The 60,948-nt window shown below is 39.8% G+C and overlaps 2 protein-coding genes and 1 long non-coding RNA gene across 5 annotated transcripts; 1 reads left to right on the top strand and 2 right to left on the bottom strand.

Annotated features, from left to right (window-relative positions):
- Positions 1 to 2,714: 2,714 nt before the first annotated feature.
- Positions 2,715 to 16,710, top strand: SERINC1 (serine incorporator 1). Its single transcript, XM_042893310.1, has 10 exons — positions 2,715 to 2,842; positions 7,760 to 7,921; positions 8,880 to 9,073; positions 11,571 to 11,650; positions 11,819 to 11,956; positions 12,619 to 12,788; positions 12,905 to 12,995; positions 13,948 to 14,089; positions 14,206 to 14,436; positions 15,138 to 16,710. The coding sequence occupies exons 1-10, from the start codon at positions 2,804 to 2,806 to the stop codon at positions 15,274 to 15,276; spliced, it is 1,386 nt and encodes a 461-aa protein (XP_042749244.1). The 5' UTR covers positions 2,715 to 2,803; the 3' UTR covers positions 15,277 to 16,710.
- Positions 16,711 to 17,847: 1,137 nt separating this feature from the next.
- Positions 17,848 to 39,994, bottom strand: HSF2 (heat shock transcription factor 2). 2 transcript variants are annotated; one of them, XM_042887827.1, is made up of 13 exons: positions 39,773 to 39,965; positions 36,600 to 36,708; positions 36,251 to 36,378; positions 35,350 to 35,474; positions 32,012 to 32,087; positions 30,860 to 30,921; positions 30,663 to 30,747; positions 29,647 to 29,816; positions 28,208 to 28,477; positions 27,625 to 27,730; positions 22,469 to 22,522; positions 19,163 to 19,247; positions 17,848 to 18,791 (listed from the first exon to the last, which is right to left on the bottom strand). In XM_042887827.1, exons 1-13 carry the CDS (start codon positions 39,911 to 39,913, stop codon positions 18,502 to 18,504), a joined length of 1,701 nt encoding a protein of 566 aa, XP_042743761.1. In that variant the 5' UTR covers positions 39,914 to 39,965; the 3' UTR covers positions 17,848 to 18,501. The 2 variants fall into 2 exon arrangements, with proteins under 2 accessions (XP_042743761.1, XP_042743752.1); XM_042887818.1 differs by lacking the exon at positions 22,469 to 22,522 and having other exon boundaries at positions 39,773 to 39,994.
- A 17,586-nt stretch (positions 39,995 to 57,580) lies between these two features.
- On the bottom strand, positions 57,581 to 59,538 carry LOC122191667. Of its 2 annotated transcripts, none has more exons than XR_006182445.1 (3): positions 59,169 to 59,538; positions 58,868 to 59,083; positions 57,581 to 57,734 (listed from the first exon to the last, which is right to left on the bottom strand). It is a non-coding gene; the product is annotated as an uncharacterized LOC122191667 (long non-coding RNA). The 2 variants fall into 2 exon arrangements; XR_006182446.1 differs by having other exon boundaries at positions 58,886 to 59,083.
- Between the last annotated feature and the right edge of the window lie 1,410 nt (positions 59,539 to 60,948).

Genomic DNA, 60,948 nt, shown 5'->3' with positions numbered 1-60,948 from the left:
AAAAAAAAACCTATTATAAAAAAGGCTTATTTGTATCTACAAAAAGGTTTATAAAAAGGCTTTTCTGCTGCAGGATGAAGTGTTTGTGGACATATACACTCCCTACAATGTAGCTTTAGACTCCACATAGCTGGTGTTTACTGAAGGAGTTGATGGAGACCATGGGATAGATTGGTGGTTTCTGGTTTGGAAAATTCCAAACTCATTTTCCAAAATGCACCTGATAGAAAGCTGTAAAAAAAAAAAAAAAAAAAAAAAAAAGAGAGAGAGAGAAAAGGGGGGGAAAAAAGTGACAAACCATTTGAGTCCTGTCTAAACATTTTCAGAGAGCTACTTAAATAATGGGGTGCTATGGTTCTTGTATCTATACAAGCTCGAGAAGTTCATAGGGAAACAGATCACACTGGAAAGCGATTTCTGAGAATGATGGATTCTATCCCACTTCAAATCAAATGAAGTGCAAATACTACAATAAAGAAATGACTAAAACACAGAAATGCTGCAAGAGAGCTTTGGCATATGGAATGATAGCAAATACTTAAACTCCAGCACAAAAGGAAGTACTTATCATCATTGCTGAAGGTAAAAAGAATTCTAGGTATTTCCATAGCAGCCATAAGAACAGCCAAAATAGAGCTGTTCAAATTCCTGAAGAACAATTTTGATAAATTACTAGTTTCTACACAACCAAGATTTCACAGTATGATTAATAGCTGCCAGACAAGCTGCATTTCACTTGAAGATAAATTCCAGAAGACAAATCCCTATAGCAGATTGTTTTCACACCATTTCTTGGAAAAAGTCTGTGATGAAGGAGGACTTGGTTCACTATGCACATAATGCTTCAATGTTTTTTCACAGTAGATACTACAAATAAGATAACAGAAATAATGAAGTAATCCGAGAACAATTATGTGATTTAATATTTTGAAATAAAAGACATAAGGTTGGTCTGTGTAGAAACTGGGCTGTCAGGGGTTTTTACAATGAGAAAGAATATGGACTGCAGGAATATGTTAGGAAGGAAGGGAGGAAGGGAGGAAGGAAAATAATAATAATGATGCTTTATTAGACTTACATGGCAAGGTTTTGGTAGCAGGGGACTGCAGGAGTGGCTTCTATGAGTAGAGCCTGGTGGCTGCCCCATGTCAGATCAGAGCGACTCCAGCCAGCTTCAAAAGGGAAGCACCACTGGCCATAGCGGAACCATGAGCAATGCTGGTTGTGGCAGAGATTAATAAAAGGCTGAAGCATCCCTCCTATGAGGAAAGTTTGATAGAGCTGGAGAAAACTGAGAGATGATCTTATTAATGTGTACAAATATGGTAATGGAGGGTATCAACAGGATGGAGCCAGGCTGTTTTCTGTGGTGCCTGTCAACAGGACAAGAGGCAACGAGCAGGAGGTCTGGGGGAGCTGCTGCTGATATGGCCCTGTGCTAGAGCAGATGTTGAAGGATGGTCCTCATGGTACAGAGCCATGTCGGAGTTGTACTTGGAGAGCCACAGCCCATGAGAATTCATGCGGGATTAGTTCAGGAAGGACAGAATCCTGTGGGAAGGGACCCCCTGCTAGAGCAGGGCAGAGATGAAGTGTTAGGGACTGACAACAGCCCCTGTTCCCAATTCCCCTATGCTGCTTGGGTAGAGGAAGTAGAAGAGAGATGTCTGGATATTAAAACACATTGGACAAATTAGATGGTCATATTTTTGCGGACGAAGTAACTAATATTTCCTATACTGTTAAAATTTACATTTTCTATTTCCTGATAGTCCCACTATTTTATAAATCATTTTTGTTTCTGAAGTTCTTATTAGTACTAGTGAAATTATGTAATACAGTCACTAATAAATTTAGTATGATGAAAATCTTACGGAGTCATGCAACATAGCCTACCTGGAAATATAATTCAGGTATGTGAGACACTGACTATGTATGCCCAGCTCTAACTCATTTAAATAATTAATAAATATGCTTGAAAACAACAAACCAAGCACTAGCAACTGCTACGTAGGGGGCTTAACTTACCAACTCTGGACTACATCTCTGCTTTCAAGTATACCCAGGTTTAGGTATGTATAGGGAAGGAAGGAAGAAAGAAGCAAAAGTTGAATGCATTTGAGGAAGTAACATAAAATGTGATGGTCACATGGTAAAGCTAACTGTCCTTGCCTGTGGATAAAGTCAGAGGTTGGCCTGTGGGGACACGACTAGCACTCACCCATGGCATGCACCACAGTTTAGCACATAACAGTGACTTTCACTGATCTTTGTACAGAGATCTGAGGCTTGTTGTGAGAGTGGCTTAAATTAGGTTTGCAACCGTGGAATTGCACTGCAGAGCAGAAACGTTACAACGAGTTGCAGCCTACCCGCTATCGCCACCCTGCTCAGTGGATGCATTTGAGATGTCACCCTGCATCCCTGCAGCCATTTCATTCCCAACACCAAGCACTCGCTAACCCTGGGTGAGGTGGCAGCGCAGGGCACTGCGGAGCCACAGCTGGGCTTCGGCAGGGCACACCCGGCCCCACCGCACTCAGGCTATCTCACCAACCCCAACGTCCGCTCCGCACAACGGCACGGCTCAACCCGCAGCACGGCTGGACAGCCGACAGCAAGGGTGAAAAACAGCCGCACGTGTCGCGCTCAACTTCCGCCACCGCCCCGCCTGCTGCCGCCCGCCGGAAGTGACGCTGCACGGCCTCCCGAGCTGCCGGAAGTGCTGCGGCGAAGAGTAAACAGCGCAGCTGGAAGTGCGCGTCCATCTTGGCGGAGCCGGAGTGCGAGTCCGCCGCCAGCCATGGGCGGCGTCCTGGGCCTCTGCTCCATGGCGAGCTGGGTAAGGTGGGCCAAGCGTCGGGGTGGCTTTCTCTTCCTGTCCTCTTATCCGTCTTTCTCTCCTGTTGCAGGCCCGCAGCGGCCCCCGCCTCCCGGAGCCTTTGTCTCCCAGGCGGGGCAGTGCCTCTCCGCGTCACCAGTCTTGGGAGGTTGTGACCTCTCTGCTGCCCACCGACCTTCTGTGGGCGGCCGCCGCCACTCGCCCCCCCCTGTCCTGGGCAGCTTTTCGCCCCCGACCCTGGGCCCCTTCTCGGGCTTCTCCGGGCTCCCCCGCCAAGATGCACGGGGCGTAGGGGAGCTTGGTACCCAGGCAGGCCGCATGCTCTCTGCTGGTTTCACAGCCCGTGTTGTGCAGAAGGCGTTATGGGTCTGCTAACAATCCTCCTGCCCACACCCCTCACCCCCGCACTCCTTGCCCTCTAAAGCAGTCAAAATCTCATTCAGTGTTGATGAAGTTTGCTCTGCTTTGGGAGAAAACAGAACTTGAGCGTTTCTCTACTCTTGGTGATTGTATTTAGCTTGTCTTTCTTACGGCTTTGTCTTGGGCAGCTCCGCCCTTTATAGCATCTTTGTCTTGTCAAGGCATCTTTGTCTTGTTGTTCAGCAGGCTGTGATGATGTCACTGCCGCGCTGAGTGTTGCTCAGTGCTTCTTCTAACTGCTTGGAAACAATAGTTGAGGGTGGGCTTAAAACTGTTAGCAGTGTAGGGAAACACAAAAGTCTGTAAAGATCCTTCACGACCATTTTCTTCCAACTTGAGGTATTGCTGTCTTGTCTTTAAGTGATCCATCTTTCTAAATCCAGGCTTTGTGCAAATGTTCACACTCATGTGTTATGAATCTGTACATTTGGGACAAAAATGTCAGTGGGATTGCGAAAATCTGAATTTTTCATACCAAGGAGACTCTACTTTCTTCAGAAAAATGAAGTTGTGCACATTTAAACAGAAACTCATACAGCTAACTTAATGGTCAAACAAAGCCTCATGTAGATTCAAGTTCCTATGTTTGTGCTATAGTTTATCAAAGCATATGAAGTTTTTTTTTTTTTTTTCTTTTTTCTGCTGGAGTGATGTGTAGAGTGGTGATAACTTAATTCCTTAATCTCCTGTCCAAATTCAGTTAAATGATCACAGAGACAGTAAATTAATGGGTATGAAATAAGCTGCTGTGCTGATATACATGTAAATAAGCTGCTGGAACACTGATAATATTTTGCTGAAGAGATGTTGCTAGTGTTCATTTTGCTTTAAGTAACATTTTAAACACCACTTAATGAATTAAGCCAGGTAGGTTTTAATTATTAGCTGAATATAGTTACTTTAACGTTTTTAATTGGTGTCAAATACTAAGCGATGCCATAACTGGTTTAATGAAAATATTTGAGTTAATACGTGTTGCATTTTCAAGTGAATAAACAGCCTTTCCTGGTAATTGGTGTGTGTAGTGTGTGAAGAATCCTGTGTATTTGTTATTGGTTCTGAATGTTAATTTCTGCTGAGAGAAATGTTTTCAAGATCATCTAATGGTCTTTTAAGTGCAATGACTTGCATAGTAATGGAATCTTGACTAAGTTAGATCTACTGTGGGCAGATCCCATCCTTTAAAGTGCCTGAAACAAATCCTTTTTTTTTTTCTTTTTTTTTTCCTGGTGGCTTTATAGTATTGATTTTCGTTACACAGTTAAAAACACAGTTAATCAGTGCTTAATTCTGTGCAGCACTTTGTACAGCTGGAGTCTGTATGTGTCCCCAGTCACTAAGAATGCTAACGTATAAAGAGTTCGTGGCTTTGAAAGAGGAGAGGGATATGGAAGGGGGTTTCAGAAGAGACAGATGTCATGGAGTTTGCTGGTGCAGAATGTGCCAGCCAGGATGGCTGCTCCTCTTCTGGCTGGGGAGACAATGCTGCTCATGCTGCTTTGCAGGGCCAGGTGTTGTGCTGTGCAAGCTCTTCTGAGTAACTGACTTGGGCATCTTTTATTTCTTTGGGATTGTTTTGCATGGTTACTTGTTCTGACTGCGTGGTGTGGTACTGTGGTGCTGTGCTGCATAGTCAGTCTTCAAAAGCAAGGATGAACTGGGAGTAAGAGAAGCCTTAAATACCACTGTCATCTCACCAAAAGGCTTCTGATCCCACTGGCCTAGAACCGTCAGTCAGTCCTGATGCTTTTTCTCTGTTGTGTCTAGTTTGTATTGCAGCACTTTCTGAAGTTGCACCTGTGAGTAAGCTGCACTTCACTTGAGAATATACTTTTAAGCTTTGTTCTGTGCAGTCGTATCTTGCTGTTTGTGCTGTGGTATTTTTTAGGAGGAGAGCTCTGAATATAGGAGGAAAGAAATCAGCAGAAACTGTCTTTTCAGCTGGTAAACTGAATTCTGTGGGCAGATTGCTTCTTGTTCCCTGTTCTGTTTGGAATCTACTACTTGTTAGGAATGTTTTTAATAACAGCACATACAATTCCAATAAAGTAATACGTATAATCTCCTCAGAAGAAAGAGAGTCTTGGACTGTAATCTGGCTTTCTGTAGAAGTAGGTGATGTGCATTAATAGTATCAGGAGATTTCTCTTGTTCAGAGATGTGCTTGATCATTACTGCTTGTGAGAATGAGTTGTTCAGGGGCAAGGTGTTTAAAAAGCTGATGTTGTTACTCAGACAGTTAAAGTCAAGTGGGCAATATTGTCTCAGTTGAAGCACGTTTTTACTAAGTGAGGTGGATGTAGTGATATTTCTTTCAGCTCCTGTAAGTCCATAGGAACATTAAGTTACATGCACTCTTGTGTGTTCCCTTTCTAACACTTGGGAGGAAGCTGCTTCATATACTTAGCATTTAATAAACAATTTAACAGTGATAATTTAGAGAAGTTTATGCCTGACAGTCCTTGCACCAAGTTTTCTGCAGCAACTGAACCTAAGCTTGTGTCCAGCTCTGGCAAATTCAAGCTTTTAGTCAAGAATATATTTAAAAAATATTAATACAGACAGAACTAGTTAAAGAAAATACACAATTAGCTGAAGAAAGTAATGTTTTGTGTAGAGAATAGGAATATTTTTCACTAGAGAGGTTATTTGTGGTGAGGAAATACCATATACGCAGTAGTACTCTATAAAGTCCTGATGAGCCCTAAGCAAATACTTGACATTTGTTTCCTGGCGACTTAGCATAGATACTCCTAATGTAGTTGCTTGCAGTCAGCATCTTCATTTACATTGTGTTGCAGTGATACTGTGTTGAAGAGGAGGAAGTCAGAGTGATATGCAGTCTTTTACATACTGGATTAGTTATGAGAATGGCCTACTTTTGCTTTTTATAACAAGGCAAAATTAATGATGTTTGTCAATTTAGAAACAATTCTGTAGCATAGTAGAGTGAATATTTTTGGCTCTTCCATCGTTGAACAAGAGCATGTGGAAAATGAATATAAGGGAATTATTTAGAAGACCCAAGATGTGGGTCTGGTTAAAACTGCCAGGACAGAAAATCAGAATCTTTTTCCCAAGGGACTGCCAGGAATTGTCTGGCTGCCTGCTGGTGTGCTGGCACCTTCCAGGAGGGCAGACCACTGGTGTTTTGTTTGCCATATGACTAAGCATTAAGAACTCTGACATATGCTCATCATCCTGGCTGACTGATGTGTACTGGTCATGTGCCTGTGTCTGGGTGTCCCTTGAGTGATAATTAATGCCTTTTTTTTTAAATTATTTTTTATTTTTTTTAAGCACAAGCAGAGGTGTGTTTTGCCACAGTTCAGTGCTTTTGTAAGAGGTTCTGTGCTCTGCTGTAGTATAGTCAGAGCAGGTCTTGTGTAATGAAGGCAACTGTAGCAGGGGACACGCTAGAATCTTACATTGGTAAATTTTATTGAACTGAATAATATGTGGTCTCCAAAACTTAGCTGTAACTACTACTGGGGTTTCCCATGCTTTTATTATTATTATTATTATTATTATTATTATTTTTACATAAAATGATCTGTTTGTAAATGGGGGAATGAACTGCAAAATATTTTAATCTTCCCTTTTCTGACTTGCATTTACTTGTGGACCCTCACCCTTCTTTTGCTTCCCAAACTGCCTCTCAACAAGTGGCTGAGCATTGCTAAGGAGTACAGGGTAGTTTTTTTTGTTTGTTTTTGTGAATCTGTGCCCTTCTTCCCGTAGTGCTTTGCTTAAGAACAAAACTTGCTGAATGCAAGTAATTTGTCTTTGATTCTTTGATAGTATTTACAACTATTGCACATTTCTTCCTGTTTCTGTTGTTGATATTTGGTGGAGCTGATAATGCATATTGTGTCTTTGTACTATTTGTGCTGTTACTAACTTTTGTTACATTGCAACTAACAGAATTACATGATACCCAGATGGGAATAGCTGCTAGAAATGCAATAAATAACAGCCTAAGCTTTAGGCTATTTTACCTGTTTTGTTGGGTTTCTTTTGGAGGGGGGAGGGGGGGGAGCTGAAATGATGTTATGGCCTCAGTAAGGATTGCAGCCCAACTGTAAATGCTGAAGGCATACCTGGATGGCACTTATGTTTACATTTTTTTTCTATGGGCTGTATGTTTTTTCTCTCTGCAGCTGTGCAAGGGAGGATGTTTTTGCTAGGCTAAAACCATCCCCAAATCTTAATTAGATGAAAAAAAAGGTAACACATTTCAAGAGGACAATTAAGCATGAATCCAGGCTGAATAGATAAATGATTATTTTTGGCATAAAGTAATTTCACTGTACAATTGTGCGTTAGGAAGCACCACCAGGACTTGTTTGGAGGCTCTGTAACATGTTGCATCTACTTAGCCTGCATTAATATCGAGTGATTTTCCATCATAACTTCTGATAATCTGCACAGCCTGACTGAAAGCTAGGAGTGCAAAGCTCTTTAAAGAGTTTGTTTTACCTTTCTTATCTCCATCAGATACCATGTTTGTGTGGAAGTGCCCCCTGCCTGCTCTGCAGGTGCTGCCCCAGTGGAAACAACTCCACCATCACTAGGCTGATCTATGCCTTCTTCTTGCTTCTCGGCGTGAGCGTGGCCTGTGTGATGTTAATTCCAGGAATGGAAGAGCAGCTGAAGAAGGTCAGGTTACTTCTTTACTGACATGTTTGGTAGAACAAATGTCAGAAAGTAATTGTATATGATATCCTCAGAGCGTCGATTTTGCTTAGAAATGTATCATTGTTTTGCCACGTGTACTTAACACTCACTACTAATTTGATTACAGGTCAAGTAAACAAAGGACTTGTGAAAGAACCATTGAGTACATAAATAGCACTGTTTAGAAGGAAAGTTGCACTTTAATTGCTTGGATAAGAAAAGTCTTAAACAGGAAATTATAACTTATATTTGTAGTGATTTTTTTGTTTGTTTGTTTTTTGCATATTACCAAGGTATTTGTAGTTCTTAATTGATTTTGATTGCTGCTAATAAGGATATTAATGAGAAATGAACACAGTCAAAGATTTCTAGTTTGTGTTGCTCTAGCTAAAATTTTATTTTAACTGCAAATGTACAGCAGGAATATTTTTTACAAAGGGTAGTAAGAAGTTCTTAGGGGTTTTTACAGTCTTACTTCTATGAAGATAGTGCATGAACTTAATGGAAGGATAATTTCAATTTTGAATTACTGGGGAGTTGATAGCTTTTGCTGAACTTCGATTGCACGCTGCGGTTCTGTTAGTCTTCATTTTATTGTTTTATTCTTTTCATTTTTTGTGGTAAATAGTAATTTCTGCTGGACATGCTTTTCATTTTCTACCCCTTGTCCCCAGATGTTGTCTGTAGATGTTCATTTCAAAATATTTCATTTCATTCATGTTATTTCATTCCCCTTGAATGTATTTAATATCCTGGTTTCAGCTTTAACCATACAGCTGTACAGCCCTGCAGTATCTTATTTTCTTAGCTAAGTTTGTAGTTCTTAATACACTATTCATTAATATTGTTAGATTATGCAACTTGCTACCACCTATTTACTCACAGGGGGCTTTTAAAGGGGGCTTTTAAAGGTCACTGAACTATCTTGTATCTGTCACAGATTCCTGGATTTTGCGACGGAGGGATGGGAACAACTATTCCTGGTGTTCATGGCCATGTGAATTGCGACGTGTTAGTTGGTTACAAAGCAGTGTACCGTGTGTGCTTTGGTATGGCAATGTTCTTTCTTCTCTTCTCCTTGTTGATGATCAAAGTGAAGAGCAGCAATGATCCAAGAGCAGCGGTGCACAATGGGTAAGATACAGAAATGAGAACTGAGATGGGCACTTGACTGTGGACTTCATGGGAAGTTTATTGTGAGATGTAGCTACTGTGGAAATGTAGCCTGCAGCCAAGCATGCTGGTCGAATGTACTGATCCACCAGCAAAAGAATTTCTTAGTAGTTAAAGGAGTGTTATTGCAGAAGAGGGCATCCAAAGTTAGTAGAGTTCTCAGAGCAGATTAATTTTTGTGAAAGAAGAAGATGCACGTAGCTGTCAGTTTTTAGAGCTCTAGCTATGAGACTGGGTAATCTGTTTATACATTTCCCAAGAGTAGAGATTCTTCTTTTGTCCACAGAAGATGAAATTCAAGAATGAATAATGGTACCATTCTAGTACTGGGATGTTTTTCATATATAGAAAGATTTTAAAGCCTCATCTGTTCTCTAGGAATTAAGTGGAAACTTTGATGTCTGTTGTTGACTTTAAATATAGTTGTTATAGATGTGTAAGAACGTTTGCCTCCCTGCTATCTTCTCTTCTGATCAGGCTGAGGATAGTACTGGAATTTTAGCTTGCAAATGGTCTCAAGCAGTTCTTTTTTTTTTTTTCCATGTTAGGTATAACTTTAATGTAACTTTTTAAATTTGTAGATGAAAAGAAAATGATACTGAGAAGAATATGGCTGTAGTTCTTTATTCAGGTGTAAAGAAAAGTCTGCATATAGTGTAGTTAAGAATGCATTAGAAGCAATGACTCAGTTCAGTCTTTCTCCCCCTTGGTTTGCTTACAAGTGTCCTCTACATCTTCCAGTATTCACAGAAAACTCTGTTAAAACATACTTTTAAAAAGCAAATGAAAGTAGATCAGCTACACTGTGAATGCTTTGAGGGATTTTGTTTTGTTGTAATGAAAGACAGTATATGTGGCGTAGTGGTCTTCAGTAGGAAGATTCTTCTTAGCTGTTTGGTGTCTTGGAAGACACCAAATGCCAGATATGCCTGTCTGGGATTGCAGTATCTGATAGAAGTTTTTGGTACTACTTATACAACCCACAGAAGCTTATTGTTCTGTGCCAATGTAGTGTCAGCACTAGAATAAAAGACAAAATTATGTTCTTTAACTGTTACTGGTAAAATATGTGATGATGCCACTGCCAACACTTCTATAACAGGTAGCTGCTTCAATAATACACCTTACAGATAGCTTTATGTAACTTTGGGTTTTGATTTTTTTTTAAGTTGTATTCATGTTCAGTAATACTTTGCAGTGTAATCTTTCTGTTAGTGATTTGCAATATTTCAGAATATTACCTTTTCCCACATCTATGTACTCACTTTTTCACGCTTGCTTACAAGTCAAACCTAGTAGAGAGGATCTAGTGCCAGCGTTCATTTTCTTTGCTTTTCTAACAGCAGTCAAAATGGCTTGCCATTTTCTTGCCAGGAAAGCAACAAACACGGTTATAATGTATTCAGAGGATTGTTACTCACTCGCACAGAATAGCAACTGTAGGTGTTTTTTAAGAGAAGTATTATTTTTAGCTGTCATACAAACTGTGTGTGGATGAAGTGTCAAGAGCCCTTAAAAATGCATGGAATTAGAAGGGAACTTCATGCAAAATTGAAACTGTTTTTGTAATGACATTTAAATGTCCATGTGAATTTAAAAACTACTTTAAGTGGGTTATGCATTTTACAATAAATTTTCAGAGTTAGTTCAGCTTTCATACATACTTTTTTAAATATCCCAGTGAATTCATGTTTTCCCATATTCTGCACTTCTTCCATCTTTCTTAGCTTCTCTCTGCCCAGCTGAACTTCTCTGAGTGCTCATCCGAAGAAATTTAATCTCACCTTTTGCTTGTTATGATCAAGTAGTGGTGACTGAAGTTTAAGAAAAGATAGGAAGGGATGGAAAATGTGAAGACCATGCAGCTGTTTAAAATGTGGGAGTGTGGTACATGTCTTTGTGCTATATTCAGTTCTGAAGTACTGTAGATGCTATCATGCCTATATTTGGAGCTCCATGCCATTCTGATAAGGAAAAAAAGTCTGCATCTTATGTTTGGTGTGATTTTTTTTTTTTTTTTTTTTTTTTAAGTTCACTACAGGATGTTAAAGGTGTGATGGAAAATATTTCCCTGTCTCCTTTCTGTGACATCTGATCTGTTCTGCTCATCCTTGAGCATGTATCTCACAGTTACATTCCATCCTGGCTTCATACATCAGGGAGATATCTATGGGAAAATTAGTGTTGAACTCTGTGAATCTAGCATGGTTTAGCATCATTTACTGGAGGAAATGACAATCTTGGGTAGATAGAATAAGAATTTTATCTTCTAAAGAAATAATGAATGAATGAATATATATATTTATATTTATATATTTTTAAACCAACACAACAAAACAGCCACCGAACCCTCTGAGAATGTGTGTTTTGTGTTGCTTTGAGGTCTTCTGAAGCAGATAGGACTGCAGTAGTTGCCAGACTTTTTCTTACCCTTTTTTTTTCCCCTTTAATTCTTTAGATTCTGGTTCTTTAAATTTGCAACAGCACTTGCAATTAGCGTTGGAGCTTTCTTCATTCCAGAGGGACCTTTTACTACTGGTAAGAGAACGTTGTCTTCTATTGGATTATGATGCAGTGGTAGTGGTTTTAAAACTAATTTAAATGTGTACTGAGAGCTTACAGTTTTTGTGGGTGCATAACCTTTATGTTTTAAGACGAGGTGGTAAATTATCAGTGGCCCTGAACTGCTTTTATTTTTCTTTATAGTGTGGTTTTATGTAGGTATGTCTGGAGCATTCTGCTTTATTCTAATTCAGCTGGTCTTGCTAATTGACTTTGCTCACTCCTGGAATGAGTCTTGGGTTGAAAAAATGGAGGAAGGAAACTCAAGATGCTGGTATGCAGGTATTGTATTGCAACAAGAACTTTTACATTTCATTGTATATTATGTTGGATACATTATTCACCTGAGTAATGTATTTCAACCAGAAAGCACAAGAGCTACTTTGTGTATTATGTATCATTTTGTTGTAGTGTGATTCTACTCGGTTGTCACAGTGTTCTTCTGATACTGAGTTAAAAATGGAGTATGGGGACTCTGAGCAGGAGAAGAGGGAACTGCTGCTGAGTGATGATATCTGCTCCCTAGGCACAGGAAGTCAGTATACCGTATCAGAGAAGAGGCAGTTATAGGTTATGCTCTTAGGTTTTTGTTTTTTTTTGGTTTTTTTTTTTTTCCATCCACAAGCACAGGTTTTGTTACACCTTAGCACTGATTAAAAATAAACTGATTTCATACTGAGTACAAGTTCAGTGAGCTTTTCCTTATGCCTGCCTAGTGGTCATTCTTTTAGGGTATAGGGACTGTTTCATCCTGAAACTACCATGCTGCCCTCTCACTCCCTCTCCTCAAAAGAAGCCGGGGGGACAAAGCATGACAGAAAAGGTCTCAAAGTAATTTTGAGATTTTGTTTATAATAATCAAGTTTTGGATAATTTACAAGATTATTTCAGTTTTAATATGCTGTATTACTAAGCACTTAAACTCTGTTTCTCTTTCTTCACAGCTCTGCTGTCAGCTACAGCTGTCAATTACCTTCTGTCTCTAGTAGCTATTGTCTTGTTTTACGTTTATTACACTCATCCAGAAGGTTGTTCTGAAAACAAGACATTCATCAGTGTTAATATGCTGCTGTGTATCGGTGCCTCTGTAATGTCTATTCTGCCAAGGATTCAGGTATAGTTTTGTTATTTTCTTAGTTTTCTGTTTTTTTCATTATCAGAAACCCATGATATAATCACGCTTGAGACTTTTGAGTTGCCTAACTGCTGTTTCATGGCTACTTCATGCAGGAATCTCAGCCAAGATCTGGTTTGCTGCAGTCTTCTGTGATTACCATCTACACGATGTATTTGACTTGGTCAGCTATGACCAATGAACCAGGTAACTGTAGCAGCAGTGTGTGGCTTTTTAGGTGAAAGGTTCAGCTATAAATTCTATCTTCACCTATTTGCAAAGCAGCACTGGAATGAGGTACTGTAATGTGTGCAGCCACAAGTTTCTCCCACGGCTCTGATTTCCTGCAATAACACTAAAGAAATTGTTCTTTGAAAGATATCTCCATGCCAGGTTTGAAGTTTCGTGGTTGGTATTGAAATGTTATTGATGATATTTTTCCTAATGGAGGAATTATTTCAATGTAGTAATGTAACACTTCTTGCCTGAAAACAACCAGATGTCTTTTTTTTAAAAAAAAAAAAAGTTCATCAATTTCATTGATGAAAATAAACTGCCAAATGTTGATTTCAGTGCTTTAAATTGTCTTTGGCATGGAAGTAGCCTTTAATCTTAATTGTAGGCAATCTTCTGTGCTCCTGTGTAAAGGCAGAGATCTGAGTAAACGTAACTACTAAAGTAATTATGGAAAAGTAGTCTGCTTTCTGCTGTTACATCTATGTGTTGTGTGTGGATGCTGAAGTTGGGAACTGTTGGTATAAGAAACTAATTTTATAGCATTCTTTTTAACTCTGAGATGACTGATACCTATCTGTATACAATATGGTTGGCATACTTGGTTTCTAGCAGTAGAATTAATTTGATTTAATATGCAGGAAACTTTTACTTTGTTGCTTCTGGTTGTATGAGATGGCATAAGTAAAGCACTTGATAGGTATCTCAGGGCAGGTAAAGGATTTGAAATCCTTTATAAGTTATATAAGATTTTGTACTGTCATTGGCCTGTTATAGAGACTCTGTAGACTAAAATTCAAGTTTTTATGCTTCAAAACTTTAATGGTCACGATGTTTTTTGCTCTTACTCAATGTTCTGCATGGAAATGCACTTTTAAGTACTTGTTCAGTTTTTATGTCAGTTTTAATGTAATTTCCCTCACAGATAGGCGCTGTAACCCAAGTTTGCTGAGCATCATTGGTTATAATACCACCACCATTCCAACCCAAGGTCAAGTAGTGCAGTGGTGGGATGCGCAAGGAATTGTAGGACTGATTTTGTTTTTGCTGTGTGTTCTCTACTCAAGGTAAGATTGCTTTGAAAAAATATATATATCCCATTGACTTGTATTACTTCTGATTGTCAGCTGATAAATTATATTCATTTGGGTAATGATACTGCATCCTTCCCTGTCAAATACAGCATCCGAACATCCAATAACAGCCAAGTTAACAAGCTGATGCTGACCAGTGATGAATCAACTCTGATAGAGGATGGAATGCCCAGGAACGACGGCTCCCTTGATGATGGAGATGATGTTCACCGTGCCATAGATAACGAAAGGGATGGAGTTACTTACAGCTATTCCTTCTTCCATTTTATGCTTTTCCTGGCATCGCTGTATATCATGATGACACTTACCAACTGGTACAGGTATCCGCATTTCATAGTACAGTACGCCAACAGTCTGCGTGCAAGATGTGCATTTAGCTGGTCAGACAGGCACAGCTAATGTACTAGAAGGAATGTGGCTCTGAATGGGGCTTCCCTTGAGAAGTGTAGTGTTTGTCCCGTGTGAATGAATTGTAGTTGTATAACATTTACAAATGTAATGTTAACAGCTTAAGCAGATACTAGTCAGAATTTAAAACAAATTAAAGATCTTTAATAATTTGTTGATGAACTGCTTGTATGAAAATAACAAAACTAGAAAGGTGTTTTCTTCTAAAATAACTTCCAATGGATTGTCTTGTTCTTGGTTTGATTCATGGCTCTGCTTAAATGAATGTGATATCAAGATTAATTCTCCTAGGGTGTGTCTTTTCACAAGGTAAAATGAATTACCAGTAGCATAAATGCTATCCAAGTCAAGCAGATATTTTTAGTAGTTATTTCTGCTCTTGACAGATTCTCTTACTCAGTACTTTTTGGGCTACTGTTGTTTTCCACAATTTGCAAATGGTATTTTCATACAGATTGGTGTGGGCTAATTGGAGGAAGTAAAGAGGAGGCATCCTTTGAGGTGTTAAGCTGACATTAAAATAATTGACTGTGCAAATGTTGAATAGTAGCTTACTACATGGTCGCCATATTACAACAAAAATTGCAAATCATCTTTTTAATTCTTTCAACAGTCCGGATGCCACTTATGAGACAATGACCAGCAAATGGCCGTCTGTGTGGGTGAAGATATCTTCCAGCTGGATTGGCATTGTGTTGTATGTGTGGACTCTGGTTGCTCCGCTGGTTCTTACAAATCGTGACTTTGACTAAGGGAGCTGTACTGCTCTCCAGGGAAGATGGTGTTAGGTTCACCACGTTTTTTGAAACAAACAGTATTCAGGATTATAGTGTAGTTGTAAATATGTGTGCGTGTGCTATCTGTGTAGCATATACCCTGCTTTACTCTGCATGATCACCTTGAATCATGTCTTTTTGTCACTTCACTAAATGGCTCTTTCTGGCTGAGCTCAGTGAGAATTGCTACGATGATCGTTTTCATAGGATTATTCCTAGATCTAGTGCTTTGGGAGCATTAGAAGATCAAGGCCTTTTGGAAGTATGTCTTTCTTCCCACCCTCAATTGTACTAAATAGTTCTCTGGGGGAAATGAAGTGCAAATGTTAATTAATGTAACAAAATAGTATTATATCAGGCTTTGCAAGGGAAGGAGGGGCTGCCTTTGATAATCCATGTTGCCTTGATTCCAAAGTAATCTTGAGTTAGCATTGTTAGATGCAAAATTGTATGTTAGTATTTACAGGGCGTTGCATCATTTTGGCACTAGAAGCCTGGCCTTGTACTAAGGGCAGCACAGTACCTTTAGCACAAATGTTAAATGGGGAAACTTGCACCTGAAATTGTGGAGAGGCTGACATCTTCCTGTGTGTCTGATGTCGTCCCATTGCAGACAGAACTGGGGGAAAAAAATATTCTGGTAGCAGATGCTCAGAAGCATGTTTTTAAGACACCTGTTTACAATATGCATCTATTTTTTATTTTATTATTTTTTTTTTAAAGGTAGTTTAAGTGGAATAGCTCTGTTTTAATTTATTGCTGGTTTTGTGCCACTTTCTTGGCTAAGTTACAAGCACAAGTAAGGAGCTGAGTGGTTGAACACCGTTAACATGTCAGAGGAATTTTTGTGGCATAATGATTCAAATAGAAGCAGCAGCAGCACTGAATGCAGTAATTAGGGGAGGCTTGCATTAACAAAAAATCTTTAAGATACTCGAGGCTCTACATTTTGATTTGGGTACTTTGCTGTCCATTACCAGAGATAAAGTTCAGCCTAGAAAGTAGTTTTAGACAAAAGGTAAAGCATTAGATCTGTTTGATTAAAATACTGTATAGTTTTGTGCAGTTATGAAAAATTAAATGCTTTTGTGCTTGCTGCTTTGTAATTGAAGTATGTAAGCTGCATTATTTATATTTTTCCTTTACTTGCTATGACCTGAGACTTGAGCTGTCTGCTCGGGAGGTACCCTAGAGCACTTAGATGATGTCATGATTATCTGTTACTGTGATGTTTATACTGTTACTTCTTGTTGCTAATTCTTTTCTAAGCTTTTATTGTAACATACTGACATTTAGCGCGGAAGTATGACATGTCACTCAATCATGAAATGGTAATGAAAGGATTAGTAAAGGCTTGCAGTAATTTGAAATATGTTGTTACCTTAAATAAATTTGGATGAAACTGTGTAATTACTTTTGCTGTCTCATACTGCTTCTGAACATGGGGCTAGAATATGGTTCTTACAGTGTTTGAATCTTACATTCTCTGGACGCTTTCAAGTTACTTGGGAGTTGAAAAGTGAAAACTGACAATGCTGCAACATATACACTGTGTCAGCTCAGACTCTTAGTATCACATGTAAGCCTGGGTGAAGTTTTTCAAACTGTCTCTGCACCCTTTTCACCCATGTTATTCAAAACACCAAAATGCTTTATACTTGTAACTGCATTCCTATTTAATTCCTTATTCCAGAGCATAATTTGAGCTGCATTGTATTATTATTTTTTTTTTTAATGCTTAGGTGAAATACCTTAATGCTTGTTTTAATACAGTAGTTCCTGATATTAAAATTAACTGGTATTTCACTGTAGTGCCTGTAACCTGTAACTAACTGGTCCTTCATGGAAAAAGGAAGGTGAGGAGTCAGTTGTGTCAGCATAAACTCAGCTACTTTTAGAAGAGGCCAGACTATGCCTTTAAGAAAATAAAGCTGTTGAATTTAATACGCTTCTAGTATCATAAAGGCATTTCTCTCACTCAGTGTCTCAATAAGCAAGCTTACTGTAGTTTATCACTTTACTGGGACATCTTACTCTGAAGCTTCTCTCAAACCTCTGTAGCTACAGCTCTTCAGTTGCAGTTGAACTTCTTACACTAAATCAGATGCTCAGTGAAATCATTTGATTACTGTAACGTCAACTTGTCCTATACGACACTGACAGTGGTCATATATACCTTCTGTTGTTCAACTATATAATGAAGATGGAATAACAACTTGAATAAGGATGGAAGCCTTACAGCAAATACACATTTTGAATAGAGGTGAAGTGCTTCTGCAGAAAGGAACAAGTGGGCTCTGCAGCAGTTGTCTGTAAGCAACCAAAGGAGGAAAGTAATATGTTGTATACTACTAAAACTAATTAGTTGGCTACAGTGGCTAATAGTTAGACTGCTTTTGGGATCTTATATATAAATCTCAAGATTTGCAGATGGGCCTCATTTCTAATAAATGTGCGTAGAAAAAAGTTTGGCACAGTAAAAACACAGCTGTTAAATTCACATCTGCTTGGCACAGGGAATAAGAGACAACTCTTAAGCTACCACACTTACTTACATAACATTTATTTTATCAGAGTAGATGGTCCAAGTTAAAGTACTCATGCAGTCAGGGGGCCTGGCAGCTGTAAAGAACTTCTTCCCCAGTTTGTGCTATGTATAAGCACTTTCACTGAAGTGAAAGTAAGGCAGAACCAAGATTTAGCAAGGTACAGGCACTTTGTTCCCAGTTCAAGCAGGGAAAAAAAAAGCCTAACATCAGGTCCTGGTCCCCCCCACCCCAAAAAAGCCTTATGTTTATTAAACAAAATATTGTAGAAAATAGAAAAAAAAAGATACAGAAAGTCAGTGCTCCCTAACCATACACTACTAGTTGTCATCATCATTATATGTAAAACCAGAAGTGGAAGAAACCATAAACTGAAGCTTACTCTTAACAAGTGTTTGGTTACCTCAGGTATTTAGAGATATGCGTAAGTATACCAAGCATTTGACAGCAGTACTGTAACAATCCAACTTGGTATTGCCAACTGTGTCTAACAGCTTGTCTAACTGTAGCTAAATAATTGCTTGTAGGATAGCAAAGGTATTTCAGATTCCCCACTATCTGGTTACATAAAACAGTGATTTACAAAAAACTCATACCAAACAATATTCTAAATAAATAGTTCCTCTTCATGACAATGTACATAGTCCCCATTACATTAGTTATCCAAGAATGGCATGTCTGTGTCCATGGGTGCTGGAGCAAGTTCACATAAATAGAACAGCGTGGCCTCACTTGCTTCTGCCTCTGTTAGCGGTTCCAAGCGCACCAGCTTGCTCTGAGTGGGTTCAGGATCCAGGCTGCTCTCCAGGAGCTCATCCACCTCCAGGGGTTTGTCCACAGAAGAAGGAGTTTCAGTTGCGGAGCTCCCGCTCTCAACAGTGGAGCCTGGGTTCCCATCAAGGAATGCAAGCAGTGGAAATGCAGTATACTGTATGAGTTGTTTATCTAAGGGAAAAAAAAAAAAATTCCCAATGCATTATCAGTTGATGTGCCATTCCAGATGTAGAATGAAAAAAAAAAAAAAGTAACACCTTACATATTAAAAGATTATTAAATTTTTTTTAAAAAGCTGTATGGTTGTTTTAAAAACATTGAAGAACTACTATATAAAGTTATTCTGATTCTCCCACAAATCATCAGTTTCGTACAGTGCCATTAAGCAACCTTAAAAGCAGATATATTAAATGCTTGTCTACACCTGCGTCATGCTGATAAACAACAACAGTGAGAACAATACCTGCTCAACACTTAAACCATTAAAAAAAAAAAAAAAAAAAAAAAAAAAAACACAACAAAAACCACTTATTACAACTAACCTGATTTAGGTTTGGAAACTTGTGTTTCCTGTGAAGCAGCTGGGCCAGCATTATTCTTGGTAGTTTCTATTCCCTTCGTCTCCATCTAGGAAATAAAGTTAAATCTAAAAAACACGCTCTCAAAGCCTCTTTAATGCAACTGCAATGACACTAGAACTTAGCTCATCAACTATTTTGAAAAAGTATTTGTGAAGGCAGGCTTTGAACTGAAGGACTTGAGGAACAGGTCCAAAAGGGCTCACAACACTGCAACTGATTGGAGAGTAAGCCAGGCCAACCAGAACAATAACAAACATTCCTGAGCTGTCTCCCATGACAAGAGGCAGAAGGCCAGCCACATCAAGGTTGTGTAGAGTTATGGGGGATTCTCTCGCATCCCTCTACAGAAACCAGCATTCTCAGCTCTCCTTTTCTTCTCTGAAGCACCCACATACCAGGCCACACAGCATGGGGAATACAGAGGAAGAACAAGATACCTGTGTGGGGTCACAGGCCTGTGATCTCAAAGTATGTGCAGGACAGCTCATGGACGCCTGTGTACTTTGCAGAAAAGACAGGCCAGCAAGGGGACATGGTGGAGTTGCTCTCGTTATGAGAACTGTAATGTATTAAAAGCTCTGCCTAGGGATAAATGATGAATGAGCTGAGAGCTTATTATAGGTAAGAAAGGCATGCCAATATAGGTGACACCACAGTAGCTGTTTACTGCAGGCTGCCCAATCAGTTAGAGGAAGTTGATGAGGCTTTCTACAGAAGCTGAAAAGAGCCCCTCAGTCACAGGCACCTGTTCTCGTGGTGGGACTTCAATCACCCTGGTATTTGCTGGAACAGCAGCACTGCCAGGCACACGCAGTCCAGATTCCTGCAGAGCACTGATGATTCTAACACAAGTGGTGGAAGAGGTAAGAAGGGCAGTGCTGGACCTTGTTCTTACAAAGGACTAGTTGGGAATGTGAAGACTGGCAGTAGCCTTGACTGCAATGACCGTAAGGTAGTGGAATTCAGATCTTGTGTGGAAACAGCAGTGTCATAATTAGGATTGCAATCCTGGCCTCCAGGAGACCTCTGAAAGGATCTACTTGGAGGCATTCTGTAGGTTACAGCATTAGGAGAGAACCTGATGACATTATAGCACCACTTCTTCCAAGCTTAAGATGACTGCAACCCTGAGATTAAGAAGCTGGGTAAAAGCAGCAGGAGACTTGCATGCATGAGCAAGGAGCTCATGGGAAAACACAAACAGAAGGTGAAAATACACAGAACATGGAAAAAGGGTCTGACCACTTGGAAGGTATACAGGAACACAGTCAGGGCATGCAGGGATGCAGTGTGAAAGACTAAGGCCCAGCTGGAATTAAAGGAAGATTCTAATCTAATAAGGAAGATTAAGGACAACAAGAAGAGCTTCTTTAAGTATATCAATAGCAAAAGGAAGACAAGGGAAAATGTGGGCCTGCTGCCAAATGAGGCAGATGTCCTGGTAAATGGAGGACACTGAAAACACAGCTACTGAGCACCTTCTTTGCTTCAGCCTTTACTGCTATGCCTGGTCCTAGACACTGGAAGAGAGGGTCTGGAGAAAGGAAGAATTCCCCTTTGTTGAGAAGGATCTTATTCTGGCTGTCATCTCCACAGGAAGAAAAGAATGCTATCAGGAGTAGTTAACATGGGCTCAACAAGGGGAAAATCATCCTTGGCCAGTGTGGTAGTCTTTTTTAATGACGTGACTGAATAGTTAACAGTGGATGTTGTGTACCTTGACTTTAGTAAGGCTTTTGATACTGTCTCCCATAACATCCCCAGGGATAAGCCTGGAATGCATGGCAAAGATGAACAGACAGCGAGATGGACTGGTAATTGGTTGTGATCAGCAGCAGTATAGTTGGGGAACCATTGCTACCACTGTTCCCCAGAAATCAGTACTGGGTTTGGTTTAACATCTTCATCAATGACTTAAATGAAGGGATAGAATGCACCCTCAGTAAGTTTGCTGATGATACGAATCTGGAAGGAGTGGCTGACACACCAGAAGGCTGTGCTGCCATTCAGCAAGACCAGGAAAGGCTGCAGAGTACACTTGAGTGGAGAGGAACCTTTCGAGGTTCAACTAGGGCAAGTGTAGCATCCTGCACCTACAGAGGTATAACTGCATACATCAGCACAGGCTAGCAGCTGACAAGCTGGAGAGAAGCTCTGTGGAAAATGACCTGGGGGTCCTGGCAGACAACAGGTTGCCTACAAGCCAACAGCATGCTCACATTGACACTAAGTCTAAGAGTATCCTTATGCTAATATTAAAAGTGTAGCCTCAAGGGAAATTCTCCTTCCCCTTTACTCTGCCCTGATGAGGTCACATCTGGAGTACAGAGCTCAGTTCAAGAAAGAACTAAAGAACAAAGAACTAAGAAGTCCAGCAGCAGGATACAAAGATGATCAAAAGCCTGGAGCATCTCTCTTATGAGGAAAAGCTGAGAGACCTGGGACTGTTTAGCTTGGAGGGGATACACACATATATAAATATCTAAAGGTTAAGTGTCAAGAGGATGGAGCCAGGCTCTTTTCAGTGGTACCCAGTGACAGAACAAAGGACAACAGGCAGAAACTGGAACAGAGTAAGGTCCATCTGAACATGAGAAAGAACTTCTTTACTTTGAGGGTGACAGAGCACTACAACAGGCTACATAGAGAGACTGTGGAATCTCCTTCTCTGGAGATATTCAAAGCCTACCTGGATACTTTCTTGTGCAACCTACTCTAGAGAACCTGCTTTTACAGAGAGGGTCTCCAGCAGTCCCTTCCAACCCCTACTATTCTGTGGAAGAGGCACTGATATCAGTAACTTGAACTAACAGCACCTGGAAGAGAAAAATGTGAAATGGAAACGGACTTCCTCAAACAAGAACTAATGCTCACAAATGAATAGGACAAACTCTAGGAGCTAGTATGTTGCTCTGCTGCATATTCTAATGTTTCCCACCAGACAGCACAGATGAAAACCTACTAAGTACAGTTTTTTGCAAATTCTAAAGTTTAAGAGAATACAAAAAAGATTAGAAAAGACTAGTAATATGCACAGGTGTTGGCCTAACAGTTCCAAATGACATTATTTGCTCCTAATTACTCCTTCCTATTTAAAGCCTAACAAGCAGGATGAATTCACCTGCAGCTCTCCTATCCTTACAAAAGTCTTGAAATCAAAAGAATGGAAAAAAAGTGCAATTATACCCGTAAAGAAAAAAGTAAAGGATGAAAAAAGTTTGCATCTCTCAACTACTGAGTACATTGAGCAATGGATATAAGACTTACTTTGGTATTAGGGATATGATCTGTGGGATTCATCTGTACGGAGCTTGTAAAAAGCTGAATAAGACAAAACATATCAAGCTTTAGGTATCTCAATGTCCTATTAAAAATACAAGAATGTCACATCTGTGTGCGTGAGAAAAATCCCTGAACTATGTTTTCAGCCCCAATCACAACTAAAGTTTATTTACAGGCAGTTACCACTTTTGCAAAGAAAATGTTAAGAGTTTACATTGTTTGGAATCACAAAAACTTCAGTCACAAAGAAAATAACTATAAGCACATCTAACTTGGAGTAACATTGTTTGCTGCAGTCTTAGGAATACAGATTAATTCTTGATTTGCTGCATCGAGAAATCTGTGTACAATAGTGAGGAACAAACCCCAAACAAGTTTTCAAGAAACACCAAACTGGAAAGAGTCAACAACACAAGGGAAAGCAGAGCTGGTGTTAAGTGGGATCTCAGCAAGCTGAAAAAGTGAGCTAACAGTTACTCTGTCAAGTTCAACAGACAAACGTATCAAGGACACCATAACCCCATGCACCAACCCAGGTTAGTGACCAAACGGACAGGGAATGGCTCCTCAGAGATTGGAGTCCTGATAGACAACATCCCACAAGAGCCAGCAGCATGACCATGCTGCAGGGAATGACCAGTTTTAGGTTTCCCAGTAGGAGAATGTTCACACTACAAAGTCTGGAAGAATGGTTAGGGGGCATGAAACATACAATGGGCTGATGAAGCATGGCTTATTTTGTCTACAGAGGGCAGACAAGGGTGGTTAAGTGCACTTTTCTACTATTACTAAAGAAGTGTTACTGAGATGACAAACTCCACAGAGCTGGATATAGGACAAGATGTGAGAGTTTCATGCTGCAGCAGGAAAAATTGTCACTGACATAAGAAAATTCTTCACAAAGAGCAAAGCAGTAGAGCAGGCACCCAAGCAAACTCCCTTTGGAGAGTTCAGACTTCATGTTGACAAGACCCAGAGCAACATGATCTTTCATGCTGGCCTTTGAACAAGAGGGCTGGACTAGATGACCTGCACAGATCCCTCCCAACCAAATTACTCTACTTGACATAAACCTGAACAGAAATTAAGAACATATAAACACTCCTAAGAAATAACTTGAAATGTCAAAGAAACTTGTAATAAAAGAGCCTTTTTAGCACAAGCTTACAGAGAAGATGACAGATAACGTGCTAGGTTATTTCAAAGAAAGATTATTAATCTAATTAGGATCTTGAGTTCATGCAGCAACAAATACAAGCATTATTTCACTAAAAAAGCCATTACTCAAAAGTTTAAATCAATGTCATCACTACACCATGCACTGAGGGCAGTTGTGTATTACAGTTTTACCAATGCCCCAGATAAACATATACACAAATACTTATAACTTTCCTTTTTTAAATGGAAGGCAAAAAAAATCTTGTCATTTTAAACTGTAACAATCCACATAATATATTACCAAAACAGTACAAAAATATTGAAATAAACAGAATATTTGGGTCATTTTCCACAGCAATCAGCTCCAGTGCAGATATGTTCTACAGTAGATTAGGGGATCATGGTGTGCAAGGGGAGTCCTGAAGCAGAGGAGACCCCAGGACAAGGTGAGAGCCACCTGGGCTTGCCAGTTCTCATTTGAGAGTAGCTGAGGAGGCATGGGCAGAGCCAGAAACTGCAGCATAACACCCCTAACGAGAGTGAGTCCTCTGGAAACACGAGCAACCAAGACCTGGCACATCAGTTAGGATACCGCACAGCAGTTGGCAAAGGGAGGGCAACAGGCTGCTCACAGCACAGAGCACCACTCTATTGAAATAAACATGATGACCACCTGCTGCAACAGACAGGTTGAGGCAGAAACCCAGACTTGAGAGTCACAACCATCTGGGGCTAACACATGCCCCCAGACAGACCTCCCAAGGAGCAACAGAGCTGTCCAGACCTTCAGTTCCACACTCTGAAATTTCCCCAAGGGCCTGAGGGGAAGAGAGGGTGTTATGGGTGCAAGCCGCCAGGCTGCATGAGGCAATCACCAGGTAGGAACTGGGAAGAAAGTGAGGCATATAGTACTACTGAGAGACACAAGCAAGTCAACTGCCCTGTCTTAAGCCCCTGCAAGGAGAAGAAGCTAAACCAGTTTCCAAACTGGAGGAAACAGACCACAGAAACATACAAAATAAGGGAAACTGGACTCTCGACTTCACTTACAGAAGGAGTTTTTAACCTTGCCACCAAAGTGCCCAAGCAACAGATACAAGGCTCTGCGGCTGGAAAGAGAGGGCATGAGAAGGGTTCAGACCCAGGAATGGACCAACTTAATGCAGCCATCCACCAAAGACCCAAGTCAGAACCAGTGTCACAAAAAAAAAAAAAAAAAAAAAAAAAAAAAAGCATGCTTGTAATTCAGGACTCCTTACTGAGAGGCACCCATTTGTCACGTGGATCATCAAACAGGTTTGATGCTGCTGGGGGCACACATTCATGACATCAAGAGGCTACCAAGTCTGATAAAGCCAGAGAACTACTATCCACTCCTGATCACTCAAGCTGGGTCATATGAGGCTGCAACAAGGATATTTTGAAACAGTAGAAGAGATTTACGCCCTTTGGGAGGACGTTGAAAAGATCAGGAATAAAGCTATTATCAGATGCAACTGAGCAGGTGCAGCAAGAACATTCTGGGAAGTAAACTGCCTAGGCTGATTAGCAGAGCTTTAAGCTAAATTTGACTGGGGGAGGAGATGTGCTTTTGAGTGACAGAGAAAAAGCAGGGAATACTGTCACTTCAGGATGCAGCACAAGAAAACCTCAATATCTATCCCAAAGGCAATCGAGAAGGCTTCTGTAAGAAGGTAACACAGCTGATAGCCCAGTTGAAGTGTCTCTACACCAGAGCACTTAGCATGGGAAATAAGGAGAAGAAAAAATGATGCAATTAAAAAATGAGGACCTAATCTCTATCATGGAAACATGGTAGGACAAATCACACAATGCTGTGTTATGACTGAGGGCTATAAGCTTTTTGAAGAGACAGGCAGGGCAGGAGGAGTGGATGAGTCATCTTCTCTGTTCAGAAGTTGATAGATCATGAAGAACTACCTCTGAAACAGTTATGACCAGGTCAAGAGCTTGTGGTAAAAAACGAGGGACAGGAACAACAATGGACATGTGGCTGTCAAGGTCTACCACATACTGCCTGTGCAAGGGGAGCCTGTCGATGAGGCTTTGTTGCTCCACCTACAAGAAATATCATGCTCACAGGCCCTCATCCTGATAGGGGATTTTAATTACTTGGATGTCTGCTGGGAAAGCAACGCAGCAGGCTGCAAGCAATGCAGGAGGCTCCTGGAGCACAGAGGACAAATTCCTGATTTAGACAAACTGACCAGAGTTGAGGCATCACTTGACATGGTGTTCAGTAATTCAGATGAGCCTATTAAAGAGGTTAAGATTGGAGGCAGTCTGGGCTGTAGTGACTACGTCCTGGTTGAGCTCATGATCTTGAGAAACATGGGCCTAGCAAAGAGCATTGTCACAACCTTTAACTTCCAAAGAGCAAAATTTCAGCTGTTTAAGTAATTACTGGATGAGATCCACTAGGAAGCTATCCTTTAGAGACAAAGAAGCAGAGCAGAGCAGCCAGCTCTTTAAGGATGCCTTTTTGAGTGCAGAAGTTCTCTCCATCCCAAGCGTAAAAAATTAAGCAGAGGCAGAAAACCAGCATGGCTGAAAACCTGTTGGTTAAACTAACAGATGAGAAATGTACAGGTGGAAGCAGGGACATGGGGTCTGGGAAGAATATAGGCAAAGGAGAGCGTAGCCCCTCTGGTAAGTGAGAAGGGAGAACTGACTATAACAGACATGGAAAAGACTCAGTAAGTCCTCTGCCTTGGACTTCACTCTGGCAGTCAGTCTTCCCACATCTCATGCCCCTGAACCTCTGGACAGGAGATGGAGGGAGCAAAACTCCTCCAACCATAAAAGCAAGTCAGAGACCACCTGATGAGAGTGAACGTGTTCAAGAGCATGGGGCTGGATGACATGCATGCCAGGGTCCTGGTCTAGAAAAAGAAAAATATCACTTACATTTTTAAGAAAGGGAGAAAAGATCCGGGCAACTACAGGCTGTTGAGTCTCGTCGGTGCCTAAGAAGATTGTGGACAAGAATGTCCTGGAAGCTTTGTTAAGGTACATGAGACAAGGAGGAGATCCAGAAGAGCCAGCATGTCTTCCCAAGGGCAGATCTGAGCAATCTGGTGGCCCTCTGTGATGGCATCAGACAGAGGCAGAGCAATTGATGTCATCTATCTGGAGTTCACCTTCAGCTAGTTTACTTACAGCAGAGCTGTGTGGTGCAGTCCATAAAACAGAAGGAAATGATACTACCTGAAGAGGCTTGGACAAGCCTAAGAAGTGGGCCTACAACAACTTAAAGAGATTCAGCAAGGCCAAGTGTGAGGTGTTGCACTTGGGTCAGGGCAATCCCAGATGCATACAAACTGGAAAGACTTTGGAGTTCTGTTCTGGTGGATGAAAAGCTTGACAGGAGCCAGTGCGCACTTGCAACCTGGAAGACCAACTGTATCCTGAGCTGAATCAAAAAGGGTTGCTACCAGGGCAAGGGATGCAATTGTACCGCTCTGCTCTACAATACTTAAGAGTACTGCATAAAGATCTGGGGCCCCCAGCACAAGAATATGGAACTGGTGGAAAAGGTCCAGAGGACCACAGAGATGATCTGAGGAGTGGAGCACTTCTCCTACAAAGGTGGAGAGAGTTGGACTTGTCCAATCTGGAGAACAGAAGGCTCTGGGGAGGCCTCAGTGCAGCTTTGCAATACTTCAGAAGAGCTCTATAATAAACAGAAGGGAGACTAATTTTTTTTACATGGCCTGATAGTCAGGACAAGGGGAAAAGGTTTAAATCTAAAAAATGGGAAATTTTGATTAGGTATTAGGAAAATTTTTACTCAGGGAGTAATGAGGCACTAGAACTGAAGGCACTGAAGGCCAGGTTGGACAGGGCCCCGAACAGCCTGTTCCAGTGGATGGCAACCTTGTCCATAGCTGGTGTGGTTGGACCTAGATGATCTTTAAGAAACCCTTCTAGCCCAAGCCGTTTTATGATTCTATGAAAATTACATCAAACAGCAGATCTGGATCTATGCTGAATTGTCGTCCTGATAACATGGCCTGGAAGTCCTCTAAACTGCAGTCGATACTGTCAAGATAATCCAGAAGTTCAACTCTGGAAGACAAAAACAATATTGTAATATTGCATCTATTAAAAGAAGGAAGAAAAAAAAAAAAATCACAGTTAAGTTTTACACAGATATAGTATATCACCTAAAAATTTTCCACCAGAACTATGATGACTGCCTTTCATTAAAAATAAACTCCTGGGAAAGACTTAAACCTTACTCTGTAGAGGAGAAGCCAAGTAAGGAAGGCTGGTACTCCAAAAGAGAAATCACATTAGTATTAGACTACAACTATCATGAGCAGAAATACAACTGCATCTCACTTCTTCTAATAGAATCCAATCCGCCTGCAGGAACCCTTGCAGATAAATCCTGACATCAATGCCAGTTTAAATGGTTTATCTATAACACTTACATTACCAGAATAAAGCTAATAAGTTCTCAACTAGGAGAACTAGGAGTTACTATTCGGTTCTTTTGACTTCAAACAATAATTTCTGATACTTAAAAAACAGGCTACTTACTTTCCAAGGAGATTTATATTCTGTGAAATTACTCCATTTTCATTGAGTATGGAATCCATCATGGAGACTGGGTCTTCTGCAGTTAAAGTTGACTGGTTATTCAGCTGTACAGCACTTGACATGAGCGGACTTGTGCTGTCACTGACAGGGCTGAGGGGATCATTAGCTGAGACAGCAACCGATTCTGTGCTTTTATCCTCTTGAATTACAGGGGCGTATTCTTCCTCATTATCATCTTCCACAATTACGATATCAGGAGAACGACTGCAGCTGTAAAACAAGACAAATAAGTTAGGAATTTTTGATACACTCTTAAATTTGTAAATGTGTAGGTTTAGTTACTTTCCATTTCAGCCAAGCTAAAATATGGAAATTAATTTTCCTTCAGCATTTTAACAGGAAATACAGCCAGATATTCTAAACATACCTATTTTCCACTGGTATGGCACAGTAACACTCAATACAGTTAATGCAGCTCAGGCAGTAAATACTGTTGTGCTATGTCACAACAACACTATTGTGAGCATATAGGAATTCTGATGCTTTTGCACTACAACAAGTACAAGCTTGCACATAAATGTGAACTATGCATGAAGTAGGACAAAGCACATAAGACCACCAAACAAGACAGACCACACAGTGTGCATCTTTCTGGTGGAACACAATTTAACTCTGGATTAGCAGTAACATCAATGACCTCAGTCAATACTGTTACATTTAATTAAGCTTCTTATGTGTACAAGGAAGGTAATGTAAAAAAACAAAATGGTTTTCATTTGTTATCTCTGTATTTTCACAGTTTTCTTAACCCTTAAGTAGTTGTGTCACCTACTGAAACCTAATCTCAATTAAACTTTTCTATCAGAGAATGCATTCCCAGACATCAGTTCAACAAACACAAGTGTTAATTCAAGTATAAAATAGTAATCTCTAAATTTTATTTGTTGTGGCATAACACAGGTCTTATCAGTACCACACAACCAAGGAACAGAGCTGCATCTTAACCTCTGCTCATAGGCAAAAGATGAACTACTTCTATAGCAAAAAGATAACATGCAGTCACAAAACACTTGGGACTACAAAACAAACAAACAAAAAAAAACCCCAAAGTTCTTAAAATTGAATAGCTGTCTGTCTTCACAACCAAAAAGTAGACATAACTGATGTCTTTGGACAAATAGCACATTTAACAAGAGTGTAAAAAGTAAAAAAGTAAAAAGTAAAAAGAAAAGTAATACAGATTACTTTTCACTAGTTTCTAGCAACATATTAAAACCTCTTACAGCCAATCAACTACATGGAACAAAATCCAGGGGAAATCTAGTGTGAATTCAGAGATAATGCTCCTATACGTGCAAGAGTACTCCAGACACTTGAATTACTGCATACTATTCAGTATTGGAAGCCACTTTCTATGTAGACTTCTAAAGACTTCTTACTTAGAAGAATCTGAAGTGGTATCTTCATTTGTCTCTGGTGTAATGGGAGCATTTTCTTCATCAACCATGGTATTTTCCTCATCAGCCACATCCTCAGTAACATCATAAATAATGATGTCATCTGAAATTTGTTCTCTTTGTTTTAAGCCCTCAGTTCTGTTGAGAGGTACCTGACAATAATTTGTAAGAATGAGAGGACAGAAGGACAATTAGCTTCAGCATTCTGACAGTTATCACTGTATCTTTCAATACTACAATTCTAAAGAGGTAGAAGGTTTTCCTATGCCTTGGAGACTACAATGAGTTTGTACAGATCTATGTTTGATAGAAATATATATACATATATAAATAATATATATAAATGAGCAAGCTGGAAAAGAGCAGTTACAGAAAAAATGTTTGGCAAGTAATAAAGCTATTCAAGTAAAGTACTACCAATGTCAGACAACAAAAGCAACAAAAAGCTACAAAGGCAAGACTACAAATGAACTAAAAATACTAAAAAAAGTTATTATTAGTCATGATCTGCCATTTATACTTCATTATAAAGCTATTAATTCTAGTCCCAAGCTAATAGTTCTAATAATTTCCCCAGCCAGAATTATTTGGACAGCAGAATATATCTTTCAATGGTGGCACATTCAAGCAGCACAAGAACTTAACATGATTCTGCAGGTTAGATGCTGCTTTGCAGGTGGATTCCTGTTCATGTACTGGGACTCCTAACTCAAGAAGACAACAACATAACATAAATGTCCTTAACAGTGCTACTATTAAAAGCAACTGCTGTCAGCATTTTCACATGACGCTATACGTAGTTAAGTGGCTTCTATGTGATTATACTGAAAAGTGAATGGCAATTATCAACACTTGCTTCTGAAGAAAATGTGGCATACCACTTCTAAAAGTTGAAAGCTCTTCAACATTTTTATCCTCAGTAAGAAAGACACGAGCTGTCTGTCCCTCTTCACTTCTTCCTTCACCATAACAAATGGTATGCATAAAGTAAAACTTACATGATGATTATTGTCTGCTGGTTCTTTCACAATTTGCTGAAATACATTTGACTTTGTAGGTCCATTAGTGTTCAGAAGTAGAGGCCTAAATCACAGAAAAGGAAATCAGTCATCTAGGAGCTAATTCTTACGTTTCATTTAAGAAAGAAAAAAGTCAATATACAGAGTGGATAGCAACTTTTCAAGACCACACTTACCTCTTGCGTTTTAGGCTCACTAGTTGGTTGTTCTGCACCAGGGTAACAATAAATTGTACAATCTATGAAGAATAGAACATTATAGTTAGTTACAGTGCTCCATAATTACTTCTCTCAAGGCACCAAGATATCTTTCTCACATAGCAAGCACTAAGAATAAATTTGTACACTTCATTTACTGTAGAGGAAAAAAAAGTCATTAAATTCAACTATTAGAAAAATTCTTATAAGTAACATAAGAATGTTGACCATATGTGTATCCTGTATCTATCAATACTGTGGCCTAGTGAAAAGTTTTCTTGATAAATTCAGAAAAAAGGACCCATACAGTTGACAGTATTTATCAGTTGCCTTTCCTCTTGAAATCTCAGTCTCTCTTCCTGCATGTTTTAATATTAAGAATTAAATGCATACATCTGGCCTGAACAACATGGAAAAAAGACACAGTAATTATTTGCAGCTTATAGTATTACTATTATGTAAATATACGTGAAGAAAAAAAAGAACCTGCAAACTCTTTGAATTTACAACAGTTTTGGTAGATCACAGATCTAAGCATCAAGCTAAGCTGTGTTATTAATGGTTTCCGTTCAATAATCTGTTGTTCTGATATCATCAGAAATGCAAAGTTCGTTTCAAGTAAAAAGAATTTCCAAAATAGACAGAAAAGCAAAAATGACAAAAACATATGCACATCTACATACACACATATATATTTACAAAATGAGGGATGCTCAAAGAAATTGCTCACTACCCACCAACCAACATCCAGCCAGTTTCTCCTGATCTTTAGCTGCTCCTCCCAGCCAACTGCCCCAGTTTCATAGCTGTGCACGACACCACATGACACAGGATATCCCTTTGGCCAGTCTGAGTCAGCTCTCCTGGTTCTGTCCCCCCCCATAGCTCCTTGTGCATCCCCAGCCCCCCTTGCTGGCATGGCACTAGGAGAAGCTGAAATGTCCTTGACGCTATACAGCACTGCTCAGCACCAACTGGTCTGTTATCAGCATTGCTTTTCTTCTCAAGCCAAAATATAGCATCACAGACACTACAAAGAAAATCAGCTCTATTCCAGCTGACACCAGGAGAGTAAGACAGAGCATTCCTACTTCAGAAACACCCACTGATTGTGTTTAAATGAAGCCTTACCTTCCGAATAACTTGCTGTTGTTTCAGGTGTTTTGCTCTCAGTTCTGCCACTTCCCTCCAAAGAGATTCATTCTCCCTGTTTGAAAAGGATAATTTAAAAATCAAACTGAATTTTGAAGTATTCACATTATTAATTTTTGTTAAAGAGTAGTTAATTTCAATAAAGGTTTTTGAAATGCTTTATTGATTGTACAAAAAGAAAAAAAATCATTTAGCAATCCTTGGAAATAATTACAAAATGGAGAACCAAACACAACAAGCACCTTGAGGAGAACTTCCAAACTCCATAAAACATATTTTCCCCAAGTTAGGCATTACACACTACATATTAATACTAATTCAGCATTTTGGAATTAGGTGCTTTGTGCCCTTTCAAACAACAAAGTTACCTTCTTTTCATTCTAGGAGAGCTGCTCAGAAAGTAATTCCTCCTATTTTATTACAGTGATCCACAACATCAGAGGATGTTGGTGGTATGGCAGTAGATGCTGAACCATCCCACCAATATTCTGTTTCATTTTGTTGCTGTGCAACAGGTGGCACCAGAAGGGCAGTCTGACAAAATGGCATCTGATATGAAAGCGCATATGAAGCAATGGTGTGTCACTGAATTCTTCCATGTGGAAAAAACTGCACCCACTGACATTCACTGACACTTGCTGAATGTTTATATGGAGACCAAACAGTGGATATGAGCACAGTGAGGTGGCGGGTGGTGCACTTCAGTGGTGGTGACAGTAACAAAGACATGCCGTGTTCTGGATACCCATGCACAGCTCTGGGTAATGAACAGCATCTCCATCCATCAGCTCACCCATGCCAATCAGCAGACTACAACCAAGGAGCTGAGCATGGAACTGAGTATGAGCTTCAGTGCATCAAAAACAATGGTGGCAACACCAGAGTATCTCAAAGCTTGTGCCAGGTGGGTCCCATGAATGCTTACAAAGGAATAGAAAATACTATATGAAAGTTTGTCAGGACCTACTGTACCAATGAGTCTGAAAGTGACAGTTTCTGGATCACATCATTACTAGTGATGAGTAGTGTCACCATTATGAGCTGAAGTCAAAATGGCTGTCTAAGAAGTGGCAACATGTGAATCTACCATCAAAGAAAAATCTCAAGACACAGCTCTCAGCCAGTAAAATGATGTGCACTCTCTTTTGGGATAGAAAAAGGGTGATCCTTTTGGATTTCCAGGAACCTGAACCATCAATGCTGACTGATGCATCAAGACATTGATAAAGCTTGAAGGGTCAAATTTCCAGAGTCAGGCCAGGGAAGGCAACCTCCTGTAACAAGGTAACTCCAGGCTCCACAGCAGCCTGAAGACTGCGAAGCACAATGCCAACTTCGGCTGCATTGTCCTACTGTATAGTCTGGATCTGGTGCCTTGTGACTCCCATCTGTTCAAGCTGATGAAAGATGGACTGTGTGGGCAACATCTTACCAGCAATTACAGCAAAACAGCAGCAGTGAAACAGTGGGTCACTTCTGCTGGTATAGACTGTTATGAGCACAGCATGCAGGCACTTGTTTTTCACTGGTGAAAACATATAGCTAATGGTGGTGACTAAGTTGAAAATAGTGTTCTGCAGCAAATATTGCAGTTCATCATTTATATTACAGCTACTTGCCCTCCCTCACACATTTCTTGCTGGAGGGAAGCCATCTATCAGAAACTGTACATCTATCTTGAACAGATCTTTGTAGAACAAGCTGAAGTCTTACACACAGCTATAGGTTGCCTTTAATTCCAGTAAAGGAGTACATTAGGTGATGAGCATAGCAGAGAGAGCGGTTTTCCTGAAACACTGTCTCTTACAAACCTTGCCTGTTCACAAACCCTGGCAGTACTCACAGGAGTCCAGAACTAAGACAGCATAAAAACTGATATAAGGTGACCCTTGCTATCATACCCATGAACCTTGTGGCTGCTGACAGCATAAAGCACATTCATCAGTAGCTAATGAATACCAAAAGCTTCAGCACATAAGGAAAAACAACATACCAGGCTTCCCTCTTTCATAGTTTAATTTTCAAGATGTATGCCAAAGAATGAAAATCTCTCCACCAGTGTTTCATGTTTTTAGGGAATTTTAAGCTCCGTTTTCATAAACAGTTGTTGATATGCAGTAGGACGCAGCTTAGTAGCAGTTTTGAGGATTAAAATGTCCAACAGTTTAAAGACAGTTCCATCACAAATTCAACAACAGTCAGGGATTCTGAGCTTTCTCAATCTTCCCACTTCCTAAGATTGGCTCTTCTGACTTAGATCCAGTTTTACTTAAATCATTTAATTCTCACTGAACAACTTAGATGTCAAAGACATCTTCGCAAACTGTCCAGATGTTAGAAAAAAATGTCATTTCAGCCAGTCAGCCCTGCTCTGAGCTTGGTTTGAACCCGATGGTCTCCTGAGGCTTCTTCCAACACAAATTATATGACCCAATAGCGTGAACAGGAACCTTTTTACTCTGACTGGCCAGTTTCTAATAAAGACCCTTCCTAATCAAAATAAGTCTGCCCTTCAAACTTCAGTAATTAGAATTGAAGATGCCAAGTGAATGAAACCATTTATTTTTCAAAACTTGAACTTACTAGTTATATCTGCCACAGAGGCAAGCAATTATTTTCTCAATTTGAAGTCTTGGAGATAGGTACCACTGAGGTACCGTGACTTTCAGTGCAAGAGCTTGTCTCTATAAATCCTGTCTTCATCTACATTATCTACACACTCAAGTATTTCTGACTCACACTGCTCATATTATTAACAACAAAACATAATTACTAAATAGGAAATAATAATATTCTAAAAATACTCAATTTATATTTGGATTTTAGATTCTACATATCTGTGGTTGTAACTACTGAATTTCCAAGTTACAATTCCAAACAAGTTTTCATAAGGATTAACTGTCCTGTAATTTCAGCACTGAGGGAATGAAGACAGCAAGAGGAAAATAAAGTAATGAGTAAGAACAGTAATTGTAGTATGAAAGTCTAAGTAATTTGCAAGAACCAAACTACCTTAGACTAAACACAGCAACTAAGCTTATTTGGTGTATGCTAAGAACTTAGTTGAATATTCCACCTCAGCAGCATTAAGGAATTATCAGAGACAGTTCTTCAGACACCAATTTTGCCTATTACTTTTAGTCATATTTAAATATTCAATTGCAATGCAAATCTTTCACTGAAATTCATCTTTCTACAACAATAGATCAAGTCAAACACTATCAAAATTAGGTCTTACATTTATGTCATATTTGTTTTCCAATATCTATTACCAGAATTACTCCATTTTAGGGATCAGCTGTTGACAGAGCATTTACCTTTTCAGGGCAGACAATCGAGATTCAATAGTCTCTTGTTTAATCTCCACTTTCTGAGCACTACTTATTATTTTGGAGAGATCCTCCTGGCTTATCTTGTTTTCTTCAGGTCTCGAAGAAGAAACCTTTAAGAGATGAGAAGTCAGAAACAACGCTTCCCTTTACTCACTGTTAATTACTATTTTCTTTTGAAGATCAAGTATAACCTCTCTAGTGCTGATAACCAAATTAAAAATCAGTAATAAACCACGGCATCAAATACGTAAATACAGAAAAGAAGAGACTTCTTACAACAGATGCCATATCACCCATACTTGTTATAAGCATTTGTTTATGTTCAGATTCTCCAGGCACAGTAGATAGTGCTCTACATCTGAACTACTTCAAATTAACCCAAGGCTAACAAGCATCTCTCTCTCACCATAGTTATTGTATTTCTGCTTGATAGCTACTCTTATTCACCTAATTCTCAGTAACAGCAGAGCAAGTTTTAGAAATGTAACAGCAGCATAACAAATATGTTTATGTATTTGCTTCCAGCTCTCCTGAGTAGGAAGCTTACTTCTTGCAGTAGCTATGTTCTGAAACAAGATACATAAAAATAAATTGTTACATTAGGAATGGTAAAGTTAAAGCATGTTCCGCCTCTTAACATGCATCTGTTGAACCTTCTATTTGCATAACTCATTTTTGCTGCCTGTTAAACTCACTATGAGAGAGAAATAATTATCTAAAGCAGCCTAGTCAAAGCCCCTAAAATAACTTTAAATAAATCAGAACTTGCATGAGAGCACCAAAATCAACTTGGACTTACAATCCCACAATTAAAACTTGCCATGAACTCTGCTATTCATTTAAAATTACTAAAATTACTTGGTTTATATACTGAGTTTTCACTAACCTTCCTTTTAATGTGTTCCAACAAGTCCTCTCGACCCTGCTTGAAATATGGGTGTTGAAACTCAACTAGACCATCTCGCTCCAGTTTGACAATCCCAGAATCAACATGGACAACTTTACGGAAGCCATCTTTAAAAAAAAAAAAAGAAAAGAAAAGAAAAAACTCCTATCTGAAAACTCACACTCAGGAATTCAAACTATATTGTTCCAACTGTCCTTTTATCAGTCTTGAGGATGACACAGTACTCTAAATGCGACAACACAGAGGAACTCTTCAAAAGAAAATAACACAACTAAAGGCATCCAGAATCTTTAACTGTGACAGACACAAACAAAATAGGAGAACTTACACATGTTTAGCTGTCTGACAAAGCTTGCCATGTTGTTGTGCTTGAAGTACTTAGGCAGAATCTCTTTTGCAAATCTCTGTTCATCCAACACCAAGAAACTCTGGCCATTCTAAAATGAGAGACATAAAGCTACTTAAGACTATTGTAGAACACACTCTGGGCTTGCAGAATTAATCACTGCATAGGAATGTTTCCTTTGTGCATGCAGTACGTAACTGATCTGCTTGCCTGCAGTTTTCCACAACAAAAGCGTATAACTGCAGTTGCTTTGCAACAGAGAACTAGCAATTAGTTGCCATCCATATCTAAAGGAGAACATTCCCATTGCTTCTCTCCACACTTCCTCAAGAAATTAATTAACGACAAGTTTAAAAACAAGCACCAGTTTCATTACAGCACAACGCCATAAATTTTGTATGTATGAACTTTAAAATCTTGAGAGGGAATACAAATACAGCAGAGACTGTGAAAGGTCAAAAACAAAATAGGACAAAAAAACCAACAAATCACAGCTGAAATCCCTTTTGCTACCCAGCATAAAAGTATGACTGGTTGGTTAAGACTCTTAGACAAGATAGAGCTGTCAAAAAGCTGAGCCTGTCCACAAGATTTCAAAATGACCAAAAAGCACTCAAGACAATAATTCCCTCCTCCTGCGTGCCAACTCTGAGAGGATCAATCTTTTACCCAATAAACTGATCCTCAAATTACATCCACAGACCGAGACAAATAGAAGCCTCCGTTCTTTGTTCTTCCATAATCTTGCTCCATTAACTAAAGGACAAGTAATTGGCAGAATCAGAATTAGAGACTTCAAACTGGCAGAGGTTTTACCTGTAATCTATTCACAATATTCTTACCTCACCTATAATCTTTGTCAAACGCCAGTACTTACGCTCCATCTTCTCAGGAGCACTTCAGTTCAAGAAGCTCCACTTGTTTCCTATCCCCAGCAGCTGTAAAGCTGTGCTTTATCCCCAATAAAGAAGTGTAAAGAACCAACTACGAGACCACGTGAAGATTGCTGATATGGGAACTTATTTCTAACAAATGAAAAACCTCTTAACTTCCCAGTAACGCATGCCTATCTCCCACTGAGAAATAGGCAGTATAAAGAAAATAGGAAGTAAAAGAAAGGGTAAGAACAGATCATTTTAAGATAACCTAACTCGCCAGCTGAAGGTTTTAAGCGGTGCTACAGCGACCTGCAATGCCAGCAGACAGCTTTTGTGCAGCACCTAACTTCATTATCAGCTTGAAAAGCTTCAAACCTTTTACAGAAAATTAGAAAGATACTTCCATTGTTCCTCGTTGCCCCAACAGTCACTTACATCAATGCTGTAAACAGACGCTAAGGCCTAGCTTTAACTCAGTGAAGCATTACTGTGCACCTGAACACCATTCTCAAGTCCTGTTGTTACTGACAGCAGCAGACAACAATCTATGTACTTCATTTGTTACTCCTGCTGCCCATGCCTGCACTAAGACATATATGCAGGAAGACAAGATTTGGCTGGTTTTGCTTCAGTGTTCATCCTCACAGTGTAAAAATATGGATTTGTACAGAAAAAAACAATTAAATGTCACAATAACAGGACTCTTTCTTCACTGAGGCAGCATATTTTTCAAATATGCCAACATCTGCATATGAAGGGCTCCCAATATCTTCATCCATACAGAAACTGCTAAAGGCTGATTGCGCAAACTACAATCAGTATACCTTCCTTCCATAAACTGCCTTGCAGAATCTCAAACTCAGCCTTCATTTTCAATTGAGGAAATAACATAAAGGTACCAAACAATGGTCCCTAGCATATTTACTTGAGGTAAACATGATGAATTTGGGAAGTATCCATGGAGCATGAGGTGGCAAAAAGGCCTTTTTAAAGCTAGAAAACACATTGGCCTCAGCACCTTTCTTTCAGAGGAGGAAAAAAAAAAAAACAAAAACAGAAGGAAAGCTGCTGTAGTGTAGTGTAGACAGCATACACCATACAATGTTAGGTTAGAGGGAACCTTAAAAACCATCTAGTTCCAACCCCCTGCTGCAGGGAGTGTTGGCACTCACTAGATTAGGCTGACCCTGGACAGGACATACCCAGCTTTACATCTTCAGGGATTGGGCATCCACAACTTCTTTGGGGAACCTGTTCCCTCCTCAACAAAGCTTAAGCTACTGGTAAGCCCAACTGTCAGTAAAACATTTTGCAGGGTACTGAGCCACCGCATGAGCTAAACTCAACTGAAAACTGTTATCTCAACACTTGAAGACACCGGCACGGTGCGAGAATGGGATTTTTTTTTTTTTTTTTTTTAAGAATAAGTTCCCGGTAAAGTACACACGCATCAGAATGGTAACTACAGGTTTAACTACAAGTCCCACGACATCAGGCAACTGAAAGCAGCAGCCCAATCCCCGTCCCGCGCCCAAACCTGCCAGGCACTCAGACACTTCCCTCAGAGGTGATGCCCGCCCGGCTCCGTCGACTGAAGGTGCACAACACATCCGGGCCACCAGAACAAAGGCCGCTACGGTCCGGGCGCGGGGCAGCCGCGCAGTTACACCGCGAGCAGGTGGCCGCGGCCGGCCCAGCCAGAGCGCGGCAACTACTACCCCACGTGGCCGCATGGGATGGGGGAGCAGGGCGGCCGCGGGGAGGGATGTAAATACGCCCTTCTCCCGTCTTCCCGTTGCTCTCTAGCTACACAATTCGCAGCCGTTACACAACTCCAGGCGCTACAGACGAGCCGGCGGAGCCGCGGCGGAAGGTGCCTCTCGTTGTCAGCGCACGCCGCGTGCCGGCGCCGGCCGCGCCGCCCGAGCCCCAGCCCCAACCCGTGCCCCGCGGCGGCTCCCCGCCCCAGCCGCGCCCCGGCAGGCTCTGCAGCCGGCGGCAGGGCCCGGGCCCCGGGCCGCCACCCGCGCTCGTCACTTCCAGCCGCACGCGGTCCCCGGATAACCGCGCCGGGGTCGCTCCTCCCGCTAGGGGCCCGCCCGGCCGTGCCTGGATTTCCCGCGCCGCCCCACCGAAGCCCCTTAAGGCCCCGCTACCCTCCCGGCCCCCGCTGCCCCCGGACCCGCACCGCCGCTGCCAGAGGGGAGCTGCCTCCCGCAGCCGGGGGGCACACGGCCGGGGCGGGGCGAGCAACGGCCGAGGCTCGCGTCGCCGCACCTGGCTCCAGGTGATAAGCTGGTTGCTGGGCGCCTCGCCCACCAGCGCCCACAGCTTGCTGAGGAAGGCCGGCACCCCGGCGCCGGCGGGGGGCGGCTGATGGGCCGGCGGCTGCTGCTGCTGTTGCGGCTCCTGCTTCATTGTCGCTCGAGACCTCCGCCGTCTGACCGGGGGAGGGGCGCGAGAGGAGGGCAACCAGCGCCACTCGGCCCCGCCCCTCATCCCGCGCGCTTGCGCACTGAGCTGCCCCGCATGCGCGGCAGTGGGCGGCCGGCGCGCCTGCGCAGCATTCAGGTGCCTCCCCGCCCCTTCGGCCCCCGTGTTTTACATAACAGGCCCACGTGCGCCGCCTTCACGTGCCACAACAGCGCGCGCACGGCCGCACAGCCGTGAGGGGCGGGGCCTGAGGCGGACTCGACCCCTCTATGCAAATGAAAGGAGGGCGGGGCCCAATGGTCATCGCCTGCTGCTCCGGGGCGGGAGTGGAGCAGCCGCAGGGGCGGAGTCCGGACAAGAGGGGAAGCGGCAAGGGAGAGCGGTGTCGCCAAACTTTGCTTCTGAGGTGGGCTGAAAGCCAGTGGAATAAAGTTGGGTATCCACTTATATAGTTTGCTATTTATTCTGACATCACATATACTTAAAATCTCAGAAGCATCAGCTTTTTCCTCTCGCGGTAGAGAAACGGGCAAGCCCTACAGCCAGCCCTGCCCTCTCTTAAATGAATTTTGGCAACAGATATCTCAGCTTTGAGATGGAATCTTGCTCTACAGTGTAGTTTCATATATACTTAAAAACAGATGTCACAAAGAATAACCCTCATATAGCAACGCTTTACTGTTATGACCTTCATCTGCCTTCTCTCAATCCTGATCTTTCCGTGCTACAGTGATACCCACAGAACAGTCCAACAGGGCTATAGCAGCAGCCTGTATAAATTCCTCTTACACCAGACCCTGAGTAAACTCTAAGTCAACTTCCCAAGCACTAGCCTACAGATTTTCCTAAAGACGAGTAGCACAATACAAAACAACTGAGAATGACATGGGAGCTCAGGTAAGGTGACAGGTTTCAAGGCAATACTCTTCTTTTTGTGGCTGCAGCACGTGACACTCAAAGGCTGTTGCATTGCTGCTATGATAAAAACCACATCTTTGTTAGCTGCCTTAATTCTCAGACACTCTATGATGTTTCAAATTCAGCTATTTTAATTATTCGCCTATACTGATCACAGTGAAGGCAAAAGACAAAGCAGTCACAAAATTTCAGAGAGCTTTTAAGAGGTTGCTCTTCCAACGTCAATATCTTTTCGGTTTTGTGCTGTCATCGTGCACAGTTGATTCAAGTACTGTTTTATTTTTTTGGGTATCCACATGATTTGTTGATTTGTTTTTCTTCTCTACGCACCCTGCAGGAAAAGCAGATGGCAGACTCAGCACACAGAATATCTGTGTTAAAATAAAGACTCACAGTAAGTTGTACAATTAAATAACTGTTCTAAGAAATAAGTTAATTTCCATTTATGACCAGCAGCTTTTGTTATTTTAAAAAGAAAAAAAATCAGACCTAGAGTCGTATTTATTACTAACCCTTTAACATGTTTTCCTATAAAAATAGCACAGAAGTGGTATTCATTTCTTCTTTAATTATGCATAAGGAATACTTGTTTCAGACTTTTCCCAGTTGGACAAGAGCTTCTAGATTCCATGAAAATGCTCACTACACCTTAAAAGATTATTTTGATTTTATTGTGAGTGAAAGTTGCATGCTGAAAAATGGCGTGTTTTAAACAAGCTAAGACAGCATTAACTGCAATCAGCTTTTTAAAAAATCCATTCATAAATGCTTGAAGCCATTAAAGTTTAAAAATGAGATAAAAAATCTGAGCCAAAGCCAATTGCTGATGTAAGAAGAAATTCCAAATTCAGGACAGATTATTTGATCTTCAGGGCTTCCTGCAAAGCTAGTCATCTTTACTGAAGCTTTTGGAAGCTTTCAAGGAAGAACAGGGCTTCCATTGCTTTATTCTTCTCAAAAAAAAAAAAACAAACAGAGGAGAAACTCTTCACAAAGTGCCAGCATGCAATTTTATAATTATATTAAATTTGCCTGCCTCTTGATGGCTAGAGAGATTATTTGAACAGACAACACTCACCTGCTCTGTGGTTATGGAGTGTTGTGTATCATTCCCACTCCACTAATGGCTATTTAAGAACACTCTTCAGCTGGTTTAGACTAAGAAAGATTCAAGATTGAAAATAAGACAAACAAAAGTGGCTAAGCTCAGCCTGATTTACCTGAATCTGAACAAGTAGAACTTTATTTTTCTGCATCTGTGTCTAAACCACTCTTGTTCATTGCTTTTTCAAGTTCCTAAAAGTTTAAGGCAAAAGAAAATTTAATTAATATCCAGAAATGTTACGGAAATGGCTAGTTTTTCTATATTGTGAGATGCTGGAGAAAGTAGTGACTGTAGTTTTTGTAGGATTCTTTTTTCCTTTCCCATTTGGTTAAAATTACCATTGTAGCAACCACATGCTGCTGTTTATATGAAACTGAAATACTATCTATGCTCCAACTGCAACTGTCATCGTTTTTGTTTAGTTAGCAAAATGTAATAAAGCTGTTTTTGAAATTGCTATCAATGTTCTTCCTTGCTAGACTACACGTTCTTCCCCACAAAAACTACTGCATTGAGAGTACATGTTAATAAACAAGACAAAGCCATCAAATGAAAGTGTACCTAGAGGCTAGGGAGAGGTGAAGTATAGAAGGAGCTGCAATCAGATCCCACTGTCACCTTCTTCAGGGACATTACAAATAACAGATTAAGATTACTTTCATTTTCCCTTAATCATCCTTAATCATCATTGATGATTAAGGTTCTGCACTCAGCACTGAGGAACAAGTCTCAGGATGTAGCTAGCTGTATTGTAGGGTTTTTTTTTTTTTTTTAAGTCAGTCTAACACACACACACAATCATGAGGACATTCCACCTGCACATTTACTAGTTATATTATTGAAGAAGTCCCATAAATATAACAATCTTTTGCTTTTCCCACCTAGGAAAAAAATGATTTTCCCCCATGTTACTGTTCAGAAAGAGCTGTCCTCTAGTTCTCTTCAGCTAGGTACTGTTCCTTCAAAATTGTACAGGGAACACTGAGCAATCTCCAAATGGCTGTAGGATTGATAAGCATTTTTCTGTCCCTACTCCCTCAACAATGCCATGTTACTTAGTCCCTTCCATTCCCTCTCTACTGTACCACCTCCTGCAGCACACTGCAATATTAAATCAAGGCAAATCGGATTAAAGGGATTATAAACAATACATATTTAACTTGGATCAATTCTATCATCCAGTTCAAATAATTCTCATGCAAAAGCAGTTCCATCATTTTAATGGAAAGAAAGGTCTAGGAGTGAAAGTGAGCAGCTAAGGAAGCATGAGTTAGAACAAATACCTTCAGGTTTCTATCTTCCCAGCAATGGATTCATGAGGAAAGGCAGAATGCAATAAATGCAAGATGATTCTTGCTTCTCATCTGATTTAAACTGTAGACTGAAAGCTAGGCTAAGCCCTTTCCCAAGTATTTGGTATTTTGCTAATCAACAGACAAGTGCCAGAAATGAAACGTGTCAACAGAAAATAAAATATTAGAAAACACAGCCTTGGGTTATAAGAAATCTCTTAATGTAAATAAATAGCATGCAAAAGAACACAGTTCAGCTTCTATTATATGTTCGTTTTCACATCTTTTCCTATGATGTCTTGAGTACTCAATCTTTATTGAATGGATGCATTCCAGAAAGAAAACATAAACATAGAGGTTAGTTGTGTGATAAGAATGCATAGTTTCAGTCATGAGAGCTATACTTCTAGACCAATTCAGATTTTTTCCAACACTAAAGCCAAGCACTGCATCATAATTAAATCCCAACACACTAACCCTGCCACGCTAGTATTAGAAAACACCTGAAGTTTTGGAAAACATCTAGACTTCTGTCTATGGAGTGCAACCTCACCCAGTCTTAACATGCCGCTCACGTGTTGCTTTACTCTCAGTTTCTTACATACATCTCTCCTACTATTTCTAGTGAAGCTGCATCTGTTTTGAAGCCAGAAGGGTAAGGCAATCTCATAGATAATCTTTCTTGAGAACACTGACACTCCAGTATTTTCTACGTTTTCAGCTTGCTAATTTCCCCAACTTCTCAAAAGCTTTGTTTGTCAAGACACATTTTCTTAGTGAACTTCTATTGCAGTTTTATTCGCACCCTGAATATAAAGGGTGGTTTTAGGCTTAATTATCTTAATTACACAGACCAGCTTCTTTCCCTAACTATTCCTCAACACTGGCTTCAGAAATCTTCAAAAACAGTTGAAAATCTTCTCATTATTATCGTAGAAGCTGTATGTTTAAAGAGGACAATTAAATATGTTGTAAATCTAGCACTAAATCCTGCTTCTTGTGTGCATTTCTATTGAAGCCTGTAGGAATTAGCATGGAAGTAAAATGAAATCATTGTGTAATAGTTCTAATGTTATGCAGTGTTTAAAACCATAACAAAACACAGATGTACTTAAATGCAGCCAGGGTAACCAGCAATCAAATACAGAACATTGTTTTTCTGTACCTACAGAAATAAAATTACAAGAGGTCAAATCTATTGATATTTTTGTTTTAAATTTACAAAAGCTTGCCATTACACCCGTGGATTTGCACTGGAAAAAGGAAAAACTTCATCTATAGCCTGACACATAGCTCACAAGATGTAGTAACTTGAAAAAGAGAAAAAACACTCATGTATTGTATACACGGTCGCTAGGTGACCACTAAGTACAGAGCTCTTCTTTTAAGCATTCAAAGGCAGGAAAGGCCACGAAGATCAGACATACAGGCTGTAACTACAGTTTGTACAGGGTGACTAGTTCTGTAGCACTCTTTTAACCTCACTGTGACAAGAGGTGGTGTACTTATCTGCAGGGTAGCTGTACCAAAACCAGCCTAGAACATCAGGACAGAACATAGAAGCACAGTCTGGATATATGATGTATATGCATTGCTGCTAATTATAAGGATCCCTGTGTCTTAGTGGAGTGGACCATAACATGACCCAGGAGGTCCTCCTCACTCTGCACATCTGAGACGGATTTTGATCACTATGGATGGAGCTGTACTGCACCCTAAACTTTTTGTGGAAAATGACAAGAACATTTCTTCAAATCAAAGGATAATTTATTTTTATTTTCAGGAAAAGATCTGTTTCACTGCGATAAATACCTGGATGTATCTCAATCAGTTCCAGCAGAAATAAAAAAATCTCTTAATGAACAACATCCAAGTGCTACTTTATTACAGAAATGTCAGCAAGGGATAGAACAAGAAGCTAACCAGAAGTTCAAAAGTGAAAAAAAAAACCCACACAATTCCAATGATTAATTAGAGGTCCCAGGTATTGACATGCTCTGTTACACTTATAAAAAACACTCATCTCTCCAAAATGGAATGTTACAGGGCAGCCCTGAACAAGAGAGATACATCCTGTATCTAAGTTGTGGTATTTGGGGAAAGGTGTCGATTTCTTGTTTCTTCATAGGCAGTATACAAAACACACACAACCAGTCTGAGGAATTTACATGGACATTTCAAAACAACAACAACAACAACAAAACCAACATTATCAGCCCATGGTAAGCTCAGTTCTACCAGAAAATACCATTTTCAGTGTGTAGAAGAAAACAAAGGCCTGAGATACTCTCTTCAATAAATAAATAAGTAAATAAATAAATGAAACAAGGCAGCATTCCAAAAAGGCTACTGTCACCTCAGTAATGCACCAGTCCACATCTTTAAACTGCCAAATAAATTATCCTAACAGTTTAACAGTTAAGACTTCCAAGTTCAGCTGGATAGAACTCAGCTTCTGACTCATGTTCACTAAGAACAGCTGGAGAGGTGAAAGACATCTGACAATGACATTTTGAGTCTACTTAAATCATATAATCAGTAGGGTTTTAATCTGAGCCTAATCCTTTGAATGACCATTTGAGATAATTCATGTGAATTAGACAACATTGTATTTATGGGCTAGCATGAGGATTTGAAGAAAAGGGTGCATCACAGAGGAAGGGTGTGCAGAAATAAGTAAGATAGATATGCTCTTAGGAAAAAAAAAAAACAAAAAAAGGTGGATTAACCACATTTAGATAGAGATATGCTGGAATGACACATTGCACATAAGATTTACTGTCCTGAGCGATCTGCCAAAGAAGATCCAAGCCTGGATACAGTGCTCATTTGAGTGCTGAAGGATTCTGACTTACTGTCTACCTTCACCCAGTTCCAGATAAAAACAGCATTGGTTCTGCCTACTTCTTTTTTGATGGAATCTAGATTTGTGCCAGTTGTATGGTAGTTTCTGCTCACCCCTGACCAGCTGTCGATGAGAACAATATGCCCGTTTACAAGTTTAAAGCTGTTTGAAGCTGACAAACAGCGCAGAAGTCACACTCTTCTACCTTGAGAGGAAGAAAAATAAAATCACACAGTGTTAGAAAACACAGGTTACAGAATTATTACTACATTCAAGATTGTGGGTGGATGCTGATCTACTATTCAGATACTGATCTGGAACTGGCAAAGACTACAGAGATATAGCTATGAACAATTGTTTACACAAGATTTATCAAATGAGGCATGCCAGATATTGACAACAAAAAATAAATACAAAATAAAGAAATTGTAGCTGCATATGTGAAATGAAGGATCAGCAATTAGGCAAAAGGATTTACAAGAGCCATCATGAGATGACGAGACATTGAATGCCAGGCCAGTTCTACTTACTATTTTATCTCTTCTCTAAAGAGAAAGCTTGCTGGGGCAATTTATCAGATCACTGGCGTGGAAATAAATGGAAAAAAAAAAAAAAAAACCAACAAAAACACTACTTCTAGCTTTGTCACCAGTTTTCCCTGCTGTCAGGTCACAAGATCTTAGGTTCTTGCTTAACTGCAGGCTTAAATGCAAGGCTCTCCCAGAGCAAACATTACTCTGAAGTATGCTCAATAATCCTAAGGAATCCACTGCTAAAAGCACAACTTGTGAGTCACAGAGTAGTTGAGGTTGGAAGGGACCTCTGGAGGTGATCTGATTGCCCCTACTCCACTGAAGGAGAGCCACCTACAATGGGGTGCTCAGGACATCATCCAGATGGATTTTCAAAATGCCCCAGGATGACGACTCTACAGCCTCTCCTGGCAACCTGTGCCAGTGGTTGTTCACTTGTGCAGCACAGAAATGCTCCTTGATGGTCAGGGAGAACTTCTTGTGTTCTGGCATTAAGCACCACTTCCCCATCATAAAGCCTGGTTTAGCAATAGGGAACAGTATATTAGTTTACATTATTTTAGTTTAGCAATAAAACTTTCTAGCTTGGCTTTGCTTGATGTGTGAATGGCCTTGTTTCTGTCAACTATCTGGCTTCACAGAAGCACTGAAGTCACTTTTATCTTTGCATCCACAAGGATGCAAAGACTTTTTTCTTGAATTTCACATGTGCTGTTTTTGGTTATAGTACACCAAGATAGAAATTTGTTCATGATGGCATAAGAAGCAATGGAAATTTGCCAAATTGGGGAAAAATGGCTAGAGGTCAGCCAAAAATCACCATGATGAAGCTGATGATGGTAAAATGAAGAGGAAGTAGGTGGCCTAGGACCTCTGAAGGCCCCTACCATGCATGCCCAGAAGGACACTAGCATACATTAATAAAGTTCTTGGAAAAGAATGAATATGTTTGCAAATGTATTGCATATGTGTATCTTAACTGTTAATATAAAACGTGAACACTGAGAGCATACTTAATTTGTCAAGTCACCCAGTAAATATCGTAAGGAATAAAGGAATGTTGCTTTCTAACACCACACTAGGATTAGGGAGTTTGATTTCCGATTTTGGATGACACCCAGGCTGAACAGCCACTCCTTATCAAAGAAACATTCCAGTCCCCTCACCATCCTTGTGGCACTACAGTGGGCTCCTACCAGTAGGTTCGTGTCTCCCTTGAGTAAGGGCCCAGAACTGGCCATACACTCCAGGCGTGGCCTCACCAGTGCTGGGCACAGAGTTACAGACACCTCTGAGCTTGTTAATATTGTCAGATCAGTAACTACTGAGATAATGCAGGAAAAGGTGGCAACCACTACTACTTCTCAAGTACAGGCTTATTCTACCAATTCCAAAAATAACATTTCATTTGGAACCAAGATTATCCAGTGAAAACCAACCACCTGTCAGAATATATAAATTACTAGCTCAGCTATATCTAACAGGCATGCATCTTCTAGCTTCCTTCATTTCACCATGACTTGCAAAAACGGAACAAAGCAAGACATTCAGTTTCTTTTTAAGTCACATAGGACTCATTTTACATTGCCTTCCCTCAGTTTTACACAGTCTTAATCTTTTAGCATCTCCCTTCCACAAAATACTAGGCATTCCACGAGAAAAAAAAAAAAAAACAACAGATTTACTCCTAAAGATGCTTTTGACATATGACAAATACTTATTTTAGATGAAAAGCTTCTATTAAAAGTTTTAGATAAAAACTGGAAGTTACTTGATTTTGAAGGTGGTGTTAAAGCGCGTTTGGGCCAAATACACAACAAATTTTCCAGGTTTAATTTTAATTGTTAGTGACTTAACATATTAGTATCTTTGCATCATCATTCTATGTATTTTTAAAATCATTTATAGACAGATGGACTGCAAGGAATGTGAATAAGGAAAGCCAGCTCATGCTGCAGGGAGGAACACATGGTTCTGGCATACTAAAAATAAAAAGAAAGCATTAACACACCATATGCTGCAACAGCGAGTAGTATTAGATATGTTCCAATAACACCAGTGATGGTAAAAGTTCAGACCTACTAAAAAAAGTTGACTTGTCAGCTACCTCTGCCAATCATGTGATTCACTGTAAAAACTCATTTGTTTATACCTAACAATTTAGTTTCTTTCATTTTACATAAACATTAGGGTAATATGCCTAGTTAATGAGTTATCCTTATCAACAAAGTTATTAGACATGTCAGAAAAATTGAAATATATCTGGCAAAACAAATTTCAGTTTATACACGGACCATGACTTAAATTACTGGCTTTGCACTGCAGCTGCAGTATCTGCCTATGCTGAAAGCTCTGATTTAAAGTCTGCATTAACACTACAATGTAAACACACATTCCATCTCAAGCTGTGCAACAGAAGCAGTAAAAAAAAAAAAAAAAAAAAAAAAAGGAGCTCTTCACTAAAGTAATTGCTTGTAAGATCCTTTGTTATCACAAAGCAATGTAATTTTACCTCTGGTAATTCTCAAGTAACTTCAATAGTTCGGAAACCACAGGCAACATAGGTCTAAGAACATAGCTTGTATGCAAGCACATAGTGAGCACTCAAATCCTTTTTTTTTGTTTTTTCCCCTATGCCTTCAGGATAGCAAGCACAGATGGATTATTTTTTAGAATGTGTCAGTTAATGATCTTCTGGAAGAAGGCTAAAGTGACTTAGGAGAAGCAAATCTTTTAGGCAATAGAAACGCTTCAAATTGCCACACAACAGACAGGATCTAGTGACGGCATAGGTGGAATTGGGTGAAGAACTCTTAATTTAGTGTCACCACATCCTTGGGCAAATCTTAATTTGTTCTTTCAGTTTACAAAACGATGGCAACTTCAGGACTGACAGCAAAAGTTCTCAATCTCAGTCTTGCTGAAGTGCTCATTCATTATTACAGTGACCATCTCCAAGTAGAACTATACACATGAAGACAATCACTACATTTTCTATAGTTTTTCTTCTTTTCTCTTGGTGTCAAAACAGAAGTCTGCCAATAAACTTTAGTCATCTCCTTTGTATCAAAGTCATTGAAGCAGAAAATAAAAATAGGACTGCTTTGCTCAACAGCTCTAACTGCAACCCACCAGAAAACAAGGAGAGAGGAAATAGATTTAATCCACATTAAAAAGCATCAGTAAATCACCATTCTGCAGTTAAGCCTGCAAGGTGATTGACCATCAGCAAAAACACACATAAGAATGTTTTCATCAGTGACATGTGTCAAGGAAAGGTAGATTTTAAATAAAAGACCCATGGTTTAGGTTTTGTAGATTCTACCTGAAGGGTTTTAAGTATACTGAACTATTTAGAAGTACAGCTGATTCAAGGCAAAAAAAACCTCAACATTTGTCTTAATTTCAGAAGATAAATTTTGTTAGCATTCAGTGATCATCCGAAGTCTGGAGAACAAAATAAAACCAAAGCAACTCAGTGGTTTATTCAATAATATTTAGTTTATTACACAAGAAATTATTCAAGTGAAGTTTAGATTCTTCAAATAATGTGAAGAGACTACTGCTATAGGCACAAACAAGGAAATAAGGATACTTAACAGCAGCAGAAAATGCTAAGATGCCCTTGCTTCAGTGTTACTAAGGGGATAACGGAAGGAATAGATCTCCTGTAGTTTGCTTTATCTCAGTGTAGATATTGCAATGTGTGAGGACTTCGTACTTCAGTTTCTGGTAAGAAATTAGTGGTCTATATTAAAAGATCAGCATTAATAAGGACTAAGAATAGGCCTCCTAATACAGCATTTCCAGATTCAGAAATTTGATACAGTGGATTTACGGAAATTCCTATTCAAAAGAAAAGGATTTGTGACATTTGGATCATAACCACTGCACTGAATCCAATTTTTGTTATTTAACTGTTTAACTGTTAGATTGTTACTAAGCTGTTAATCTTCTTGGCAATTGTTAGGGAACCTTGGTGAGCAAATAGTCAACCTTCTTATTCAAACAGCTTGAGCAGAAAACAATAGCTTAATATCCATCGCTGACATGAGTGTAATCCTCTGACGAACAGAGTTATGAGACCACCACATTATTTTTCGTACTACATTTTCACCAAGGCACACTTTTTCTGCAGTCTTTCAAAAAACTCATTTCATCCTTGAAGGCTCCAAACTTCATTTCAATCAATACTACTTAGTTATGTAGTCTTTTCATTGAATAAAGCTTTTCAAATCAATCCAGAAGTCAGATCTGATACAACTGAATAATCCCATTAACAATCCCAAGAATTTCAGAAATAAGTTTTCTTTAAGTACGGTTTATCCTTGCTTACTACCCCATATAACACGTAAAAGATTAAATGCAGAAGTCTTCCTCAGTATTTCAGGTAAATCATTAAAGAGCAGCACTAAATACAAGTATTCAAGTTCAAAAAATTAATATTTTCCTATGTAGCCTAAGGCTACCATTCCCATACATTGACATTATTGTACTAATGATATAGTGTGACTACTAAAATAATTTTCCAGTGCTTAAAGGTTCCTGGGTACAAGAAATGCCATTTCAACTATGCACAACTACAGAATCCTAGAACAGCCCAGGCTAGAAGAGACATTGATCATCTAGTTAGCCCAACTTTTAGTAGGAAATGGAAGTCAAGATGGTTTTATTCACCACTCTGCCCAGTTATGTCCTCAAAACCTTCCATGAGGACGTCAACTCACTCATAGAATCTTTTTTTAGCATCCTGGTTTCAGCTGTGGCAGAGTCAGTCTTCATAGTATCTGGTATGATGCTATGATTTGGCTTCAGGAGAAAACAGTGCTGATAACACACCAATGTTTTAGTTGTTGCTGAGTAGTGCAGATCCAAGGATGCTTCAGCTTCTCCTACTGCCCTGCCAGCAAGGGGATCTAGGGGTGCAAAGAACTATGAAGGGATAGAAGCAAGACAGCTGACCCAGGCTGGACATTCCACACCATATGACATCATGTAGAACTATGAAGCTGAGGGAGATGGCTGGGAGAAGCAGCTGCTGCTCAGGGACAGGCTGAGCATCAGTCAGCAGGTGGTGAGCAATTGCACTGTGTATAATTTGTTTTCTAAGTATACATAAAGTAATGAGATATATAATGGTAATGATATACCAACATATTCATATTTATCATGATTATTATTTTTTTCTTCCTTTTCTGTCTTAGTAAGTAATTTTCATTTCAACTTACAAGATCTACTTTTGTTTCCTCTCACCTTCGATTCTCTCCCCTATCCCACTAGGAGCAAACAGCTGTGCTAAGCTGCCTGTCAAGTTAAACCACAACATACAGTAAACGTAAAATTATTGTTATGATAGTATTTTGAATGCTTAGAAATAAACAGATTTCATAAGAACATTAATTTAAAGTAACCATATGTAGATGTTAACAATTATTGTCAAAGAAGACAATTTGAGAATGTAATGAAAAACCTCATTTTTTTCAATCGGTTCATCTCAAAAATACAACAACATAAAAGACATGATCTAATTAAGTTTTTTTTTTTTTTTACTTTTTATTTTCAAATGTTGACTGTCCCAAAACTGCATTAATGCAGATCCCATAAAGTAAGATATCAAAAGTTACTGATTTGTCAGCTGCATACATTCCTTACTGTTTGTGTGTAAGATTATTTAAATCTTACACTGGTAAAAAGAAAATGCACTACAAGAGTTTCATTATCAGTATCAGTGTTATTTTAAAACTATGAAAAGTGGTGGTGATTACTAACGTAAACTACTAAAGAGCTCAAGGGAAAACGAAAAATCTTTAAGTATATAAAGAACAAACTTCCTTGGGATGTGCTGAGAAGTAGTGACTAACTACTGTGCTCATTAGTATACCATCTAACATCTATATATAAACTATGAACTCAAGCGTAGCTTGACTGTAGCTCCAGCCAAGACTGAACAAGTATATGCTCTACAACACCAGTTGCTCCAGGAAAGAATTATTAATAAGAGATAATAGTTTAAGAGGTTCTCTGCAAGCAGCTCTTGAGCAGACTCTGTTGGATTGCAGCTTAATTTCTTTCTTTTTTTTTTTTTTTTTTTTTTTCTTTTGTAGGCCCAGTGTTTGGCTACAGGACTTAAACTAACAATCTGGAAAAAAATAACAAGAGGTCTATTCATGGGCTTTTACCAGTCAATAGTTATAACTGAGCAATGATACTAGGTGTACTGGTGGACAAAAAATGCTAGACATGAGCCAGCTAGAAATTAGTGGTTGTAGCTCAGAAAGCCAATTGTATCTTTCGCTACCTTAAAACAAACAAACAAACACAATGTGTGGCCATCAGTGAGGGAAACAATTGTCCCCTTCCATTCCACTCTTGCGAGACCCCATCTTGACTACCATGTTTACCTCCAGGTCCCCCCGCACAAGAAGGACATGGAGCTGTTGGAGCAAGTCCAGAGGAATCCACAGAGATGATGATAGAGGTGGAGCACCTCTTCTATAAAGAAACGTTAAGGGAGCTGGGCTTGTTCAGCTTGGAGAAGAAGAGGTTCCAGGGAGGCCTCCTTTGTGGCCTTCCAGTATCTAAACAAAAGATGGGGAAGAATTCTTTACTAGAGGGTGTCATGACAGGACAAGTGGTAATGATTTTAAATTAAAAGAGGGTAGGTTTGGATTACATTTAGCAAAGGGTTTTGTTTGTTTGTTTTTGTTTGTTTGTTTTGTTGCTGTTGTTGTTGTTTTTACTCAGAGGGTGGTGAGCACTGACTGCCCAGAGAAACTGTGGGTGCCCCATCCTTGGGCATGTTCAAGGCCAGGATGGATAGGTCTTGGACAGCCTGATTTGGCGGATGGCAGTCCTGCCTGTGGCACGGGTGGAGAAGTTGGAACCAGATGATCTTCAAGGACCCTTCTAATCTAAGTCTTTTCCTAGAATTACAGAATGGCTGCTTAAGGATATAAGCAAAGAATTCCATGTAGTAACTGATGTTCTTACTCACCTAAACCATAATATTGCTTATAAGTCCCTACAGTTCACATTTGCAAGCTGACACCAGTACACTCCCATACCTCTGTCACTGAGGTCCACTGAGAAGTGCACATAATCACATGACTTTAAACTATCTAAAATTTTATATTGGCATCACTCAGTAGCTATGGCTAATCACTGCCTCAGACTTGATGTCTCTCTTGCTTACGCTTGGTATCAAGAGCTTCCTTGCAAAGGAACTTTTTTCCACAAAAAGCTCAAAGGAAACATTTGAGAAGCTCTCAGTACTGTTCAGCTTTGGCAGAAAAAAAAAAAAAAAAAAAGTTCTGTAATTAACACTAAACTCTTCAAATTAATTATTTGAGTCTTCCTTTATCATGAAGTAAAAATGTATTTTCATGAGAACAGAGAAGATCTAAGGAAATAGAATATAGGAAGCTAAGAGATCATTATTGATACAGCCTAAAACACCAGTTAAATTGCTTTCCAATTTAGTTACTTATCTCAAGTAGGAGATACACTTTACATAAAATAGGCATCATCAACAAGTTTGTAGTATCTTTCACTTGGCAAACAACAGACAGCAGTAAAGGTTATCCCATGAAGTATTTGTCTGCTTGTGAAAACAATTAAGCTAAAACAAAACAAAAAGTGACAAATATTCTGATAAATTATACATGCTTGTATACAAAGCATGAATGACCTTTAAGGCTTCTACAGTTATTAAACTGGATCTCATTTATTAAAACACACATTAAAGCAATATTGAAAGATAGCAAAGGCAGTCCAAAATCAAAGTCTTCAAGACAGACAAACTAAATTTGGATTCAAAATTTACTTAACAGAAAGACTGTTGATCAAAGCATAATTAATCACATCTTGAATATAAAAACCCTAGAGACGAAATAAGTGCACACAGCACAGTGGGGACTGGAAAGTGTACATAGTATATAGCATGTTGGTCAGCTTTGATGATGGTTGCCATGTTGTTGCAGCCTTGTATTAACAAGACTGCAAGTCAGGCAGTGTTTCCATGGAGATGTAATACCTTTTATTAGACTAATGTAGATGGAAAAAAGATCTGATGTGTGTCTAGGTCACTCTGTGACCTAAAGCTTGCCTGGAACTGTGTCCCTTTATAAGCCAGCCTAATAAAAGATGATTACCTCCCTTCACAAGCCTTGTCCGATATATATTATTATATCAAGTGCAGTCTCCAGAAAGAGATGATAGCAAAGATCAGGATACTGGTTTAGTATGAATCATGTACAGTGACCACTCTTCAATACAACACATAATCTCTCAAAACTGTTGCAGCCCTTCATTGAAATGTCATTAGCAGACAAAAAAAAAAAAAAAAAAAAAAAAAAAAAACACTAAAAAAAACCACAGAAAAACAACCTACAGACTATACCTAACAAGCAGAAAGCTCTCAGATGCAGAGTAACACGACAGCACATTTGGGGAACTACTTAGATTGAGGGAGTGGTATCCTACCTGTTTAACCCTGAAACAATGCTAAGGAAGAAGGCAGCAGAACCAGGAAGAATTTCTCAGGAGAACAAAGGTTTTTACAGCAGTGTTTATTTTTTTATAAAGTTCCTATATTACAGGAGTTGTGTTTCTCTTAGAGAGAAGAGCCAACATAAGCTAAGTAGCAACCCAATGTGAATAGTTGGCAGTTGGAGAAAGGAAGTCCAAGCTAGTTACCTTCTCAGCTCTCTGAATTGGGTTTAGTAGTTGTCTTTTTAAGGAAGTATTCAAATGCCCTGAAAAGATCTGTGAGATACCAGTTTTCAGACGGTTCCTTGGCTTTCATTGCCAAGATTTTTCTGAGAAAGCATCAAGTCACACTAGAACAAGTTAGGCATTTCAAGTTTCTCAGCTTTATTTCACAATAAAGGATATAAGCCTCTGCTTAAGGTGTATTCTCATAACACAGCTGCACATCTGACAGCTCTTCAACAAGCATTAAGCATTTTATAACTGATATTACATTAGGTTGCTCATCTTGAAAAGTTTTCCTGTTCTACCTTCCAAATACTTCAGGATACAGAAGCCATGGGCAAACTTGACTGCAACCAGAATAACCTAACACTAATAGTAGTAAATGGCAATCTCAATTTTCTAGTGTCTGGTAAGTGTTTCTCATACTGCAGAGATGACTGTGACTAGTCAGAGAGCAAGACTAGAACACATCCATCCATCTAAACGTTCCTAAGACCGCATGGAAGTATAATATTTAAAAACAATGAACAAAGGCAAGGATACTGCCTGAGTATGTAAGACTAAGTTACTTTTCTTTCTGACAGCAACTCTCCTTTCACAAAGAAGTGGGATTAGCATTTGCCAAAACTATATTGTTCTTGATTTGCTAAGCTCCTCATATTGCATTATATGCGTTATGAAAACATTATGAAAATAACCTAAAAAGAAAAGTCAGAACTTGAATTGTAGCATCTCTTTGTGTAAATAAGAAGAACAAACAGAAGAGTCAAGACCTGCATTAGCAAAGACAACAATATACTCAGCTGTTAGAACTGGACACAGCCAAGGCTCTTGCAACCTTCTGGAAGAAAAAACAACAACAACAACAACAAACAAAACACAAAAGCCATACAAAGACCCAAACCAAACAAAATCACAAACAAACTGAAGTTGATCCCAAATGGATCAAGGAAGTGGGAAGAGGTGAAATAGAGAAGAAAATCTCCCCTTTGAGATTTGATAGCCCTAGGTAATACTCAAGTATAAGTGAGAATTGCAGTTTTCAAGTTTGGACAAAACTCTAAAGTCATTTAAACAAACAAACAAGAAGCCTTCACCACACCTTCAAAAGCAGCAACCTCAAAAAAAAAAAAAAAAAAAAAAAAAATCTTAAGACTATATTTTCTGTTTCTCTAAGTGACTACTGCCTAGATCAACTGCAAGTCAACTGAGCTACTCATCTTAATATCCAGTCAGAAACTACTAGAAACACAAAGTCTCTAATATGTGAGTTCTCCAGCGTAAGTCAAAGTAATCCAGCAATTGAAAATTCTTGTATTCCTTTCCTCTAGTCAAGAAAAACTAAACCTGCAACTGAGGAACTAAGAAGGATAGCAAATTTTGGTAGTAAAAGAAATGAAGAGGAGGAAGATGTTAAAGAAATTGAAAGTGGAATACATGACAATTGTACTTCACCAGAATCGGACAAGCTTATATTAGGCAATGTAAACATAAACCTACACTCTTTTTCCTCACTCCTACACAATATCTTCTTTTTTTCAGAAGGTATAGAACATCTTTGCAGATAGACTTTTTATAATCATTTCTAAAGATTGCCAACGAATTTTAAAATGTAACAGGAAAAGTTAATTCATATATTAAGATGAATATAAAAATTAATGACAGAAGCAGCTAAATGCAAATAAACTCACAAATATGAGTCTTAATATTGATATGAAACTTGCCACAGTATTGAGAACATTTTTTTTCCACTAGGAAAAGATAGATCGTTTACTCAGACAATTTGTGGGAAAAAAGAAAACAGAATGCCACTATGGCACCACTTTGAATGCATCTATCAGAAAATAAGTTAATTAGAACAGTTTTGCTGGTTTGAGCAAAAAGCTTATGCATTTATGGAATTGCTTCTAAATTGCATTCTAACAAGCAAAGAGAAGCTTTCTAGAAAAACTGAAGTGAAAGGAAACTCTGATAAGTGCTGAAGAAATAAAGTTACAATCTTTAGGAAGAGGAACACCAGGCCAAAAGCATAATTAAAACAAAAACAAATTCAGAGAATTGATAAGTCAGATCATCTCAGATGCAAAAATGCTCTATATCACATTAATGAATTAGAAAGTAGACACAGAATCATAGAATTGTTTGAATTGGAATGGACCCATAAAGGCCATCTAATCCAACTTCACTGCACTGAACTGGGATACCATAGCTCAGAGCCTGGTCCAGCCTGACCTTGAATGTCTCCAAAGACAGGGTTTCCACCATCTCGCTGGGCAACATCTTCCAGTGCCTCATCATCCTTACTGTAAAACATTTCTTCCTTATACCTGGTGTAAATTTTCCATCATTTCAAACTAGGGGCATACTCTAAAGTCTCTTGAGGTCATCTATGAGGGTTGCTCTTTAGAAAAAAAAAAAAAAAAAGAAAAAGTGAAGAAAAGCAAAAGAACGAAACACCATCAACAATACCCAGTAAGCCAAAAATAACAATCCACACCCAAAAGAGTGATAGACAAAAGATTCATATCCATTAAAGATTCATATAGATGCCAGTACTATAAAGGCATTTGGGCAACTTTCCATGCTCTCTTTTAAGGAGGAACTCACATTTATCCCATGGATCTGTTATGAATTATAATGCTCAATGCTTGTCATATTATTTCCACATTTACATGCTGTATTGAAATTACCACAGCACCACATCAGACAAAAACTTGTAAGCACCACTAATTTATAACAGACGTGTTACTTAAGAGGTGCATTGAGGAACCCTAGTACATTTCAGTTACAGAATAATCCACAAAAATAACATGGAAAAGCTTAGAATCTTTTAACAACTTACAGAATTTCAGAACCATAATATCTTAGAAGTGAGTGACAAATGGTTTTCTCACAACTCTTTTAGAACTGAAATGTCTAATTTCACTTGATTTAATTGAACACTAAGTATTATTCAAACCTACATTATATTTTTGTCATTACATGGTGCAGTTTCTGGAATCAGAGTAACTGAAAGGCAGCACTGCATTGCCTCTTGGTCAAAGAAGACTCCATCAGTAGGAAAAAAGGAAGGACTTCAACTCCTTTTTTCTCCCAGCACACACAAATCTCAAATGACAAATATGTAAGGGAGATGATAAAGAACAAGGGCCACAGTTAACCAGCCTGACTTACTTAGTGACAATTCTGAAAGTTACCGAATAAAAACCATACAGTCTGACCACATAAACCAAGATCCTCTCCTTTCAGCAACAGCCAGATAACACCTGTCAGTATGCAAGATTTAGAAAACTAACAAAGAGAAAAATGTAGTCTCAAACCAACCAGACCCTCAGCAGAGGCTGCCCATTTATCACAGTTCTGAAGTCCTATGTGTTACAAAAACTGTGTCTCAATAGCATACTGTGCCTCTTTGTCTCTCAAGTGACACAAACCACACATTTAACAGATCAACCAGAACTCACTGTTCTTGACATGTCTTCTTACAAGCAACTTCTCTGTGAATTCCTACTCTTCCTCCAACCACTAATTTACCTTTCAACTCCTACTCACTTGGGACGCAGTCAAGCTGTGCTGCACCTGACTTGAAGGGCCCTATCCCTCTCCAAAGGACAACGAAGTAAACACACGCATTGTGCAGACTTCACAAAGGCCCAGGACCAGCTGTTACCCGTGATCAGCTGTTATCTGTGGATGCCAGCACAACTGACCAGCCACAGCCACCGCAATACCTCTGACCTTAAGGAAGTTCTGAAAGACAAAAAGAAAAAAAAATAAATCAGAATGAGAAAGGCAAATATACTATCGATCGGCACGTTTCGTCCCCAGCACTCACATCTGCACCAGCCTGATCGCGCTTCAGCCCCTCGCGGGGCAAGGACCACCCGCACAGCTCGGTTCGCTCCCCCGGCAGGCAGAGATAGCGGCTGCACTCGGAGCAGGGCAGAGAGGCGAAGCCCTGACTCTTCTTCCCCCTTGTCCTCGGGCAGATGTCACCCGAAATGCGGTCGTCTCCTTTCCCCAAACTGCTCCGGTCACTCAATGCGGCCAGCGCTTCGGTTCGGGGATCGTCCAGCTACGCCCGGACACAGCCCGATGCCGATGCCGCTCCCGGCTCCGCGAGGCGTCCGCTTTACTCTGCTCAGCCCGGCGTAGAGCGCCCCATAGCGGCCTCCGGCCGCATGGACACCAAAAAGAGCCTCGCAGCGAAGCGCTAACCAATACTTCCCATCCCCGAGAGGGGCAGAGGAAGCAGACGTACTGAGCCGGGGCGGAAGTGTCGCGGCGAAGGGAAATCGTGCCCTTAACCAAGATGGTGTAGGGAGACCGCCCTTAGTAGGGTGTGTGAGCATCGCTGCCTCACTGCCTGCGCGCAGGTGTATGCGGTTGCTCACATGCCCGCAGCATTGCAGTTCTTTGCAGTTCTCTAATATTTTCCTCCTGCTGGCAATTCGTTTTAATTGATACTGCACTCTTTCTGTGCACCTCCAGTGCCTGGGAGCTCACAGCCTTGCTATACGTTTGGCCCCCTATCCGTTTTCTGTCCCTGTGTGCAGCCTGTCTGGCTCATGCTTTTCTGCCTGCTGCTGCACTGTGAAGTTAATAGTAACTTATTGTGGGTGTGCTAAGAATTAAACATTCATTAGCGATGGTGTCACAACTTCTGTGCTAGGAAAAGGGCTACCCAGTCTAGTCAGCAAGAGAACTGTACATACTGAATGGTACGTGTTGCCACTGTTTTCATGTTTTACACATTTCCATATGGCAGAACAAGTCACCTGCTTGTAGCAAACAAGATTTAAAATCCTTAAGCTTTATCCCCTAGGATATGGGGGTTCTGGTTGACAGCGAGTAGAATGTGAATCAGCAGTGTGCCCTGTTAGCCATACCCTGCGGTGCACCAGGCCCAGCATTGCTGCCAGTCAAGGGGAGGAGTTGTCTGATCTGCACTGTGTGTGTGGCCTCACCTTGAGCATTGGGTGAAGATTTGGGTGCCACAACGTAAGAAGGACATAAAACTATCAGAAACGTCCAAAAGAGGGCTACAAAAATTTGAAGAGTCTGGAGGACAAACTGAGTTGATGATGAAGGATGAGAGAGTGGTGTGCATGGACAACTTGTGTGTGTCTGTGAATTAATTTTCTCAGAATTAGGAATCCAGATATCACATTCTCATGTTTACTTAAAGTAAATGTGTACTTTCTGTAACTGGCAATATTTAGCTATCTTATATGTGCTTTTCTGCCTCAACCTGTACAGGAAGACACTAGTGCACATAGGATGATACGAAAGTGCTTGAGGAATACCTGTCTTGAGTGAATATGTGAGGCATTCAAGTGTCAAAGGGTTACATGGTAGACTTAAGCTATATGCTTTTAAGTATCTATTAGAAAGAGCAAGGAAAAAGAAAATTACCCTGCTACCAGTCATACATGCATAGAAAGAGTTTATATCTCATCCAATTGAGGATGTTGGATGAGATTAGAACAAATAGGAGATGAATCTTCATCCCAGTGCAAAAGGCTAGAAATAATTTCAGTAAGATACAGATCTCACCTTGAAACAGAATGGTGAAAGAGCGGTAATAATGCCTTGAATTGTGACACACAGAATCA

Source organism: Lagopus leucura, unplaced genomic scaffold (genome assembly GCF_019238085.1).
Source record: "Lagopus leucura isolate 7727_CA_CO unplaced genomic scaffold, USGS_WTPT01 Super-Scaffold_73, whole genome shotgun sequence".
Classification (NCBI taxonomy): Eukaryota; Metazoa; Chordata; class Aves; order Galliformes; family Phasianidae; genus Lagopus; species Lagopus leucura.
This window is presented reverse-complemented; position numbering and strand designations above follow the sequence as displayed.

Coding starts and splice junctions, on each gene's coding strand:
- SERINC1 (XM_042893310.1), top strand. CDS start 2,804: ATGGGCGGCGTCCTGGGCCTCTGCTCCATGGCGAGCTGG. Junction 7,922..8,879: donor TGGAAGAGCAGCTGAAGAAG/GTCAGGTTACTT, acceptor TATCTGTCACAG/ATTCCTGGATTTTGCGACGG. Junction 11,651..11,818: donor AGAGGGACCTTTTACTACTG/GTAAGAGAACGT, acceptor TTTTCTTTATAG/TGTGGTTTTATGTAGGTATG.
- HSF2 (XM_042887818.1), bottom strand. CDS start 39,994: ATGAGGGGCGGGGCCGAGTGGCGCTGGTTGCCCTCCTCTCGCGCCCCT. Junction 28,478..29,646: donor ACCACTTCAGATTCTTCTAA/GTAAGAAGTCTT, acceptor CTTGTTTTACAG/CTGCAGTCGTTCTCCTGATA. Junction 18,792..19,162: donor AGTTTCCAAACCTAAATCAG/GTTAGTTGTAAT, acceptor TTTTTCCCTTAG/ATAAACAACTCATACAGTAT.